This window comes from Uloborus diversus, chromosome 6 (assembly GCF_026930045.1).
Source record: "Uloborus diversus isolate 005 chromosome 6, Udiv.v.3.1, whole genome shotgun sequence".
Taxonomy (NCBI): Eukaryota; Metazoa; Arthropoda; class Arachnida; order Araneae; family Uloboridae; genus Uloborus; species Uloborus diversus.
In genome coordinates, this window is record NC_072736.1 from 83,586,939 (window position 1) to 83,659,027 (window position 72,089).

A 72,089-nucleotide genomic window follows, 5' to 3' on the forward strand; every position below is an offset into this window, starting at 1 on the left:
TAACACCGTATTTCCCCTGACTCGATGTGTCCCAACTGGTATGGTGGTCATCGAAGTCTCCTGCCAATACGAAGGTCCCGAAATCGAACCTGCTGCTCGCATGTTCATTTTTTACTCTCGTTCATTCTACCGTAAAATTTTACAGTAAAATAGGATTTTACGGTAAAAGTTAATGGCAGCATGGATGCCAGTAACTTTTACCGTAAAATTTCAGGTTTTTTTTAACGGTAGACTTCAGGCGGAAAAAATCTGTATGTGACTCTGATGTTACTGTAATGTAGAGTAATTTATCTGTATCTAAATAGTAAAAATTTCTTAAAGTGGTTCAATTTCAAAGTTTTCTTTCAGCTATCATGAACGTTGCGTAAAAAAAAAAAAAATCCAGAACAAAAAGCTTTAAATTTTCTACAAAATATCATCAAGTCAAGGTTAGAATTACTGTTTGGATTTTTTTTTGGTGCATAACGCAAGTTTTTTTCAGTACCTAATTTGAAATTTCTTTGCAAAAAACCTAAATTTTGAATTAGTGATTAGAATCAATAAAAATGAATATAGAATTCTGCTGAAGAAAACAAGTTTTTAAAACGATATTTTTCCACCTATTGGATTCGAATTCACTATCTTCGAATTTTTCGCACGACGCTCTAACCAACTGAGCTATTGGTTCTCCATTTCAGGATGCTATGCATTGAAGCAATGCGTAATAAAAGACAAAATAAGTAGGTTTTTCAAACCAACAACGAAACTGTGTTAATTGCTTCTTTATTTTTCGTCGAAAGTGGTGAAAAAACCTTTAAAACGGTGCCTTACTTATGAAATTAATAAAGTATTGAGGGAGTTAATGTGTTATAAGTTCTAACAAAAAACACCTTTGAGAAATAATATACATGATAATAAAACCAACAGAAATGTTGAATATTTAAAGCAGACATTTACTGACCTCTTTAAAAAATCCCCCCCCCCTTTTTTTTTCTTTTCAATAAAAGTAGGGGCATGACTTTACGGGACAATTCTTATTTTTTGAATAGTTATTCAAGGTGATGATTTAAATATTGTCAATCACCTTAGTAAACTCCTGTATTAGGTTTAGATTTAATCGACAGTTCGTATATAAAAACAATTAGTGCTGTATGAGTGCTAGTTCAGATACAATATGCAAATGTTAAAGTTAAAAAAATCAAATGAATTTTCTTTAGTTTATGTACTGATTCATCAAAATTGCATCAGCAATATATTCATTTTAGTATCAAAAAGTAAAGTTACAAGCATTTATGAAGGATAATTTTATAAAGGAAGTTTCTAATGAATTAACAAATTTTCCGTCTCTGTAATTACTTGAATGAAAAGGAGTATCTTTCTCTCTTTTCAGGACTATACTTTTTTAACTTACGTATTTTAACTTTTGACTAATGAATACACAAAAATCGTACAAAATTGCTATTTCAAGCTTGTATTATTTGAAATAATGAGCGCTAAATAATTCTAACAAATAAATAATCATTAAAAGCATCCCTACTAGCAAAATTTCTTGCATCAACCTTGGCAGATCTTGATATTATACTGACGGCGTCAATATTGACGTGTTTCATACTGCTTGCATAAAGATTAAAAAGCAATATTACAATAACAACACGTATGCAACATTGCATTCATCTTAAAATATCAATATTGATATTACCTTACAATAACAACATTGCATACATGTTGACGCCGTCAAGATGATATTGATTTCATGAAGTCGCCGTCAAGGTAATTAGTACACAATAGAACAGGTGGGCCTTCGTTGATACTTGCGCATGCGCAGTTCTTTCTACCCAGCGTCCCTCGCTTTGCTGGCATATCTTTTTCCGACCTCCGATTCAGTTGGTTCAGAGGAGCTGCACGTGGCGTTGCATTTCTTTAGGCTTCGTTAAGTTGGTTGCTTAGTTATTAGTGTGGAATCATATTGTTTTAGGAATAACTTATGAATGACTGATAACTGCATTTGTTTAATAATATAGTACTAAACAATAAGTCATATCGCAGACGATGTGCGATCAATGTTAAAAATGGCCGAAAATAACTTTTTTCGTCCCTAGACTTTGAAACAAAGGACATGAAGCCCAGAATTTCGTATTATCACTTCAATCTCATGAGTAAGATTAATTTTATTCAATGGTTATTTATGTTATTCTTTAAGATAAATTCATGTGTTTTGTCAATGGGCTATTTTCAATGCTGACATCCATTTGGAAATGTACTTTATTGTATTTATTTACTTATTATTTTGCTTTCTTTACTCCTAAATGTGTTATAAAAACTTCCGCAATTATTCCTAACTAGGCATTTTATGTCATTATAATATAATTAGAAGCATGAATTTAAAAAATAAGTCAAGTATTACGCAAAACGAAGAAACTTTCATTTTTTTAAATTGAATTGTGAGTACTATTAATACCTTTATATGAATTTCCGATCAGATATCAGCTTTAAGAAAATATTCTCAAGCTAGAAAACTATCTTGAAGAATAATAGAAATAATTAAAGAATGAAATTTAATTCTCGAGTTTAAAGTGAAAATAATACAAATAAATAAATAGATAAAACACCTTGCAAACGTGCTGATTTTATACTGTCATGTCAATGTATCCTGACATTTTCCTGTCATATCAATACGTATGCAATATTACAAAAGCAAGATCATCTTGCCTAGACCTTGATTTCATGCTGTCATGATAACATCTTGATATTATCCTGTCATATCAATACATATGCAAGATTACAAAAGCAAGATCATCTTACCTAGACCTTGATTTCATGCTGTCATGACAACATCTTGATATTATCCTGTCATATCAATACGTATGCAATATTACAAAAGCAGCCTACCTTGTTATTTTCCTGATATTATGCTGTATACACCTTGTCAGTCAATATTGTGGCAGCCTGCTGACAGCATAAATAGAGTAACATAACAATATTGAGGCAGCATTAATGCAAGGCGATTTTTCTTGCATGTCAACCTTTATGCAATACTGAGGCAAGATATTTTGCTTACTGGGATATTATACTCACAAATAATGTTTTCCTCATTGTTTGAAGACGAGAACTCAAGACTTCAAGCGTTGGGAAGAAAAACATGATGTAGTATATCGAATTTTTTATATAGTTAGTTCTTTCTCGTCAAAAAAAAAAAAAATCACTAGCTTTCTAAAATTACCTAATTGGCTGAAAACGTTATGGAACAACTACGTACAAACTGGAAGGAAAGATGGGGGAAAGAACGAAAGAAAACACCGTCAGTGAAATAAAAGGAAAAAGTATGCTTGCTCATGTACACCATTTTCTATTTGCAAAGGAGAAACGAAGGTCAGCCTCAAAAAAGGGCCATAAAAGTCCTCATCCCCTCAAATAAAAAGATCAGTATCAGCACTTTCATTCGAGGAATCATCAGTTTCGAAGCCCAATGCCATTGCCTAAAACAGCGTTGCATCCTAGTAGGCTACGCCAATACACACCTTATTATGCGGTTTCGTCTTCTTAGACAATGATCGGATGCCCGACCCCCTCAAGCAGGGCTTACCCTCAATGCCCTTTTTCGTGTCTCATTCCGAGTTCAGTAAAAAAGGCAATAGTTAGTCCAGTGCTGCCCCGTGCTGTAAACATTACCTTCCTTTTTAAATTCTGATACTCTTCCTATTTTACACAAATGCCGACTCGAGCAAAATCGTTATATAATGCCAAGTGGTACATTTCATGTTCCTTTTATAGCTCGGCATAATTGTCCCCCCAAAAGTCGATATGCAGAAAAAAATATCTGCTCATATACAATTGCAACATTCGCCGACTGATTTGCCCAAAATGCCGACTGTTGAAAAAATCTGGAGGGGGTGTCGCACCCCACTCACCCCCCTCTCGCCACGTCCCTGCCGATCGGCATACCATATAGTGCATAATAACAAAAATGAACATCCATTGATCATAGGCCAATGCCAATAATCATCAGTTTTTTTTTTCTTTCGCATATCAAAAGATGCTTACATTAAAATTAAAAATTTTCTTTTCTAGAAAATAATTAATTTTTAAAAATTCATAGTTTTTTGCACATTTTATGTTAGTTTCAATAGTTTACATTGAGATAAACATCCAATTCTGTTTTTGGAAATTTACGTCTACTTCCATTGTGCATTCATTGGTGCAAAACGACCAAATATGGCAACTATAAGTGAAAAATTTAAGATAAGTAAATTTTTGAATTTGTAGCATAAAAGCAGTTTTAAATAATTAATAACTCTTAAAAAACTACAATTATGACAAAATAGTCAGTTTTTAGCACATAAGCATCTATGTTTACTAGAATAAAAAAAATGTTCTGAAGATAAAATTTTGCATTTTTCAAGAAAATAATTACGAATTATCCGAGAAAAAAAAACTACATTTTGAGTTGTTTTCAACTGCAACTGCAATAAACTATAGGATGCGCTGCAGCCACTGTCTAATGGTGTATGAAAAAGGTAAAACAAACAAATGCCGAAAATTGTAAATTATAACTTGCTTCAATGCTTAGTGAATGACAGTAATTTTTCAAAACTTGTGGGAAAACTTTCTCTTCTATTCTTCTGAAATTACGTTGCATCATAAACTGTCTGAAGCCTGTAATTTACCCCAAAGAAAACATGTGGAATGGAATGTTTTATCTTTTTCTTTAGCATTGTTAATCACAGCAAGGTAGCGTATTCGAGCTCTGGAGCTGCGAATACGTAGCATCAAAATAACCACCCAATGCTGTTTTTAGAAACTTATTCGCTTAAAAATCTTGTGTACTTCCATCTTGGGAATGACCAAATATGGCGGCTACACCAAACAATGAGAAATAATTTTTTGAATTTGTAGCATGAAAACAATTCAAAAATAATAAATATTCATGAAACTACAAATCAGTTGAAAAGTTTTTAGCACACTTGTGTCCAAGGCATTAGGCAATGAGGGTAAGATTAAATTTTAAGAACAAAATTTTTAGTTTCTTTAGAATTAAAAAAAAAAAAAAAAAAACAATTTGCAGCACATTTTGTGTTATTTTCATTTATTTGCAATTAAAGAAAACATCCAATTCTGCTTTGTTTTTGGAAACTTAGGCATTTAAGGATCGTGTCTACTTCCATCTTGTGCATGACCAAAAAAGGCGACTACATTTCACACGTAGCTGAAAAGACTTTCCAATCAAAAAAAGATTTTCCCAAATTTACCCTCCCATCTTTAGGCTTGTTCTTCCGAAAGAGAAAATTTTCTTCTCCCCTGTTTGAGTTTGTGCATAATTCCCGATTCCTGTTCACCAAAGGAATTTTTTTTGGGAACTATTGAGGGTCAAAAATGGCACCAGTGGAAGTTTTTTTGGGTAGCCACTTTTTTAATTGCCAGAGTCATTTGGCCTCAAAATTTTTTCAGGAAATATTGACAAAAGATAAGATTAGATCTCATAGAACAAAATTCCATGGGGAAAATTTTGAATAAAAAATTTTTGGGGGCAAATTTAAAAAATTCCCTGACATTTTTAACTATGTCATTTTCCCTGACAATTCCAGGTTTTCCCGGGGCAGTTACCAATCAAACCCTAGTGTAGATTGGTAACTGCCCCCCCCCCCCCCCCCCCCCATGATTCTTCAAAATGATGGGCTTGGATGCAGTAGTTCCCCCATTATTGAAGCTCTGCGCATGCCTCCGTAGCTAAGTAGGAGGGAGAAAGGGGCATCTGTCCTCAGCGGCAGCATCCTGAAGGCGCCAAACTGTAGTTACAAAATTTTAGAAGGTACTTTTCCCCAGTTTTAAACAGTAAAAATAAAAATGAATTAAAGATATGACTGTGCTGAAAAAGCCAGAGACAGTGACCGACCACTTAGATGCAAGTAATAACACAAATGAGTAGAATACAGCCTTAGGCAGGACCGGCTCTTTGTGTAAGCAAAGTACATGTCCAAGGCATCGTAGGTAACCCATTTTTTCTTTATGATGCAGAGCCTAAACACTCTAATCTGCATAATGCTTAAGGGGTTACAGTACCTCAAAAATGATGAAACGATCAAAAAATTTTTTCTATTGCTTATTTCAAAACAAAAAATTATTCTGAACACAGGAGAAAAGTTTCAATACTTTAGTTCAAATATTTAAAAAGTTATGAGTGGTTTTAGGTCATGCTCCCTATGTGTTCTTATGCAAAAGAAAACTTCAAATTGCTTTTTCTCGATGATGGTTTTTTTGTGTTTTCATGTCATTAGAATCCCTAAGAATTTTTTTTCTATTAAAGATACAACTTTAAAGTAATACTTTCTGCAATTGGGATAACATATTTGACAAAATTGTGCATTGGATAAGCATTTTATAAACTACTCTAATGTTTAGGGCATATTAAACCTTTAAAAACCAAATTAAAAAAAAAAAAAAACTTTTGATTTTTTACATAATTAATCAGAGAAAATTTTCGAATAAACTCATTAGCAAATGAATGCACAGATTTTTAGAGATGATTATAGTGATCGTTTTGCAAAAAACGTTTTTTTAAATTAGTGCAAAAATAAAAAAGCTTTAAAGATTTTAAAAAGTTGAAATTTTCCTCAATTTTTTGAATTTTACAAAAAAAGTAGGCAATATTTTTAAATTCTGAAAAAAAAATTATTGATTACGAAATAAGTATGCATGTTATGGTTTCAAAGAAATATAAAATTTATATAAATGAAAAGAAATTGCTTGAAAGGTACTCTGACCCCTTAAAGAAGGAAAATTAAGAAGTTTAAAACACATGAAACTCAAAATTGCCTCAAAAATTTTATTAAAAAAATTTGAAAACATTCTTTAAAACAATTTTGCATAATGAAGGTGACTCTCAGCAAAACAAAAAATTTATATAACAGGAATACATTTCGCCCTAACAAAAGTTTCCTCCGTTATTTATTACAATAACTTTAAAATAAGAATTTTTTTACTACAAAACATACAATGATCTGTAGATCAAAAAAAATATTTTAAAATTAAATTACATCGAATATGTACTAATAAATCTGTGTAATAACTAAACAATATATAATTAGTACTAAATTACTTAGTGCAAGTGACGCTGTGTACGGGGGGTTTTGGGGGCAAAAACACCATACAGAGACATTGGTTTTAACATATGAAAGGACCGTTTTGATCGAGAAACCCCCTCCAGCAGATTTTTCTGGCTGCACATCAATCAGTGCAAAATGCATGGAAAATCATTACACTTACATAAATAATAATGATGATAATTTATTGGAACATTTTAACTGCCATACATGCCATTTTTAAAAAGAAATCAATATAAAACATTTTGCCTGGAAAAACTGATTTTAGACTAGAAAAAACAGCAAAATTGTACAAAAAAATATTTTAAGATGTCTTTCTTTTTAGTTGAATATTTAATAATAAGCAGTTCAAACAATTTTACAAATAATGTTTGATGTGAGAAGGAAATCGTACCTAAGTGGAAAATTGGAAGAAAAGCCAAAAAAAAAAAAAAAAAGCTCTAGTGAAAAACAGTAGATTTGGCAGGTATGAATATCTTCAGGAAAAGACATATGGGAAGAGCAAAGTTGGTTGTTTTTAATTAAATATTTTAAACAGGAAATTGAATATAGTATTAAATGATTCATAACTATATTAAAAGTCAAAAAAGATTAATAACTAATCATATTCAATATTGAAGCATGAAGCATAACAGCAATTGTCATTATTTATGATAGTAAACACTACAATCGTCAGCAATGCATCTTAAAAACTAAATCAAATCACAACATCATTAAAAGAAAAAATGAAATAAAAAAGATCATAGTTGTTACAAACTATCTACATTTAATATATTACCGCAAAAACTACACAAGTGCACCTATAATAGTAATTATGTAAAACAAGTTTTATCTTTTTAGTTTTTATTCTTGATTTTTATGGTTTTTATTATTAGATCTCATGTAATTACAATAAGATAAATGCAAAAAAAAAAAAAAAAAAAAACTTTGTTTATTGAAAAGAAAATCTTGCACACAAATCAGGGTACGGTTACATTTTTTTGCAAAGAGGGAAAAGATTACCTCAATTACGAAAATGAAAGCTATTTTTGTTTCTTTTCTCAAAATTCAACAATAATTGATACAAGAGAAGAAATAAGCATGACAATAGTCAACCTAATCTTGTTTTAAATCTGAGTTAAGTTGTTTAAATTACTATTAAGTTCAACATTATTTAGTCTTAATGGGAATTACGCCCCTCCTCCTCCAATAAATGCATTATTGGGAGCAGGGGACATGTGTGTGCATTTTAAAATTATAATTTCTAATTAAAATAAAAAGTTACTGTGTTGTATTTATTTTTTTTACACATGTCATGGCTGAATTTTGAATTTAGCTGTCAACTGGAGACGAAACACCTTGAGCTATTTAGAAAGATATGTGAGCATATTCACAAACCTTCAATATTTTACAATTTTGCTAAAGCCCCCCCCCCCCCCCTCATAATTTAAGCTTTTTTTTGCCAAAAAACCTTTGAACTTAGCTTAAACTGTGACACAAATAATTGTTGGAATTATACATGTATTTGATCAGCAGGAATTTAAGTTGAAAATATTCTACTTCATATTTAAAAAAAAATCATTTTATTATAACCAACTACTTTTATATACTTACTTTAAAATGATTATAATTCATAAAACAATACTAATATTAACAGCAACTAAATTTATTTGAAATGCTTCATTTTTCATATTTTAAGAACTAAAGCCATATCTCGAGCTGATAAGCACAAAATAATAATACACAGAATTAATGAGCACATAGTATCACAGTTACGGTGTAGCACTATTCAATCAGTGCAGTGCTAAAAGTATGCATAAAACGAAACTTAATCTAAAAATATTGACAGCTGTATTTTTACTTTTGCAACTATAAAAATGTAAGTTTTTTGGCATTATATTTTAGATGGATCAAAATCGTGATTGAACATTATGTTGTATTTAACAGTATCAATGAAGTAAAAACTTGAAAATGGAACTACAGCTATAGTCTTTGATTCAAGTTGCATTAACTAACATAACATGTTTTGAATCCTTTAGCATAAATAATGATAATAGAAAATAAATGTTTAATTTCAATATTATCATAATGTGCATACATATACAGAATTTCAAAAGAATGTATCTTATCTTTCCAATATACTGCTCTCTTTTTTACAAATTTATTATTATATACTTAAAAAATAATTTTTAATGGACTTCACAACAGGAAAATTTTCTTTCTTGGCCTGAAAAACAAACCAAACAAAAATTAACCCACTGTATACACTTTTTTATTCATCACAAAATTATGTAACAATAATAATCTTAGATAAACTAAATGAAAAATGGATTGTAAATGATTAACTTCATTAAGTCTAAGAGTGAAATGAAATATACAATAGTAAAATTTCAAACATATTAAATATTTAAAATTCTAGGATAAGAGGACATTACATAACAAAAAAGCTGAAAATACACATAAACTCATTAGCAAAAAAAAAAAAAAAAAAAATCTTAAGTGAAATCTCATGTACATAGAAAATTAGACGATATTCAGATATACTCTTTAAAAATAAAATAAATGATTCTGGCTTTTTCTTAAGAAAATTATTAATGATTGTTAAAATTTTTTATCAACTAATTCCAGATTGCCTGTCACCATTCTGTAATCGACACAGTAGCTCACTGAAGATGTTTTTCAAAAAAAATTGACAGAACTTATGCTAGGTGAAATGTTGGTTGAGTTTACATTGCTTGATGAGATTTCGTTTAATAACTATAAAAAAAAAAAAAAAAAAAAAAAAAAAAAAAAAAAAAAAAAAAAAATCAAAAGTTAACTTTTAAAAAACTTTTATAGGTCGAAAACTCATCCCTGAATATTACACTAAACTTTCTACAACCGATTTTTGCTGAACCATTTATTTATGATAGAAAATGGCTAAGCATCAAAGCAGGAAACTCCAGTATGAAATAAGGAGCAATTTATCATAAGGAAACATATCTACTTTTTAGAAAAACTCATTTTATGACATTTTCTAAACATTTCAGATGAAACTTAATCAAATCACTTGTTCTCAAGAGATTCAAAAGAACAAGTGTCCAATATCCTCAACTTTTAATCTACTAGTTTCAGGTTCAAGTACTTCAATAGGAGAATATGAGAAGGTGAAACAATAGGGTTTTGGTGTAATTGGAATTCTCAACATTCAGGTTTTCGTTCAAAAGAGCTCATATCCAAAATTAAGATGGGGATATTGCCATGTTTTTGTTTTACACAAACTTTTCCTACTCCGAACCATGATTTGCTGTGCTTTTATGCTCAATTCTGTACCCAGAAAGGGAGATAAAAATATTTTACTCTTACCCTAATTCGTTTTTTTCATCTTCTGAACATTTTTAGATAATGGATATGTTTCCTTTTGATAAATTAGTCCTCAAATACAGAAGCTATATTAAAAAACAGCATTAAAAATGCATAACAGACACAATTCTTACTTTTTTTCCATGTGCCTTTGTCTTGCTTGAACTGCCTAACAATGTTTTCCGACATTTAGATGTAGTTTGATGGGGTTGTAATTTTCTTTTTGTTTGGCCAGACAGACTTGAGCCATCACCATGTAACTCACTATAGTCCTGATTTGTGCAATTTTCTTTGTCATTCAAATGAGTGTTTAACTCGGTTGCGCTGCCAGCAAAGTTTTCATCAACTGTCTTATTCACAATAACATTATTTGAAGGAGTTAAGTTTGGTAAAATGTTGTCCTTGTTCACTATCTTGCTAGGAGATAATACATGTGATAGTGATGGAGATTTCGAACAATGAGTTGATTTAGAACTATTTTCTACACCTATATCATGGAAAACATTTCTGCTCGATACATGAGATAACACAGATGGTTTGCTTGAAAGAGGAGAAAAAAAGCTTGTAATGTCCTTCATCACAGGCTTTTTCAAATCTTGGGGTGTACTAGGAGTTCTTTTGGATAATAGTTCAACAGATTTCACTTTTTTCTGGGATTGAGAAAATTCTGTGTAATTTGTAGGCGAGTTTTCTACAAAAAAAACTTTGGGATTTGATGACTTGAGAGGTTTATCTGTAAAATATAAAATTTTCATTACTTAAAACAAAAAACGAACTACAGCATTTCAAATTTTTTCTCAAAAAACAACAAGGAGCAAAGCAAAATTTAAATGATAATTGATAACTCTTGAAAGTCTTGCCAAGATGGTCAACAACAATTAGACGGTTTTTGGAATTAAATTTTAATTTGGTACCCTTCTTTAAACGTAAGTACAACTAATCATTGTTAAGAAACAATAATAAATAAAACTTGTGTACTTGCATTATAGCCCTTATCCATACTGCAGGGCAATGTTTCAAAAGTTTCATATTTAATAAGTTTCTAATGTTTAGTGAAATTATTGACAAATTTTGCAGCACCAAGGCTTCATGGCTCAGCCTACAGCGTACAGTTTGGGAATTACAGATAGAAGAGTAAAAAAAAAAAAAAAAAGAAATCATTTTTAGGTTTAAAAAATATTAGCAGCATGATTGGAAACATAATTCAGGAATAAAAATAATCGAAGCTCTCCAAAAGCAATGTCATTGAGAGTAAAAGCAGTTACATTTGTTAGTATGAGGTTTTTGGGAAGGCTTGCAAAAGAAACTATAAAAAGTATGAAAAAATTAATAATTACACCAGAAACATTTCTTTCATGATTTTAAAACTTTGTAATTATAGTTATATTTAATGTGTAAAAATCCAGATATTTAGAAGCAATAAACTAACGCAAATGAAAGATGGCAACAACTCAATACAGTCGAGTCCCGATGTACGCGAGGGATATGCTCCAAGACAATTTGAGTAAGTCGAAATTTTGCGTTGTAGAAAAAGGTATACCATACGAATTTTTTAAACATACCAAATTCTTTTAGACACTTATTCGCATCTCTCAAACTGCTTACACTACAGTTTCTTACATAAAAACCCTACTTTTAATGCATTTAAAATTAAGAAAATCTGCTTTATCCAACATAAAATATTGTTAAGATGCACAAAATGAATGATTAATAGGAGGGAAAGACACAGAATAAAACAGCACGGAACATACAGTACGTAGTAAGACAATGATGAAGATGATTTATGCACCATGATCAAATCGTTATTCTTATCTAATATGTTTTTAAATACAGTTGCTTCACCTTTTCTTTTATAACGTTTCCATTTAAGGCAACACCCCTCTTTCTGGTCTTTTTAATCCACAATACAAGAGCAGCTTCCATTTTCATATTAAGTACTTTGCTTAGACATTTCTCTGATTTTCAGCATTGAAACCAGGGTTGTTTGGTTTAAAACACGGTTTAAACCAATTGGTTTTTAAAAAAAACCATGTATTTTTTTTTTTGAAAAACTTCATTGTTTTCCTTCAAATGTTTTCATAAGTTTTAAAAATTATTGCAAAGAGTAAAATCTAATGGATGCAAAGTAACTAACAAAGCTATAAAGATTTAATAAATTCAGAAAGTTATATTTTTTAAGGTAATGCAAGTTCGTTAAATAGTTTTCCTTTTGTTTTTTTTTTCTTTTTTTTAATCAATGCAGCTTTCCTATTAGGCATTTAAATATGCAAGGCAGACCTACTAAGATTTTCTAAATTACACGAAGAAAAAATCCAAGTAGCTCTTTTTTTTTGTTTTATCAATTGTCATTATCTTTTGTCTTATGCGTTTCAAAATAGTCCAAAAAGCATATTTCAACTAAAATTTCATTTACTACATGAAAATATCCATGTAACTCTGTGCTCTTATAAAAAAAATAATGTCAAATTTTCACCTTTAAAATAACTTTTTTTGATACCAATATAATAAAAAAAGTCTCATATATAAATGGTAGAAGAATCAATAAACATTAATTTTTATGACAGTTTTCATTTTTAAAATCTGTTAAAAAGGTATTTTCATTTGAGTTTGCAACGGCTTTTAATTAAAATGATTTTTTTCTTTTGATAAAAAATTGTATTCCTAAATGCATTAAACCAAGAGAAATAGTGTCTACAATGGAAAACAATGATTTTCTTAAAACCTACTTGTCCTGTTTCTATAATTATTGTCCCTGATACGTTAGGCAAATAAATTACATGACTTGTAACTTTTTTAAAAATCTTTAAACAAAATGTACCTTGTTGATCTTTTGATTTTTAAAGTTGCATAATGTACAGACTTATGATTCATTTGTAGATACTGCAAAATACTTTCCACGTTTAAGAATGCATGATTTTAATTTTACTTTTTCATTTATAGTAAATATTTATGATCACGAGGAAATTAATTTACTAGAATTTATTCTTGATCATTAGTAATTAATAATGCCCGAACTATCACAGTAATTTATTTCTTTGATTATTTTTACCAAGACCCATTTACCACTATATTTTTTATAATAGTTAAAGGTTTTCAAACAATATTCTCCTGATTGAGGAAATGAATTTACAAGATTTTACTCTTAATTATTTAATTAATTACCAAGAAATTAGGGAGAAATATGAATATTAAATGTTCCTTAACAATTAATTCATAAAATCTTCATGATTTTCCTAGAGTAAAATTGTTTATCTTAGAAATAGTAATAAAAACCAAATAAAACTGTTTAAACCAAAAAAAAAAAAAACGGTTTTTATACCAACCCTGACTGAAACTAAGTTCTAAATTTTTGCAGATATCCCTTTTCCTTGATTTTTAACTGTACATATTGAAGTTTCACTCATACTTATTATTGTACTGCCCTTCAATGCATATTCTAGTTGTTGAAACAGATAGAAAAGCTTTAGCTGTTCTTTATTTGTCAGAAACTTTCTTTTTCTTTCAATTTCTCAATTTTTCGATGAAACAGTGTGCCAAGGTGTCATAACATTTTATGTACTTTAATATTTAGAATGAAAAAAATAAATGAAACATGCTGAGTGGTTATTTGATACACTAACAAAGAGCTGTGTAGACTAGCATGGTGTAAAAACTTTAGATGTCTTTATTATTTTATAAGAAATAAAATGAATGCTTGAGTTATCTTGCCATTGCTAAGTTTAAAACATTTTTAGCAATATATAAAACACCAGTAAATACTGCATATATCAAAAACAATGTGTAGTACAACTTAGTTTACTTGGACTAGGGATTGCAATACTGGACCAAAAATTCAATACTGGTATTAGAAATTTTCCAAGAAACATTAAAAAACATAATGTTTTGTTGCCATGTTTTATTATTTTGTTCAAAAAGTGCATTATTTACTTATTGTGGACAAATATAAAAGAAAGGAACAAATATAAAAAAAAATCAATAATAGTAAGAAAAAAACACAAGATGCATTAATTAAATTTTCACTAAGCTTGGAACCCATTTTAGTGGAAAAATTTCTTGCAGTTGAAAAATATTTTTTCTGAATTTACGAAGGCCAGTGGTACTCTCAATAATGTGTGTCACATCTCCTATAATTTCTTGAAAGTCCTTCATCTTTAATTAATTCGGTCTTTAACTTGTTGGTTTTGAAAAAAATCATTTTTGTGAGCATGGGTGTTTCTTTTGTATTTTGGCTAGTTTTTTAAAATCATTATAAATTATAGCTAATTGTAACTGTTCTTGGAGCAACAATTTTTTTCCAGTATTAACATCATCTTCAGCTATTTCCTCTTAGTGAGAATAGGTTTGTGTTTGCTTTTCATCAACCCTTTGGTTTGAAATTTACAATTAACTCGATCTTGTTAATTTCTTTTCGTTTTTTTTTTTTTTTTTCAAAATTCTTTACAATTATGTAAATATCTGAAAATGTGTTTCAACTGATTATACCTTTTTTGTTTGCAAATGTTTAATGCATAATAAATATTATCTCGCTTAGTGTAAAACTGAATAGGGAGATAGAACAACATGCTAATACCGATTACAACAAATTACTGTTTGTTATGCTAAAAAGCAAAAGTTTTTCTCAAAATTCAGTATTGTCGAGACAAATATTTTTTGAAAAACATCAAAAATAACTGTCGTAATTGATGGTTGGAATAATTTGTTCATAGCACATTTCTTTGATTCCAATACTTTATTACATTTAAAATTAATTTTCACTAGAGGACAAGTCTGAAAAATGGAGATTTTAAAAACATGATTCACGTAAACTCACGACAGTACGATTCATCACATCATCGAGTGATGAAAGTGATTTTGTAATTTTTCTGCTACTTTTATTTATTGATGTTCTATAAATTCGTGCTTTTGCAGCCAAATTTTTACTTCAATTGATTTAATTTGGTACTGGGTCTCATCGAAAAAGAAATATGTATTTAAAATAACAGTTGATATTCAATTAGTTAAATTAAAAACTCTTTAATTAAAAACTTTTATTTTTGACTAATACCGAAATTTCCAGTTTTCTATCCCAACAAATACCGGTATTACGAAATTAGCAAAATAGCTCCAAATACCGGTATTCAGTATTCCAGTGCACCGGTATTGCAATCACTAACCCGGACTAAATGGGACCAAAGGCAATCCGGGTGATCGAAAATCTGAATAACCTGCGTTGTATGAAATATGCAAAGCAAATCCTTAAATAAGCAGACTTACTGTTAATTATGTCAAAGAAGAATGGAGAGACTTTTATTTCATATGTGTATAATAATAAAACAAGCACTATTAAGTTTTCTAATGAATTAGGCAAGTGAAGGTTGATTTATTAGAAAACGCATCATGTGTTGAATTTATTAAGAAAAACAGAAAATAGGGTTTTTTTTTTTTAATAAATATAGACAATTTTTAATTCATTAATTATACTTAAGTTTTAGAAACACTTACAAATGTTAATACAGTGAAGCACCATTTATACGTTTTTACCAATTATTCGTTTTTTAAATTGGTCCCTGCAGAGTCGAATACAGATTAACATATACTTATTATACGTTTTTTCATTTATACGCTTTTTTCATTCAGTGTCTTTAAAAACATATAAATGGTGCTTCATTGTATATCCATTACTTTTAATAATTTCAAACATGTGCCTTTCCATCGAAAGTATTCAGTTTTGTATTACAATTGGGGCGGGTGCATACCGTGCTTGCTCGATTGCTGCTTTAAGACCCTCAATCAAGAAGTTTTTTCATAAAATTTTAGAGCTAGATGTTTGAGCGAGGGCCAGTTAAATACTAAACTAGTAAGACTAGTAGTATGACCAGTGGCGTAGCTAGACCCGACTTTCGGGGGGGGGGGGGTTACTTCTTTTATATATATATATATATATATATATATATATATATATATAATATATATATTTAATCGCTTGGAATTTTTTCCTTTTCTTTTTTTTTTCTTTCTCTTCTCTCTTCTTTCTCTTTTTTTTTGAGACTAACTTTTCGGGGGGGGGGGGGTTGTCCCCAAAAACCCCCCCTTAGCTACGCCCCTGAGTATGACTGAAAAGCAAGGGCTTATGGGGAATTAAACCTTAAGTTCCCTGCTTATGCCACTCTTAGGACTTACTATTTAGCTCCAAAATAATAAAACCCAGCTCCTCAAAAAGGTAAACAAGCCTTAAAATTTATTATTTAGATGAATGAACTTTTGGATAAAAAATCTCTTGAGGATTGTGTTCAGTCTGAGATTACTGAAAACTAAAAACATATTATTCCTCTCTAATTCACTTAGAAACTTCCTCATTCATTACTATATTTTGTCTTACCTACTGCAAAATTAGAAATTAGGGATTATAGTAAGAGACTGAAAACATACTGCACATACAAACTAAAGGAAAAAAAATAAATACCGCAAGTATAATTAGTACAAGAAGACAACACATGTGCTTTCTTTTCCTCATTTTCTTCATTACCAACTTTCCAAACCAGAACTTTGTTGTCATCACCGCAAGTTGCAATCTAAAAATAATGAAAGCATTAAAACTCACTTCAAAAGTACAGAGACTTATATGCAGTCAATCAGTGCTAGTAAGGAAGCTTAAATTGTACCTCGCTGTTCCATAGTACAGATAAAAATTACTTATTTTCTTCACACATTTAATTTATAGGAAATGGAACACAAAGCTTGGACATTAAAAGGGTCATGTTTGTGTGTACAGCCATGTTCACACATTTTTTATGTAACACAGCTGAACTGAAGAAAAATTATAATCAGTAGTGTTTCTACTGAACAGCATGAAGTTACTGTAATAGATTGAAACCTATTCTTTGTCACACCTTGTTATTAAGAGGTGTGCAGATAAAAGAAATGGGTCTCCATGTACTATATATACCAAAAAGTGACATTTAAGTCTTTCATGCTTGCAAAACATATTATGAGAATCCTCAAAAATAGAAGATGAATTTCCTGCCTCAAACAGTAATTCCTAAAATAAGTTCCATAAAACCCTTGGGCTCCCACCAAAATTTCAAAACATCAGATATTCTTAACTTACCTTAAGGATATTATGTGGGTTCCATGCAACAGAAGTGACTTCTTCTGTATGACCAGGAAGTTCCAATATGGGATGTCCAGGTTGTGATGTCTAAAATTTAAATGAGCACAAGATTAATATTAGAACAATTTTATAAAATAAGAAATGTATATTGATTTTTATCTTTTTATTTTTAAATTAACACTAAGCAGTTTTAGATTAATCACACACTTGGATTTTTAGTCAAGCACACACAACAATCAAGCCTTTTATTTTTGTGCAAAGAGAGAGGGTGGAATTTTCTGTTCTACGCAATTTGTTTCAATGTTCTAACTTAATTACAGCAGGAGTTATTTGCGTTTTCTTTAGGCTTAGCTGAAATTTAGGCACTAGTTTTTTCATTAAATCTATCAATAAAAGTGAAGAAACTGTCCCACAGTTTTCTTTTTGACACCATTGGAAAAAGCGACATGTTTTACTCCAGATCGAACTTGACCTATGGTCGAAAAACTAAGCATCTAGCTACAAAGGAAAAAAAAGTTCAAGCCATTTTAATCAAGTTCGAAAAATATCATTTCCATTCAAATTATTGATGTTTTTTTGGCATTGCCATAGTTACATCTTTCAGATTCGATTTGTTTCTTCTTTCTTATTCAAATTTTAAGGGTTTCAATTTTAATGGAAAATCTTAGGCTCAACTCAATTCAAGCCCCGAGCTAAAGAGCAAAATAGAATATTAGAGACCACAAATATGAAAAGGACTTTTCAAACGTACAAAACTGTAGTTTTGCAATGCTCAGCACCCCCTCAGCTCTTACGGCTCTGCAAGTTGGTACAAGTTATTTTGAAACCCAGCAAAGGGGTGCTTTTTGTCCCAAAGGGAACTCATAATGCATTTTTAATCGGTTTCTTTCTAATTGACGATTTAAATACTTGCGAATCAAATAAGATTGCAAAGCAATCTTCGGGGGTTGGTCAGCATCAGCATGCAGGGGGCGGAGCCCCCTAGTTCCTTTAAATTTTGAGAGAGTTGATAAAAAAATTTTCAGATATGAATATTTTATTCATTCTAATCAATAAAAATATACAGTCAAACCTCGTTAAACCGCCAGCCTTAGTTACAATCAAAAGTTGGCAGAGGTCAAGGGTGGCAGTTTAATGAGTTTTCTCCAATCCTGTACAAATGCATGTTTTCCTGAAAATATACATGCAATGCTGTACAGTGAAATTCTGTTTCAATGAATACCAATGTACTGAAATTTAATTTTCAAAGAAATAAATTTTCACTTCCGATTTAATTTCCATTACATTGCTTGAATTCCACTAAAACAAACAAAATTTGCAGGGTTCTTTGGCCCTTGGGTTTCTTTCTCTCCCAGAATTTGAAAAAATATTAACATCAAATTAATGGCTTGCAGATTGCTTTTCATTCTGAAACACCCAAATTAGAAAAGATTGCTTTCGACATCTTTGCAGAATGAAGCTAAAGAACAGGATTTTACAGAATTATAATAAAAACTGTGATTTGCTAAAGTTTGGATACAACGTCAATTACAAGTTAAGCCTCAATATAGTTTATAATTTGTCTATTATGTAATATTGTTAAAAAGAAAAGAAAAATAAATATTCTTGAGAAAGGCTGGGAGCTTACAATAACCCAAAGGTTTTAGTCGGTAAAATGCTTTAAATGTCTGAAAATTGCATGGTGTAAAACTTAGATGTACAATTTGGCCAATGAATATAAAATCAATGCTGCTGATGACCGTAATTGATAGGGGGAGACGGGGAGATGTTTCTAACCCACCCTTCCCAGTGGTTTAACATTAGAAAGACAGAAGCGGCCATTGTGACCGCAAAGGATTTTATAACACAGTTGGATCCCGACTTACGCGAGGGATGCGTTCCAAGTCCCCTCGCGCAAGTCGGAATTTCGCGTTGTGGAACAACGTATGTTTAGAACTTTTTTATAAGCATACCCAATCATTTCAGACACGTTTTAATACACATCAAATTGTTTCAAACCTATTTCTTAACTATATATTACCGTATGTTTTATAAAGAACCGACTTTTTACTGTATTTTAGAAAAAGCGTTACTATTTAACATGATTACTCTGTTATGAAGCACAAAATCAATGATCAATAAGATACATGTACTTAAACAGTAGGGTGCTTGCAGAAAGAACATTACTGCATTATAATAGCATTGAACAGTGGATATCGTAATTTTAATTATAATTTTAAAAGTTATGAAGTTTATGCAGTGTGGGAACACCACTATTTCCTTCCATTTTCATGATGTTTGTACTTTGCTCAGACACTACTCTGCGAGTTTCATTATTAAAACTAAGTTCTGAACTTTTGTGGATTTCCTTTTCTTTAATTGTACGTATCGAAAATTAACTCATACCTAATTGCCGTGCTATCTTTGAGGCACTTTATAATTGTTCAAAAATCGAGATTCTTTACCTTTTCTTGCTTTGTCAGAAACTTTGTTTTTCTTTTCACTTTTGCTAATTTTAGATAAAAGTCTTCGTTTGGGAACCATTCTGTTTTATCAACGTTCATAAGAAAGAAAAAAAATTGTTAAGAATCGGAGCGGTAATTTGTAAAAACTAAAGCAAAGCGTTGTTTAGACTAATACAGTGTATGAACTTCTGCTGTCTGTGATGCTAAAGGGATGAAAGTGCATTCACGAAACCAATTAGCAATAAATTTACCAGCGGGAAAAACTATGTATGGAAGCAATGTATCAAATGGAGAAATGCAGGAAAGGATAAGGAAAGTGAAGGATAAACATATTGGAATTAGTTAATCACAAAACGAAATAAGAAAGCAAAAAATGAAAAAAATAAAAGTAAGAAATGTACCACGTATACATAAAAATAATAGAGAAACTAAACCAATTGTAATAAAGGAGTCCACATAGAAGAAAAATAGGGAATTGCAGTAAGATCGTTAACTAAATTAGAACAGTTCCTCAGGATGTGGAAAGATTCCCAAAAATCAAGATCCAACGAATTGGGGCATTTTTGGATAATTTGATAAGAGTTAAAATCAAAAGAGTGATTCGATTCCCAACAGTGTTGAGCAATACTGGATTTATTCAACTGTTGTTTTCTGACATATCTTTGATGTTCTTTTAACCGAAATTTCAAAGAACGGCAAGTCTGCCCGATGTATCCGAGTCCGCAATTGCAAACAATTTTATAGATCCCACAACAATTAAGAGGATGAATAGAATCTTTAAGAGAAGAAAAAGAAAGTTTATTAATAGGAGAAAATACCACTTGGAATTGGAATCGCTTCAGAATCTTAGCAACCTGAAAACTAATACCAGGGAAGAAAGGCAGAACAACTATATTCTTAGTGCTAAAAGTTCTATTAAGAACAATATTTTGAGATTTTTTGCAAAGTTCTTTATAAATGAAATCAACTAAGGTGGGCGGGTAGTCTCTATCAACAGCCACAGCTCTTAAATAGTTAAGTTCCGCATTAAGAAGCTCAGGTGAAGAACAAATATTCATTGCATGATGAACAAATGTGTTGAAAGCTGAATATTTTTGATTAGGAGGGTGAGACGATAATCTATGTGGGGGTAATGAAACAGCAAAAGGTTTGCGATAAACCGTAGTTTCAAAACCAGACTCAGTTCGAGAATCGAGAACATCCAGAAATGGAAGGCAATTATTCTGTTCTTTTTCACAAGAGAATTGAATATGAGGATCAATGGAATTTAAAATAGATAAAGCATCATCAATGCTTAGTTGATCGTGATTCATAAGAACAAAACAGTCATCAACATAGCGAACATAGAATTGGAACTGTAGTTTCTGAAACAACTTGACCTCAAAGTAATGCATGTAAATATCACTAAGGATGGGGCTAAGTGGGTTTCCCATTGCCAAACCATCCAACATAGTATAAAATTTAACATTAAAAACAAAGGAACATTGCTTTATACAAGTATGAGTAAGGAAAACTAAATCCTCAATTTCCTAAGAGGTAAAATGAAATTCAGACAGTCTACTCTGAAGGCATAACAATGAAAACTCGACCGGAACGTTTGTAAATAATGAGTTCATATCAAAAGAAGCCATAAAAGAATTATTCGGAACGCAATTCTGAATTTTTTTGACAAAATCGATAGAGTTTTTTTACAGTGAATACATTATGACTCATAAGAGGAGAAAACACAGAGACTAAATATTTTGCAAGTTTATAAGAAGCCATACCAATATTGGAAACAATTGGCCTGAAAGGAATGCCCGCTTTATGTACCTTGGGTAAAGCATAAAATCTAGCGCAATTAGCAATGGAAGGAATAACAGAGCGATTAACATTTAATGGAATAGACTGAACAGACTTGACAGCAGAAGAATTAGTGTTTAACTCATTTTCACTAGGATCTTTAGAAATCTCTAAATATGGACCAGAAGAAATCAAATCATTAGTTTTGTCAACATAAGATGATTTGTCAAGAACAACAATTTGACCACTTGCGCGAGGGAACTTGGAACGCATCACTCGCGTAAGTCGGGATCCGACTGTAATTGAAAATCGTTTGCGGTCACAATGGCCGCTTCTGTCTTTCTAGTGTTAAACCACTGATGCTCCTTTCCAAAAAATTTCATGTTGCAAGCGAGTAATTTGCGTCAGCAATAAAAAATTCATTACTCATGAAAAACTCGCATTATAGCCATTTCGCGCAAGTCGGATTGTGTTGTAGCGGGATCCGACTGTACCCATATTTGCTGCGTTTAATTTTCAAACACTTTTTCCTTCATTGACTATTCCGGAATATTAAGATCTTACAACAGTATATTTTATTTCTTTAGGCCTATTATTATAGTCGCTATAAATGCTCATATCTAGAAAGACTGACTACAGTCATTTTGACCGCTAAATGAACCTTTCTTCGTGCATCCGCTTTCTTCTTTTTTCTCTTATCAGGTGTGTACAATGGATTATTGTTAGTTGTCAGGGTGAGTAATTTTTTTTGGGCTTGAGTAGCACCTGCTGGTCGCATGGTTTCACTTTTCTGCTATCCGCACAATGAGAAATGATGAGGTAAATTTAAAAAGCATGTGACTGGACACGTGAAATTATTTTGGGTCTGAAAAGAAGTAAATATAGACAGGTGGATTCCAAAAATTTGTGCTGGAATTCTTTTGCGCACCAAAACATGTGATTTGCTTGAAACATTGAATTTTTTTTCCTTCGGCGATATTGAACTGCGCAGTCACTTCATATCTACACAAACTTTTTTTAACAATACAATAGCACTTGAATACAGTATTCATTGACAAGCTTATCAGTACATGAATTCCTGAAAGTATTGCAGATTTATCTAAAACCTTATTCTGGTTCGGATGAACAGCCTGACTTATCTGAAGAGCAATATATTCTCAGCAATGAAAATAATTTGCTTTCATCAGATCGTTGCAAACATTTTTCGTAACCTAGATTGGCAGAAAAAATACTTCTTCAGAGTCAGAATCAGAAGAAACCTCTCTAATAAAAACTGATTCGCAATATATGGAAACCAGTAAAAGAAAAAGGGTCCAACGCCAGAAAAAAAAAAAAAAAAAAAAAAAACATTCAAAAACAGAACTCTCCATTTTCTCCAAGTCACCTCCACTGATCAATTTTGTGTCAAACAAAGTGATAACGATGAGTATTTCTAATTACGGTAAAAGATAGTAATGTACAATATATTGCGATATTTAGGAAATTTTGCTACAGATAATAAAGTCTACCTCAAGAAAAGGTTAAAACAGTGTCAAATGGAACAATGCAGAAATAAATCAACAAACATTTGTTTTGAATGCAAAAAAAAAAAAAAAACTTTATGGCTCATATACAGGCAAAGTGATAACAATGAGTATTTCTGATTACAGTAAAAGATAGTAATGTACGATATATTGCAATATTTAGGTAATTTTGAAAACAAATACATGCCTAGTTGAAAATACTTGTTAGTTATTACATGATAGGAAAAGTTCCTCTTTTTTGTACAAATTTACTCTTTCTCAATCCCAATTATGTAAAGCATGTGTATTTATTTCACTTGATCGAATGTAAAATTTAAAAAAAAAAAAAGCTGCCTGAGACTGATTTGCAGACTTTACTATGATTAAAATGTTAAATTAATTTCTGACGTATTGAAACAAATTTTTTCTATGATTAAAAATCCTGAAAAGATGAAACTTTTAATCTTTTAAGTATGGCGGTTAAAATGACTGCAACTAGTTTTTCTAGGTACAGTAAAACCTGTAAAGTTGACCACCTTTGTAAGTTGACCACCTGTCTATGTTGACCGCTTTTGTCAGGAACGGAATTAGTCCTATCTTATATAATGAAGGAAAACCTCTGTAACTTGACCACCTCTCTATCTTGACCACCTCTCTATCTTGACCACCTGTCTATCTTGACCACTAATGAACACCAAATTTGGTTTGGAGTACTGTAAAAAACCCTTTCTAAGTTGACCACTTGGTTTAGTTTTTAAAATTTTACTTAGCAAATTATTTTATTTTATTATTATTTTTTTATAGCCTTCCAAGAATATTTTTGATACCAGAACAGCATTTTACTAACTAAATGAAACAGCAGCATAACTAAACCTCCTTTTGAGTTTAACCACATGGGAAAACTACTAAGAACCCTTTTATTTCTCAAACTTGTTTTTCTTTTGTTGATCTATTTGAGATTGCCTTTGTACTCTCTGTTCAATGAAAACATGTGTCAATAGAAAAGTACAAAGTATTTTTTTCCAGTTGCAATATTTTGTGGCGACAATGGAATTGTGCTAAAGAGTAAGGTTACTTGCATTGAAGTATTTCTGGTGCAAGTGATTAAGAGATAGGACACACACACACATTTTCATTTTCAACTGCTTTTTTGAACTATGAGAGTCTAGCTTGTTGCTCTTTGTGTTATAGTTTTACATAAAACAGCTTCAAAAAGAAAGTTAGTTGAACTTGAGATCAATAAAAAGTATAAAAAATTAAAATTAATTGAAAAGGGAGAAAGCCAGAGAAAATTAGCTGACACATATGGAATTTCTAAAACTAGTGTCTAATAAGTGCGCCAACTTCAATAAGGAGTTATTTTGTTGAAAAGTAGATTATCATGGAGTATAAATGTATATGAGAAAAATTTGTAATTTTTGAGAAGCTATGAATTTTTAGGAACTATTAATATCAAATGAGTAACTTTTCATAAATAATAAGATTTTTTTTTTTTGGATTAATTTACTGAAATTTTAAATTTGCATGACACATCATACGTCATTCTGGGAAAATAATCTCTAAAAATATTTGAATAACATTTTAAATAATAGTTTCAAAGTAATGCTAAACAATGAAAGTGAGTTGAACAGAAAGAGTAAGTGTCAATCAATCAAAAAATGAATACATGGAGCTAGAAATGACGAAAAAAAAAATCATTACCCCCTTTATAAGTTGACCACCAAAGTACTGCACCGCAAGTGGTCAACTTACACAGGTTTCATTGTATATGGAAAACGCAGTATTTCTAGTGTTAAAGTTTTTTTTCGGTTGGAATAACATTTTACAACCATTTTCATAAAGGACAACTAGAAAAATCAGTATAAATTGTTCATTCTTTTAGAATATGCAGTTTTAATGTCATGAATCCGCTACTGGCTATAATTCAAATATCTGTTAAATTAATAGCTACTGACCATTGAGAACTTAAAATACAGACATATAATTACCTTCCAAATATAAGCTTTATGATCACTTGAGCCACATAATAAGTATTGATCATCAGGACTTAATGCCATCTTTACAAAGTATGTAGCGCAATTAAACCCTTCATATGCTATAACTGAAAAGAATCAAGCACTACTGAGAACATATTTAATGCAGACAGGCAAAAGATTTTAAGAGATCTAATATTTAAAAATACATATGATTATGCACAAACATTATACTTGCTTTTGATAAACATACACAAGACATTTTTTATATACAAACATAGTTTCTCAAATCAAAATATTGCAAATACGCTAGTATTATGCCAGGGTGCCCACCAAGGGAGGAGGGGGGTGTCATGACGCAGACTGGGCCATTAAAATTTTTAGGGGGGGGGGTGATCACCAACTTTAAATTTACCATTCAGACTTCAATTAATCATCCTTTTTTTTTCTATCCATAACTTTTCTTTTTAAAAATCCATATCTTGAAAAAAGTTGAAAATGCATTACAAATAAGCAATTTTCTCACTTTTGGAGCTATTTTTATTAAAAAAAAAAAAAAAAAAACTTATTGAGTATTTTAGTTGAAAGTTCTGATTTAGGTTTTTAATACTATAAATTATTGCAAACCATACAGCAAGAGAGAGAAAAGAGACAAAGAGAAAATTTATAACAAAAAATATCAAGTTTTTAGATATTTTTTAAATAAAAAACAATAACACTTACCATTGTCACTATAATTATAGCAATCAAGTTGAAATATTTTGCCACTAGTGCTACACGCATATAATTTTCTGAAGGTTGAATCAAATGCTAAACTTGTACAACCTGAAAGATAAAACGTTTTTCACATACACAACACATGCTTTCTAAAGAATAAATGGGGCAGTCCACTGTTATACATGGGAAAATTACACACTAAATTCATACATTAAAAAAAACTATATTTTACACAATTTTGCAAAAAGCATTTTTTTTTTTTTTAATTTTCAGTAGAATTTTATCACTAAGTAAACATAATTGTTTTTTTTCTTATCCTGCTTTTGAAAATTAAAATAAGCTTTTTAAATAGACAGTGTGTACTACTCCAAAAAGTATATGGCAGAATTAGCAAATTGCTGAGAGCAATGTTATGTTAATAAAGTGGTGCACAAGAGGAAGTTCAAAGAGAGAGCCTGGAACACCCTGGCCCATCCTGGCTGACGCTGCTTTTTGCAACCAGCACCAGTGATAGAAATTGGAAAGGCAGTGAACGTCAGAATGTTGGTGATCTGAAAGTATCGAATGAAGCAATAACACATGCTGAATTCTTCAATGCCTAGCCTGGAGTCTCGATATTGCAAGGCAGAGGTCCGGTGATTTTCGTGAAGAGACTTGTCTGAAGTTTGGTCCGGTTATGCCATTTTCAAATTAGAAGGAGAGCACACAAATTGCCGAATTTTGCAGTGCAAAGATGATTTTAGAGGACGTAGTATTTTGAACTTGATTCACGACTTGCAATTTGGTGCTCTTGCCGTTGCTCCAGCTATGTAAAAATTTTGGACGCACATGAAATGGTCTGAAAAGGTGACATTTTGTGATTTTTTCCCTGGCATAAACATTGTACAATAAGGTAATTTCTTATAAGCAAATCAGAATCAGGGCCACGTCAAGACTTATCGGCACTGTTGTGCTATTTTCTTTTGAGCGCCTTCATGCAGTGACGTTCAAGCAAAATATAATTAACTCCTGAGGTTAGGTTTTGTAGACAAATGTAATATGGGAAAAAAATAAGTTTGGCATTTAATTTATCAAAAGAAAAACAATCCGTAAGTTTTCAATTTTGGATCACAGTGTATGTTTTTACTTCATACCTCAAAGTTATTTCGAGTATGGATTGATGTAAGGGAGGGGCGATTGAAATTGAATTTTGGAATCTGTCTTTTTCTCTTGGAAACTTTGCATTGAGCTGCCGTCAAAAAAGAGATTGCCAGTTTCAGTTAATCAAAGCATTTTACACCAACAATTTTAAAAAATCTTGGAATGTGATTGAAATAATTATTGCCTGCTAGTATGCAGCTTAAATTTCTAATATTTGATTTACTGTCCAGCAAGAAAAATTTCTATTTCTGAAGAAAATATTTCGAAATATAGAAAATTGTGAAAAAGGCACTTTACCGAGATAGCGGGTTTTTTTCAAGTATGCCTGCCGAAAAAAACCGTGCGGGTTTTTTCAGGTTGGGCCTGGTTTGATGAACCCTCCCTTTGATATGCTAATGTGTTTTTGGTAAAAGAAAATATTTTAAGTGTCTAAGTTAACATGCTCTAAATATCTAATGGATGAATAAATAACTATTCAATGTGTTATGCCTGTCAAAACATGACAACAGAGTACTGACTAGATTTCTAAATTGAAGTAGAGGATATTTTCCCTCAAAACCTGAAAGTAAAATCATTTCCGGTAAAATAAAAAATTCTAAACTACGGAACCATTGCAAAAAGCATTGAATTTAAGATCCGAAACAAATAAATAGTCTCCCCTAAGTATTTTTTTAAATTTAATGCACAAATAGTTTAAGAGATAAAGGGGGGGGGGGGGAGAGGAGAATTGAATAATTATTGTCAACTCGTTACCTTTTGGAACTAAAAACTTAGCCTAAAACATTGTCTACAATAACAAACATTACGCACAAAGAAATTTGCAAATGTGCTTACGGTATTTTTTTTTAATGTATGATAACATGAAGCAGTGGAATTAAAACAAGTTAAAAATAACAAAAGGACTATGATTGCACAAATTATAATACAAGGTACTCCCGCAAGAACCAAAATGGTGATAAGCAAATTTCTTGCTCTTTGTATGCTTAACCTCGTGTAAAAGAGATATACCAAAATAGCATTCACGGCTTCACAGGTAGAAGGAAAATGCTAATGCATGCATTAATTAAAGTCGCTTGTTTTCAGTGCAAAATATAGCACTTTTGAATAGCATGTTGAGTCACAATAAGTCAATAATTTTTCCTTTTAGATTCTCAGTGAGACGGATTAATTGTTTCAATGAGCAGTATATTTTCACTGCCTCCATTAGATATAATGAAGAATTACATTTTACTTTTATGGTTAGAGTTTATTTTCCCTTCATGTGAAGCCTTTTTGATCAGTAGAGCTAGGCTCCTTTTTGGCTCTAGCGCTGTCGCGCTTCGCACGACCTAGCACATAGGGACGGCGCAATCCTATTGGACATCCTATTATCCTGACGGCGTGATCAATCTATGTGGTGAACTGTGATTAATTTTGGTGAAAATTTGAACAGTATAGAATAATTTTATGCAAGTGGTTTTTTACTCAATGCATTTTAAGTTTTATTTACGCAGCTGAGTTTTAGGCAAATTTCCTGTGGTTTATGAAACATTGCTTAGTGCGTATATATTTTTTAAAACCACTAAAATCATTAACTTATCTTTTAACAATCATACTAATCCAAAACTAAAAGAATAGTTACCTTGGGCTGACTTAGATTCAGAATAGTTTATCTGATAAGCAGGTGCTGGCATAAACTTTGAATTAAAAAGATATGTTTTCCTCAAGTCCCACATCTTTATAATACTGGAAAAATAGGAAAAAAAAGTTTAGTATTTGAAACACCAAATCATTTTTTACTCACAAAAGTACTACATTTAAAAATATGAGGTAAATATTTACATTTCAGCTATACATAAAAGACTTCAGAAAATCATTTAATAATCAAGTTTAAGATGAAAATCTAACCGGTGCAGTTGAATTTTTTTTTCATAATTTAACTCATAGAAAAAGTGGAACATTACTTGACAGCATATGAAGTAAGTCGGAATATTATGAATGAAAATTGAACAATTTGAGAAAATTCAGAAACAAAAATACATAGAACATAAACACAATCAAAGAATCCTAAAAAGAGCTATTGATGTGCCTTTCCAAAACGTAACTTTATATAGGGGTTCAACTGAAATAAAGAGTTAATCTGGACACCAACTGTATAAAATTATTGGATGTTATAAGCAAATAAATTTGTGTACCTAATGCTTGTAGTGAGTGTGACCAATCCATCAATAACCATTTTATTTTTGAATGGAGAGTGGTCACTCCAGAACAGTGACTGGACAAGTAGCAAAATTACTGTAGTTGCTATTTTTTACTTATTTGTAGTGTAGTACACTACATAAAAAATAAAAGAAAAAAGTTCAAACAAATTTGACTGCTGCTAATCTTACATGACTACATCAGCGAACTCAATGAGAAATAACACCTGAAAAAATATGAGCTAACTTCTTACAAATCCATACGTTCTACCTTGGTCATTGGCTTGTTTGGCATTGTAATTTTCATATTCCACCAATATTCACATTGAAGTGAGCGTGGCTTGGAAAGAAAAGTGTGTGAATAAGCAATAACTGTCAATTTTGTACCACAACCTTACCCCCTAGTCCACACCATTTCTATTTAATGTAGATTCATCTCCTTACAAGGCTGGTCCCCAGTTGCTGACTTAAAAATCCTTTTACATTAAAACTTTTTTTATTAAAGCTATTTATGCAGTCTCACTAATTATGCTCCTAAGTTTCATATTTCAATGTTAGCAGCTTTGCAATTTCAAAATTCAACTTTTGTTTATAATGAATGAACGTATTTTCAAATGTATATTCTTTCTGTTGGTACTTTAATGTCATATTTTAGAATTTACCTTTCCCTGAGAAAGATTGTTTTACTTCATTTCCAATACATTTTCTCCTCCTAAGACATGTTTTATCTCATAATAATTTTGTAATTTTACCTTTAATATTTCATTTATGTATTAAAAATGTGTAATGCTATAAATACATAAGAAAGCTCTGAAAACCTTTCATCACCTTAGAGAATGCACTCTGTAATTAATTAACAAATACAGGAGTTGGCAATAATTCATCTTTATATATGATCTTCTGTGGAATCTTACTTGAAAAGGCTTTCCCTTTTCCCCAAAACTATTTTTTCTCTTAAATTTTATTTTAAATCACTGAACGGAGGGTAGAACCAAAAATAATCACTTGCCACCACTAATGGTCTTACAACTAATGGTCTTACTTTGGAAGTATTCAACAAGCCATTTTTTAAAAATCAAACTGGCCTAAAATAGCTATTACTTCATTCATTTTTTTTAACAAGTCATTTCTATTTGCTTGCACTTAGTTTGTGATGTAAAAACAATCCCAGGTGTTCCATATGGACAACAGATAAGAAAATCAAATGCAAACTTTTTACAAACAAAAAGTACTTTTTTTTTAACAAAAATTGTAGGTAGAAGCTTTATTAGTTGTTAAATTTCCATTATTCTATTGTTTTATAAATATATGTCTAACATAGCAGTTAGGTCTCATATGCAAATGTTTTCATTAAAAAATGTCATGGTGGCTACTAATGATAAAAAAGCGGCCACAAACTAAAAGTGTCTACCAGCTACAGAGCAAACTACTTAAAAATTTGGATTTCTCAGGTCTAACAGAAAGTGAGTCTTTCTCGTCTATTTTCCCCCCAATGGGAAAGATGCACACATTTATACATTTGACACCTGATTGCAATATCTGAAAACTGAAATTGGAATGACTGCCTGTACAAAATGAGTAATTAAGATTAGTAAAATGAGTTAAGAAAAAAAATCAGATAAATACTAACCCATCAGCAGCTCCAGCTGATGCAAGATACCGACTATCTTGGAAAGCAACAGAAGAAATGCTGCTAACTGTATCCTTCTGAAAAGAAATCTTTATTTACTGTAACGGTTATGATTATAAAACAAGAAGCACCAAAGTCAAATTAATAACTTACCGATGATTTTTTACAAGAACTAATGGGAGACCTAGTTCGACTATGCGCACCTTTGATGGAAATAGCTGGTTTTTCAAAATAAAAACCTAAAGGCATAGATGTAATACCTAAGAAGTAACAACGTTTGAAGTTAGAAAATATTAAATATATGCTATCAAAAATAAATAAAATAATAATAACAATGTGCTCACCATGTTCACGCGAATCCCATATACTAATATTGCCGTCTCGAGAGCCAGTGGCAAACAGTACTTCAAAAATTAAAAAAATTCAAATTATCCACTGCATACAACTACTCATATCAAATTAAGAAGCAGAAAGTTTAGCTATGAATAATCTTACAAAGGTCAAATAACACAAAATAACAGCCAAACTGAAACAAAAATGAACTGAACCGTTAGAGCATACCACTTTGTTCATTGCACACATCCACACATTTGACAGATCCACAATGATATCCATATGATGCAATCATATTGCATGTTTTCATGTCCCACAGTGCTGCAGTATAATCCCCAGAAGCTGTCAGCATTTGACATTTATCAGGTAGCCAACAAATGTCGAATATTGCATTGTTATGTGCTGAAAATGCTAAAAAATAAATAAAATAATGTTTTCTTTCAAAAGAATTGCATCTGAAATTTTCATGAATAGCAAAACTTCACTATTATGTTGATCAAATCATTATAATTACATTTTAAGTTTTTAAACAGTTGTAATACTTAACGGCAAAATTGAATGTTTTATCACAGGTTTCCCTGTCATACAATATATTATAACAGAGCCATCAGCAAGATTCGACAAATCAAACAAAAAAAAAGAAAAAAGAAAAAACTTAGTAACCCTTTTTTTTTAGCATGTGAGAGAGAAAAAAAAAATCATTATGAAAAATAACAATTAATTCAGAAAACTTGCATTTTCTGTTGTCTTCAAAATTCCAAATAAAGGGATAATTCACAAATGAAATAATATTGACTTAGTTACTTATTGACAACAGTAAAAATTTAGATTATTCAATCATTAATATTTTCTAAACTTCTCTTGAAGAACATTTATTAACACCCAACATATAAATAATTTTTTCACTCAACACAATTTCCAATTTAGCTTAAGGTAATAGAATCAAACCCTGCTATAGCAAACCTAGGATGTAATGATCCCTTGTTGTAGAGAACCTTTTCCATGGTCTCAAAAGAAGCCTTACATCATTTGCAACATTAAATTAGCATTTTAAACAAGAAATACTCGATAAAATTGTTTTTTCCCCCCTCAAATATATTCATTTAAAATTTCTTTTGTCCCCTTTTGAAACTTTGATCCCTGCAACATCAATTGTTCAGATTAATCAGCTCTTATTTACAAAAAATAAAATAATAACAATAATAAAAAACACCACGTAATAAAATGAAAGTAAATGATAAAAGCAGAGATTATTAAAGTAAAAAGAAATAAATACTCACAGTGTAAATATTTAGAATCATAATCATAGCTTGTAGAATATAATAAAACATCTCCTTCTTCACTAGCTATGGCAAGTAATTCAGAGGCAGCATCTATATAATGATAGGAAAAGTACATTATAAACTTTGAGCAATACAAAACATAAAGAGCATAAAAAAACTAAAACTAAGTATGTGATCTAAAAAATCTTTTGGTTGATTCTTCAAAATTCAGAACATAACTTGAAATGCAGTCTCTTAAAATACAGCAACAGTAAAATTTTTATGCATTAAAAAAGGTTAGTCATAAAAATGGGCTGACAGACACTAAAACTTAACTTTCAATGTCCAAGCTCTTAGCAATTGTTTCAGCAGATGAATTTCAGAATTCTTCCATTGTTTTACAATTGTGTCCTTTTTTTGAAGTACAAAATTTTAATATTTTAATTTTCATACGTAGTTCTAGTGCAGTCAGATGCCTCGAAAAAAAATTAAAAAATCCTGCATTATCTTTTAAAACCCCTATGTATTTTCCATTAGTTGTCTCAAAATTTATTCTTTGAAACTCTTGATACGGCGAAATTTTTACACCAATGCAAGCTTCAATTGAAATTTTTCCTAGGTAACTTTTGTTGTAGAACCAATTTCAGAGACATTTGCTTGTAATTTTTCATTTTTTTTCCTACGAAATTTTAAGAACAGGGGATTGTGGTGTGATAATAGGGAACTGTGGGTAAGAGGGGTGTTGTTGTATCTTTTTCAACTCTTAGTTTTCCTCAGAGTTAAGATTCTTTGCTATTTTCTTTAGAACACGTTGCTCACTTTGAGAAAAAAGAGTCGATTTTTCGTCAGGTTTCGAACAAAAACTGGACTACATCACAATGGCTGATGAAAATTTTTGAATGTGCTATTGGTTGAAAAAAAAAAAATAGAATTTTTAAGTTTATAGATGGACAAAGAAAGTAAAAACTGCTCTGTTCAATTCAAAATCCCTTCAAGTACACTTTAAACAACAATAAAAAATCATCAAGTTATTGTGAAAAACAAGGATGAAAGAAATAATTGAAAAATGAAAACTGGGAAGTCTGCTTAATCATAAGCAGCAAACAATCTAGCTAAACAAATTCTAGCAACTAGTCAAAAAATTGAATGCTAGATATTGTTTGATTTTAAATTTTAATTTCAAATCTAGTAAAATGTTAAATAATATCTTGCTCATGTTTGTGCAAAGTGGTCACATAGTATACATATATGTAAAAATATATATAACGTATGTGTGTGTGTGATTGTGAGGGTTAATTAGTGTAATTCTTTCAAAAACTCTGTATTTTTTTCTCTTCCAGAGAAAGTTGAGATATTGGCTAAAATACAATTAAAGATATATTTTGCTTTATTTAAACCACAGGTTTATGTTCTTCATGTAAATGGCTTTAAATTCATACCAATAATTACTGAATTTGAATTATTATTTCTCCCATTGTTACGAATTAAACAGTAGCTCCAAATCCAAGATGACCGAAATTCGTTAAAAATGACAATTTTTCAATTATCTACGTACCAAAAATTAATGGACCAAAACTTTTACAAAATGATATTTGGGAGTTTCATTTAAAAAAATTTTAGTTGTACTTTTTTGATAAAAATCTGTTACGATAGAGCAACATCCGTTGAATTTCTACTATATATATATATAAAAATAAATGACTTAAGTTCGAAAATTAATGCACCATTTAATATTATACAATTGTTTTTAATATTTTAGCACAATGGAATTAGAGTACGTTTTCTTAAAAAGAAACAGCAGTTCCTCATTCAGGGTTCATACTCTATTTGGATGAAAAAATTCCATGACTTTTCCAAGACTTTTTCATGACTTCAATGAAAATTTTCATGACCTCGTTACACGAAGAGAATAGCACTTTTTAATCTCAAACTTGGTAATACTTGGAAATGAGCATTTTAGCAAAACGTCTATATGAATGCCACAGCCTCCTTGAAGCACTTACTCGTAATGGAAAAAATATAAGTGCACACTTAAAAAATCTTCTGATTCAAAAGTATATTTGTTTTGTTTACAAATTTGCATATTTTCAAATGCATATCAATTAATAGGTTCAGAAATTCCAGAACACGTTTAATTTCCGACATTGAACGTAGCAGTGGGTCGCATGGATTAGTTTTGCGTGTCGTATGTTGGGCACTACTGTTTTAGAGCATTAGAATTCCTCTTTTTCTGTATTCTATCGCCTGACTTAAGATCTTTATTTTCTAAAACATTCAACAAATTAAGATAAACTCTGATAAACTTAATAATAAAGTCCTTATGAGTGATGGAATCGAACTCGCATGCAATTGAATAGCTTTTTTTTTTTGAGTGGGCGTGGCAAAACTAAGAACGTGAAATTTTGCTACTACAGAAGATGAAACATAAGAAGTGTTGAAAATAACAAAAAATTCAAAATAAGTGATGTCCAGGCAGTAAAATCACATCGCAAAAAATGTTGAGTGGCTGCGACAGAAGTGGATGCAATGAGATTTCAAAATTCAGATTTGATTTTTGGATCGTTCAATTTTCCACTTTTAATAGCTTTTATGTGTTATACTGTTAAATCACTCAAGATTTCTAATGCTCCTTTAGTTACTGTTCCTTTCTCTTTGTCCAGGAAATTTTTCCATGACTTGAAATAAATTTCCATGACTTTCAATGAAAATTTCAATTTTCCATGACTTTTCCAGGTCTGAAATTCTGTAATTTTGTTTCCATGACTTTCCAGGATTTCCATGACCCGTACGAACCCTGCTCATTAAATGTTTTAATCTGAAAAAGGGAAATTAGTCCTAAAAGTGACAGCCAAAACTTTTAGTCTCATGACTCAGTTATTCAGAGCAAGGGCAGATTCAGGGGAGGGTCAGCTGACCTCCCCCCCCCCCCAGTGACAAGAATTATATAACGATTATTGTTAATGGAATCAATGTTAACCTTTTTTTTACTATTATTGTTAGATATTTCTTCTCAGCATGTCATAATTCAAAGGATTAATTAGATTCATTTAATAAAATGGGTTATTGCTATTTTGAGTTTTTTTATTCATTTTAAAAGAACATCGAGCACTCTTCCACCCCAAATACATGTCGTGTGTTGTGTGTGCTTTTTCCAACTATTTTATAGCTTTAATCTAGTACAGTAACCCGTCGTTACATCGCGTCTCGTTATATCGCTGATTCGGATATATCCCGCTTTTCCTTTGTCTCCCAAAAAATATTTAATTAAAAAATGTTTCTTTTTCTTTAAACTCATCACATTTTTTTTTTGAAAATATTTCTCATCAAATATATATATTTTTAAATAACAATAATAAAAAAAACCTTGTATGATTTCCATGTACTTAGTTCAATACAGCTTCAGCTACAACCTTTCAATTCATATTCCACCATAAAATAAAAATATTTTTGGATTTTTTTTTTTTTTTTTTGAAAAGAAAAATTGGTAGACTAATTTCTTTTTGATTTTACAAAAACGAATCGTCCTAGTTCAATACTAAACTAAAGTTTTTGTTGGGGCACATGTCGTTAAATTTTATGTTAATACGTTAAAATTGCTTTACTTTTTACAACCTCGGTTACATCGTGTTTTTGGATATATCGCGCTTTTTTGTTGTCTCCCGACAAGCGCGATATAACGAGGGGTTACTGTATAATCAAAGCCTACGGTACATGACAAGCCTATCTGCCTAAAGAAATAAGACTTTTGATGGAATTTTAAGGGAATCCCGAACAACACCCATGCTGCAGACTGTGCCATTGGAAAATGAGAGGGTGGGGGTACATGAATAGGTTTTGGGGGAGAGAGAGTACTCCATAGCATATGAGGGGGTGCACCATCACTCTTGAGAGATGAGCACCCCTGCTTAAAAGACACTTTTTTACATAGGAGGTAACGCTGGTCTGAAACTTGACCCCTTTACAAAAATTTCTGGATCCGCCCCTGATTCAGAGGGACTATTGAAAGTTATGTATGCCCAATTAAATATATATATATTTACCTCGTCTAAACCGGCATGCAAATGGTGGTACTTCCGATTCCTATAAAAATGCAAACAAATAGAAATATTACAACACAAACAAAGCAGCACAACACAACAAGTAGGAAAATTAAAAACATTTTCTTAAAAATATATTTTTTAGAAACATGCTACTTAGTAACAAACAGTGGACATTTTTAACACTCATAAAGAAAATAAATAAGCGAAAATTACATTAGCGATATTTAAGCCATAGAGTCAGGTGAGAGAAAGTAGGGCCAATGGGGTACAGTGGAGGTACTTTGAAAAACATTCATTTTCTCCAATTAATTCTATTTTGCATCCAGAGTGTAGGCTTGAAAAACATCTAAGGAATATATCTATATCGAAATGTAAAAACAAAGTTTGTAATTATGAGTTGTTTCCTGAGGGGGTTCAATTTGCGTAAGGCAGGCAACAAACTTTTTTCGGAGGGCGGAAATTTTCAATTGCTGACTGGAACCCCTAATTTTAAAGAAGGATGAAAATTTTGCCATATAGAATTCCAGATTTTGCGAGATGACAATAACTTTGCAAAATCGCCAGACAAAATTGACCGAACAAGGAAATGTTTGGGAGTTCACAGAAAACACCCAATCAGGGCGTACTTGTTTGCAGATATGGTTAGGTTCAACTAAGTGAAAGATACCATTACAAATTTCAAAAATATGCTATTTTTATGTGCTTAATTTGTAATAACCTTGTTGTTTTCAAGGTAATTTTCATTCAAAATCACCTTAGTTTTTGAATACTAACATTTATTTTAGTTACTCTGATTTACCATCAATTTAACATGGAAGTCAACGGGCTTTTCAAGAAATTGATAAGATATTGTAACGGATTCGGTGCGACTTCCACTTTCTTGAAATGAAGACACAGTTCTTGATAAAAACACAGGAAATTTATTTACACTATGTACAGGAAAGATCTTCAACAACTGCTAAATTATTCATCAGCAATTAAGCAATTATCACACAACACCGTAAACTCAACGTTTACACACGTATTTACTTCCAAATACGAAAACAACACAGCGAAATGCCTCGCTATAAACAGAGCAAATACACACTCTCAGTTCGAAATCCTCAATCGAAACTAACTGTTTATCCATCGCTAACGGCTTATATACATCGAAAAGAATTTTCCACAACATTCTTACCTCTTCGCGAAATGCGTAGACCGTTATCAAATTTTATCAATGAAAAGAAAAGAAATAGGGGTCGTATACTTTAGCCATATGAAAAGGGGTTGTATATTCATTACGGGAAACTATTTACAGGTTACGTTCCTACAATAATTACTATTTACAGGATTTGTAACATTGCCCCCTTCCTAAGGACTGCACGTCCCGGGCAGTACAATCCCCAGAAAGGGTGCCAAACTTCTATCACAAGTTTACAAATATACACATTAATTAATAACAAACAGATACAGAAAACACAATAATAACAAGAAATATTACTAAACATTAAAAGCAAAAATTAATTATCTACAACTTTTATGTTATCAACCATGGTTGTTTACGTAATACTCATGAACTATGGCCATAGTATGGGGCTAACCGATCATAATGTACAACCCTAGGTTTTGCATTAGGTGATTTTTGGATCCTCACTACGACGTCATTCAGTAGGTTAAGGACTTTGTAGGGTCCATCCCAATGCAACTGCAATTTGGGCGACAGACCTTTCCGTCGGATGGGATTCCATAACCAAACCTTGTCGCCTTCGTTGAATTCATGTCCAGTAGACCTTGTGTCGTATCGGGTTTTCATCTTCTCCGCCGAGATGTTGATTCGCTCTCGTGCGAAGTTATGAACGTCTTCCAACCGGGCCTGGAGATCCTGGATGTACTCCTCAGGCGATGAAGGCGCATCCGGAGGACGACCGAAGACGAGATCACAAGGTAGCCGAAGCTCTCGTCCGAAGAGCATCTGAGATGGGGCATATCCGGTAGTCTCGTGGACAGCACTGCGGTAGGCCAGCAGGAACAAAGGTAGCTTCTTGTCCCAATCCTGTTGATTTCTGGATACCATAAGCGAGAGATTATTTAGGATTGTGCGGTTAAATCTCTCCACCATGCCGTCCGATTGTGGGTGTAGTGGTGTTGTCCTAGTTTTCTCAATTCCGAGAATTTGACATAGGCCCTTAAACACAGCAGAGATGAAATTCCTCCCTTGATCGGAATGAATCTGCAAAGGTGTTCCGTATCTCGAGATCCAATGTTGGACTAGAGTCTCTGCTACGGTGGTAGCCTCTTGATCTGGAATGGGATATGCTTCCGGCCATTTGGTGAAGTAGTCGATGGAAACAAGAATGTATTTGTTCCCATCAGCAGTTCTTGGTAGAGGACCCAAGATGTCGATCCCAATTCGCTCGAAAGGAGCTCCAACGTTGTACAGATGTAGCTTCCCTCTGCTTCTCTTCTTCGGTCCTTTACGAGCAGCACAGGCGTCACAAGAATGGCACCACTTCTTCACGTCATCCTTCGCCTTGCTCCAGAAGAAGCGCTCCCGAACTTTATTGAGGGTTTTCAAGACACCAAAATGTCCTCCAGTCGCACTACTATGTATTTCTTTCAGAACATCTGAAATCCTTGATCGGGGAAGTAGTAACTGCCACCTAGATGTTTTGCCGTCATCAGATTCCCATTTTCGGTACAGCACGCCGTTCCGTAAATGGAGCAAGTTCCATAAAGCCCAATATCTTTTTGTTGCAGGACTGAAGATGGAAACGTCCTGCCAGCTAGGTCGCCGACTGTCACTTTCCATGAACTCCAAAATGGGTTTTATGTCGGGGTCTTCAAGTTGATCTTTTCGAACTTAATCGTCACTCCATGGATCAGGTTCTGATGATATTGGAGTCACTGTCACCTGATAGGCGGTAGGGCTAGTCGTTCCATACTGTTTCTCGATTCGGGAACAATAGTGGCAGTTCTCAGGACAGGGTCTCCTTGATAAAGCGTCAGCATTACCGTGAGATAACCCTTTTCGATGCTTGATCTCCATGTCATATTCCTGGAGCCGCTGTATCCATCTGGCTATCTGGCCTTCCGGATTTTTGAAGTTCAAAAGCCAAGTTAATGAAGCATGATCTGTCCGAAGCAGAAATTTTCGGCCGTAGAGGTAATGATGGAAGTGTTCTACAGCTTTCACTATGGCCAGTAACTCCTTTCTGGTGACGCAGCAATTTCGCTCCGACTTTGATAAGCATTTGCTCCAGTAAGCGATGACATGTTCATTTCCGTCAATTTCTTGGGATAAAACAGCTCTGATGCCCTCGTTGCTCGCATCAGTGTCCAGGATGAAGGATGTTTCAGGCTGAGGATAGGCGAGGATAGGCGTTGATGTTAAAGCCTCCTTCAGTCGTAGAAATGCATCTTCGCATTCTTTGGACCATCCAAACTTTTGCTTGCTCTCCGTCAGTTTATGCAAAGGTCGTGCAATGTTGGAAAAACCCTTCACAAACTTCCTGTAGTATGTGCAGAGCCCCAGGAAACTTCGCAGCTGATGGATGTTTTCGGGACGGCTCCAACCCTTGACCGCAGATACCTTCTCTGGATCGGTTTGTACACCCTCAGAAGAGATGATGTGACCAAGGTAGTTCACTTCCCGGCGGAACAAATTACATTTGGACGGGCTTAACTTCAGATTGGCTTCCTTAAGCTTTTGGAGTACCTTCCTAAGATTTGCCAGATGTTCTTCGAAGCTGCGTCCCACGATGATGATATCGTCTAAGTAGACCAGACAGGATTCGTAAGAAAGTCCTCTTAACACTGTCTCCATAAGACGCTCGAACGTAGCTGGTGCATTGCAGAGGCCGAAGGGCATCACTTTAAACTGCCATAAGCCTTGTCCAGTTGTAAACGCTGTCTTCTCCCGGTCATCAGGGTGTATCTCAACCTGCCAGTAGCCGCTCTTCAAGTCCAGGGTCGAAAACCACTTGTGTCCGGACAGAGTGTCCAAGGTGTCGTCTATCCGTGGAAGAGGGTAGCTGTCTTTCTTGGTGATTTCATTCAGCCGTCGGTAATCGACACAAAATCTGGTGGAGCCATCTTTCTTTCGGACCAAGACGATGGGAGAGGCCCAAGGACTGGATGAAGGTTCGATTACATCATTCTCCTTCATCTCTTTCAGGAGGGTCTCAACCTCTTCCTTCTTGGCTAACGGTAGTCGTCTTGGATGCTGTTTAATAGGTGGGTGTTCTCCAGTGTAGATCCTATGCTGTGTTAAATTCGTACGGCCAACATCCTCCGATGTAGATGAAAACAGATGCTTAAAGTCATCCACCAATTGTTCCGCAGCAGTTCTTTGATCTTTCGATAAGGGTGCACTCCCAATTAACTTCGATGTCAAGGACTCAGAAGACACAGTTTCGGGGGAATTGATTCTTCTAATGATGCAGTTTACTGGAGTACAAGTTGCTAACACTTCACCTTTCCGAATATTCCTTGGCCTTTCACTCACGTTGGCGACTCTTACAGGAATTACATCCTTGGAAAGGTCCACAAGCGTAGATGCTACCAGCACTCCTTTTAGGTTATTGCTTAGGTTAGGGCATTCAATGAGTCCAAATCGAAAACTGTTGCTTTCTTCAAGGGAGCCAGGTATTAATGATTCTGACCTTGAGGGAATCGATAAATCTGTTTGAGCTATTATTTGATGAGCGGATTTTACATCACTCTCCGCAGGGAAAACGGCTATGTCTTCTCTCATCGAGTGCAGCTCATTAGTCTTGAAGTCGAGAGTGAAGTCATATTTCTTCAAAAAGTCCAATCCGAGAATGAAGGGGTCCGTGATATTAGCGACGAATGCCGTATGATGGTAGGTGGCATTCCTAAACACTATTTCCAAGTCCACTTTACCGTCAATCTCAATTTTGTCACCTGTCACAGTCTGGAGACTTACGCGTGGCGATGTCCACAGCAGTTTCAATCCAAATTCACGAGCCACATCTGTCCTAATGATTGTCACATTGGCTCCAGAGTCAACAATCAGTCTGCAGGGGTTCCCATTTACATGTGCATAAATGAAAAGTCCATCACTGCCACTACTAGAAGAGGAAATCTTCAGAGCTTTAGTGGTGGTGATTTCCTTCCCTCGCGTAGCTTGGCGAGCCGGACAACTCCTTCGCAGGTGTCCTTCACTACCGCATTTCCAGCACTTCTGCTCTTGTTTCTTTTGGGCTGTTATGCTGCTCAAATGTCTTGTCAAGTCACCGAGTTGTCTCTCAAGTTCAGCGAGGTGGGACGACCTGGAATCAGACTCATCAGCTTCCTGAGTCCGGATTAGATGGCGATCCACACGGGTTGCTTCTTGGGCGGCCTCGTATCTCATCGCATACACAACGGCAGAATTCAGGTCTTTGACATCCGCCATCCATAGAGCTTTCTGGATTTCCGGATCTCGAACCCCGTCGATGTAGTAGTTGAGTGCCAGGTTGTCTCGAACATCCGCAGGGCAGTCGTAAAAAGCAAGATGAGACAGTCTCTCGATGTCCGCCGCAAGCTCTTGCAGGGTTTCCCCAGTTTTCTGGAAACGGGACTTCAACTGGAGTCGGCTGAAATCTTTCTGGCACTTCTCACCGAAGCGAAGCTCCAACGCAGCTGTGAGGGCGGCGAAATCCAGGCGCTGGCTGTCTGGAAGGGTCTGGAGAATGTCTGCTGCGTCACCTCTCAGGGATGCTGCAAGATGACAGGCCTTGGTAGCAGAGTCCCATCCGTTCGCTTCCGCCACTATCATGAATTGAGTTTTGTAAACCTGCCACGAAGTTTTCCCATCAAATGTGGCAAGTTTAATGGACGGTCGAGCAACCGATGTGGGAGCGCCAAACTGTACAGAGCGGCTTTCCGCGGTCGCCAATCTCCTTTCCACGTCCTTAAAGATCTCTTCTTTAAATAGATGAAATCTTCTATCTTCTTCTTCCAGTTTATTTTCTACAGCATTGCATCAGCCTTCAACGTAACTTAATTTTTCTTCAAATTTCTCTTCGATTTTATTTTCCACTGCGATGAATCGGCCTTCAACTGCCTCAAACTTTCCTTCAATAGCATCAACTCGATGCTCTATCTCATTAAATTTATTTTCCATCACAGTCTTTACCGAAGTAAGATCGTTATTAATTTCCTCTTGGTTAGAAACTAGGTCATTTTTCAGCACCGTTAAATCACTTTTCAATTGGTTTTGATTAGCCGCCATATCATTTTTTAATTGTTCTTGATTAGCTGCCATATCGTTTTTTAATTGTTCTTGATTAGCTGCCATATCATTTTTTAATTGTTCTTGATTAGCCGCCAAACTTTCGGTCAAGTCACTTTTCACAGCATTAATTGCGTCCAGAAGTTGTTTTAATTGGTCATCCATTGCGCGAGTAATCACCATAAAAACAAAGTCTATAAATTCAAACAGTCTTTATGAAAAAAAATGTCCAAAGTCACACTTACTCCAAGAAAGTCCAGAAGATGCCCCACGTTGGGCGCCAAATTGTAACGGATTCGGTGCGACTTCCACTTTCTTGAAATGAAGACACAATTCTTGATAAAAACACAGGAAATTTATTTACACTATGTACAGGAAAGATCTTCAACAACTGCTAAATTATTCATCAGCAATTAAGCAATTATCACACAACACCGTAAACTCAACGTTTACACACGTATTTACTTCCAAATACGAAAACAACACAGCGAAATGCCTCGCAATAAACAGAGCAAATACGCTCTCAGTTCGAAATCTCCATCGAAACTCCCTCTTTATCCATCGCTAACGGCTTATATACACTGAAAAGAATTTTCCACAACATTCTTACCTCTTCGCGAAATGCGTAGACCGTTATCAAATTTTATCAATGAAAAGAAAAGAAATAGGGGTCGTATACTTTAGCCATATGAAAAGGGGTTGTATATTCATTACGGGAAACTATTTACAGGTTACGTTCCTACAATAATTACTATTTACAGGATTTGTAACAATGTCATAAAAAAAGTAAAATGATGAACATGTAAGAAACATGTTTAAAAAATAATTGAAATACGTACAGTTCTCTTGCTGGTGTATGAAAAAGTTTCATTTTTGTGATTCCGAAAATTTCTTAATATTAATACACCAGAGCTAGATAATGTAGATGCATGCGCGCACGCCGTGCGCGGATACATCCGCTCACGTGCGGATACGTACGCCTCAGAGTTGCACGTCGTCCGATAATCGTAAAAGTTCTTAAATAAAAGATATAGGTCAATTGAAGATCAATTTCAAACGAATAAGAAGTAAAGATAATATCTTTACTTCTAATTCGTTTTAAATTGATATTGATCTTATTTATTTAGATTTGTGGCAACGGCCTAAACTCAGAGAAACAGCGCATGCAAATCTGGCAAAGTTTATTTAAAAGTCTCCAGCTGAGTTGGCTAGCGCGCGGTATCTGGATTGATGTGTTGTGTGTAAATGTTAGATTATTCCGAGATGGAACTGATTAATTTATATTTATTTCTTTTAATGGTAATGTGTTTTGTTGCAATTTACAATAAATGTTCGCTTTTAACAACTGGATTACCCGTCTCTACATTGGTGACCTGAACACGCAGTTATCAGTTGGTAGCGAAATGATTTCAAGAAAGAATGGGTCGCAGCAATTCGCCGGAAGGTAATTTATTTCGACGAAAAACTTCAATTTTTTTCAACTGTCTTGCTTTTCTGTGCATGTGTCCTTTGAGGTGCTTGAGTGTAGCATTGTACCCAAGCTATTAGTTGTTTCATGTTAGTATGGAAACAAAAGAGAATTTAAATTTGGCTCAAAAGGAAGTAAGTGCTGAAAACTTAAGTTGCAATAGGGTTTCTGTAAAAGTACCTAATTTTTGGCCTAATAATGCGAAGTTATTTTTTGTACAACTTGAAGCTAGTTTTAGGTTAGCTGGCGTTACGGTTGAACAAACGCAGTTCGATCATTTGGTTGAGTCGCTAGATGCAGAAACTTTGTCTCATGCTACCGATATTTTATGTCAGCCGCCAGAAAAACCATACACCGCACTTAAAGAAAGATTGTTAGCGGAGTTCGAATTTTCTCAGAGTCGTAAAGTAAAGACATTAATTGAAGACTTAGAATTAGGTGACAAATCTCCATCTATGTTATTACGAAAAATGAAAGAATTAAGTGAGAGGCATGTAGATGATGATTTTTTAAAAATTATTTGGCTTCGTAAGTTACCGGTACCAGTGCAAACAATTTTAGCGGTCAGTTCTGAAAATTTAGAAAAGTTAGCGGAAATGGCAGACAAGATTTGCGAATATACTGGGTTGGTTGTAAACTCAATTGATAAGCAAACTTTTAAATACCAAACTGCTAGTACTGAAATTCAGTTGGAACAATTGCAACTGAAAGTAGACGAACTTACTAAAATTGTAAAAACGCGCAGTCGCTCAAGGTCTCCAAATCGATCTCAGGGCCGTAAACAATTTAATTTGAGAGCTGAAAAGCGGAATAATTGGTTATGTTGGTATCATTTTAAATTTAAAGACAAAGCTACCAAATGTGTAAAACCATGCGCTTTTGAAGCGAAATTTTCAAATTTTTCAAAATCGTCGGAAGTTTCTATGACTTTTACTAAAACAGGATTTAGTCGCAGACTGTATATCACTGATATTTTAACTCAAACGAGCTATCTAATTGACACAGGTAGTGATGTTTCTTGTTACCCAAAATCCTTTTTGAATTTAGACAGCGGAAAAAAAGAATTCACTTTGTACGCTGCAAATGGATCTGGGATTGATACTTACGGTACTAAGTTATTAAATTTAGATTTCGGGTTAAGACGCAGATTGAGATGGCCGTTTATCATAGCTGACGTTACAAAGCCTATAATAGGGGCGGACTTTTTGCAGCATTTTGAATTGCTAGTCGATTTAAAGAAAAGGCGTATTTTAGATCCGGTGACTAAATTTAGTGCAAGCGGTCGATCGATATTTTGCGAGGTTCCGAATGTGAAAACAATTTATGGGAATTCTGAATATCAAGAATTGTTAAAGAAATATATTGAGATTACACAACTTAATGTTCTTTCACAAAAGGTAATGAAACATAATACAGTTCATTTCATTCCGACTGAGGGACCCCCTGTTTCAGCTAAAGCGCGTCGGTTACACCCAACGCAACTTCAAATAGCTAAACAGGAATTTGAATATATGCTTGACAAAGGGATTTGTAGACCGTCAAAAAGTAATTGGGCTAGTCCTTTGCATATGGTCCCAAAAGGTGAGTATGACTGGAGACCAACTGGCGATTACAGAGCACTAAATCGTATAACAGTTCAGGACAAATATCCAATTCCTCACATTCAAGATTGTGTTAGCATTTTACACGGAAAAAAAATATTCTCGAAAGTTGACTTAATAAGGGCGTATCACCAGATTCCTGTGAACCCCCCTGATATTCCGAAAACGGCTATAATAACACCTTTTGGGTTATATGAATTTCCGTTTCTAAACTTCGGGTTATGTTCAGCAGCACAAACATTTCAACGCTTTTTGGATGACGTTTTGAGAGGGTTGAATTTCTGTTTTCCATACCTGGAGGACATTTTAATCGCGAGTGAAAATCACCAGCAGCATAAAAAGCATTTAGAAGAAATTTTTAAACGTTTCCTTAACTACGGGATCGTTATAAACGAATCAAAATGTGAATTTGGGAAAGAAACTATAATTTTTTTAGGACATATGATAAACAGTAAGGGGTGTATGCCAGATCCAAAAAAGGTGAAGGCAGTGGTAGAGTTCCCTAAACCCAAAACTATTTCTGAACTTAGACGTTTTTTGGGTATGATAAACTATTATCATCGCTTTATTCCAGATATCGCCGTGATTTTAGCGCCACTTCATAAGTTTTTAATTAAAGCAAAGAAACGAGATAAGAGGGAAATTCCGTGGGATACTGCTTCAGAAACAAGCTTTGAAAAAATTAAAAGTGCTTTAGCGGAAGCGACTTTGCTTTATCACCCTTCTACTAATGCAGAACTTGCTTTAACAACTGATTGCAGTGATTTTGCGATGGGTGGTGTATTGCATGAATTATCCCCCGAAGGTCCCAAGCCTTTAGGTTTTTTTTCAAAGAAACTATCGGCTACTCAATGTAAATATTCAACTTATGATAGAGAATTGTTGGCAGCATATAGTGCAATTCAGTATTTTCGATACATGTTAGAGGCAAGGAAATTTATTTTGTATGTAGACCACAAACCTCTAACTTTCGCATTTCGGCGGAAACATGAAAAATCCTCCCCCCGAACTATCCGTCAGTTGGATTTCATATCGCAATTTACAACGGATATCAGATATTTACCTGGTAAGGGAAATTTGGTTGCGGACAGCCTATCGCGAATATCGGAGATCACATTTTCATCTCTAGATGATATAGAAATGTGGGAAAAATCACAATCTGAGGATGAAGAACTTCAGGACGTTTTAGAGGGACGAATTAAGTACAGTGGTAAATTAGCTAAAGTTCCTATGCCTGGTACCGATAAATCTCTATATTGTGATACATCAGGAAATTATAATAGATTCTTTGTTCCGCAAATTCTAAGGCGTAAAATTTTTGATACAATGCACGGTTTGTCTCACCCCGGCATACGTGCTACAAAACGTCTTATCGATAGCAAATATGTCTGGCCAAATATAAACAAAGATATAACTGCTTGGTGCAGAGCTTGTGTTCCGTGTCAGCAGACTAAAGTACATTTGCATACTAAATCCCCGTTAATTCAATTTTTTGTTCCGGATGAGAGATTTTCTCATATTCATTTAGACATAATAGGTCCACTAACACAAGTTCAAAATTTTAAGTATTGCTTGACTATAGTGGATAGATTTACGCGGTGGCCTGAAGTTGTGCCAATTACTGATATAACAGCAGAAACGGTAGCTCGTGCTTTCGTACAATCATGGGTTTCTCGATTTGGTACTACGCAAAGGATAACATGTGACAGGGGCAGACAGTTTGAATCTGAACTTTTTACGAGTCTATCAAAGATGCTTGGCATAAAATTAGCAAGGACATCGCCGTACAGACCCCAAAGTAACGGTCTGGTGGAAAGATTGCACCGACCATTGAAGCAAGCTTTGATGTGTTACAAATCCGATTGGTTTGAAGCACTTCCATTAGCGCTGTTGGGACTCAGATCTACGTTACGTGAAGACCTTGGCGCGTCCGCGGCACAGCTGACTTATGGGTCAACTCTACGGTTACCTGGACAGTTGTATGAAGAAAAAACTTTATCTAATATGCCTGACTACGTTGCACGTCTTCAAAGACTGATTAGCTCGCTAAGTCCATCTACTCCTGTTCGGCATGGTCAACAACGGATTTATATCCCTAAAGATCTGCAAAACTGTACACATGTTTTTGTGCGCTTGGATGCTGTAAAAAAGTCATTGCAGCCGCCATACGAAGGGCCTTATGAGGTCCTAAAGAGAATGGACAAGAACTTTTTGATTTCGGTGAACGACAAGGAAAAGATCGTTCACATCGATCGCTTAAAACCAGCATTTTTAATTGCTGGAGATTCCAATCCAAGGACTCCTGGAGTTACAACAAGGTTTGGCCGCAAAGTACGTTTTCGTCTCCCAACGGTCTTGTGAGACTGGTGAGGGAGTCTGTGGCAACGGCCTAAACTCAGAGAAACAGCGCATGCAAATCTGGCAAAGTTTATTTAAAAGTCTCCAGCTGAGTTGGCTAGCGCGCGGTATCTGGATTGATGTGTTGTGTGTAAATGTTAGATTATTCCGAGATGGAACTGATTAATTTATATTTATTTCTTTTAATGGTAATGTGTTTTGTTGCAATTTACAATAAATGTTCGCTTTTAACAACTGGATTACCCGTCTCTACAGATTGTAAAAAATATTACAAGATAGTATATACACCCGCGCGTTCGGTGAATGTATTCCCTGCTGTGCGGATGCATTCGCTGCGGGCACGCGCACATCAGGCGATTAATCGTTCAAATTCTTACTGCTTACTTTTAATTTGTTTTAAACTGATATTATTTAATTAATTTGTAAAAGTTATAAATAGATAGTATATACGCAAGATACTTATGATTATACTTATATACTTATGATTTAAAATGTTTTTTCTTTTTTTTTTTTTTAATCCCGACAATCCCCCCCCCCCCAGTTTTTTTTCTTTTTTTTTTATTTACGTGATAAACAATGATTAGCTTGCAGATACTTTTGAGTTGCGTGCGTAGATACTTTATATTTTTGTCCGACTCTGTAATACACATGACTTTTTAAAACCTTCAATCCGAGTTATTGTAGCAAACAGTGTGCAGGCTCTTTTAGCTAGTCTCAGCTGATTAACTTAAATAATAATTAAAATTGGTAGTCGGCCTGCCTAAATAAGGACTATGGCTAGCTTTACAATTTTGTTATACAGCTAACAAGAATCATTACTGCCATGCACAAAAGCCTTATCTGCACTTTTAATCAAAATTGAATAATGATCACTGTAGTTTAAATTCTGTTTCTCAGAGGTGAAGTCAAAATCGGAAAAAGCCTAGATTTTTGTGCCCTATTCAGGAAATTTTTTTTTTTTTTTTTTTAGAATTTGGTTTGCATAAAATTGATATTTTTTTTATCTACTAAATTTCTTAACTTATGCTTATAAGTATGTACAGTGCCTTTTTCAAAGCTTGTGAATGATTAAAGAGAACATTTTTTACTCGTTATTTAATTTTGTTTTGGATGGGAGAGGGGTGGGGGAGGGGAGGAATAATGGTATTGGGAATGTTTTAAATTACAAAAATGAGAAAGTTAAAAGTTTCAAAACACAGAGCAAAAATTCCACTTCACCAAGGGAAAAAGAAAACAATAATAATTGAATACATTAATAATTGTCTGAAAATTTGTATTCACATGATAGTTTTCATGAAATTTGATTTCTGCAGAGTCAAGATATTCACAAAATATTTCAACACTTTCTAGTTTTTGAATTAAGACCAACTTTTAAGCAGATTTATTAAGCTTCAATTATCATTATTTCTTTTAAAACCAGGGAAGGGGGGCGGGGCCATAAAATTAATAACTAATATATTTAGAATGTTTGAATCCATCCTATTTATTTACAGTAAGGGTAGAATATAATCTAAAATGAAATCAGCAAGGAAAATAAAAATCATGTCCAATACCTCGCTTTGAACTGTGATAGCATCATTTTCAAAGCAGACAAACCTGGAAAGCACATTATCCAACTTCAATCTGTAGTGATCTAAACAATCACATAATGTTGAATTAGTTTAGACAAAGCAAGTCAGCACATAAATTACATTAAAATGAAAAAAAAAAATTCATATTCAGTGGACTCCTGGTTAAGTTTTTTAGTTCGGAAACTTGTATAACTTTTTACCTTGGCAACAATAGAAAAATTTCTTAAAGCAAAATTCAAGTAAATGGCAAACCTTGAATTTAGACATTGAAATTGTTGAAAGTTGCCAACTGCAAAATTTTTATTTTGTAATAGCAATAAATGAATTAAAACAGCAAAAAAAAAAAAAAATTTTTTTTGTTAAACAAATAAAATAAAAATTGTAATAAAAATCATGGGTAAAAAAGTCAGAGTTGGCAAGTTTCTTCCGAGGCGGTTAAAACCACTGGTCGAAACCGGTTAAAACTGGCATGGCAAAAAACCTGCCACTTTGTGGCAGAAACTGGCAAAAACTCAAAAAATGAAAAATTAATTCTTGATATACAACAGAAAATGCATGGAAAAAATAATTGTTAACCAAAGTACTGTAATTTTTTTTACAAAATTATCACAATTCAAAATCAAACCTTACATTGTTTGAACCCTGCAATTGCCTCTTAGAAAAGGTGGTTTCAAAAATCTAAATAGGTTCTCAATTTACTCTGCACAAATGAGAAATTTTAGAATATTCTTAAAACAGAAGAGATAGCAGACAATGCATCAAGCAATGTTCATGAAACTTTCATCTATTGTATAACTGGTTCACCATGTAGTAACTGGGGTTGTGGTAAAAATTTGACTGGAAAATAAGTTTTGAGAAATGGGGCCAATTTGTTTTGCAAAGCTGTGACATTAGGTACAAAATCCAGGCAAGTAAAATTCTGGCACTTTCTTCTTGAAGCACATGACATGATAATTTCAACCACAAACAATTTAGAGGAAGCATATAAGCGAGCAAATTACAATCAGTAATGCCTGTTTAATTCTGTATGTCACTCCTCTTTCCTAAGCACCCCTGTATGATTTTTTATCCTATGATAAATTAATCCAAATACTACGAGCCTCTGCAATTGGAAAGTTCCCTTTCTGAACTAAATCAAGGGCACTAGCATGGGATTTTGTATAATCCTCTGTTCCTTTAAGTATCTATTGTAGCAATAAACACGGTCGGCGACAATGGGGGGGGGGGGGGGGGGGCAGATGGAGCAAATGCATGGGGGCCGGGACTCACACAGGCCGATAAAATTAAATAGTACATCACAGTGCTTAAAGTGTACGTTCGTTATTAAAAATTTAAATGACAGATTAAGTTCAAATGCTTTACAGCTGCTCTTTTAATCAACCTAATGTGCTTAGTGTGCAGAGAATGATTAGTTTAGCTTCATTCTAAACCAATTGTAAATACTGAGTTTAGTGGCGTGGCTGTTAGGAATTTCCAAGAACCGTGTTGCCTGCCTGGTGCTGGTCACTCATGTTCTCATGGGCCCTACAGGGCGTGAAAGCAGTGCTTCACTACCTTCCCACTCACTCCATTCCCTTCTTTACAACTGGTTTCAGTCTCAATGAATGGTGAACAACACGATACTAACATGGGTGCAAGTTTGGTGATGTGCCCAAGACAGAAAATATTTTCAACCCCTCCCCCCAAGCCTGCGTGCTTAAGGAAAAAAATTAATTCGAGAGAATGTCGATGTAAATTCATGGTTATGGAATGGTCCAGTAATATTAAAGCATATTTTTCAAACACTCAATTTCTCTTTTTTAAGTAAAAACTGAAGGAAAGTCATCGAATTTCTTTCCATCTCGACCTTCGTCTCGGAAATTTTGTCCAAGACGGAAATCAGTCCTAAGACAGAAGGTCTTGCACCCATGGATACTAAGCCTATGTTTCTTTCAAGCTTGCATTTCATAACTATTTTTGTGTTCTTGTATGACTGACTTTGTACAATTCTGTAGTGTTTTTAAATGACTCATTTAACTAATAACTTTTATTAACTAATTTTCCAGTTTTTGAATTGCTACGGGCCCCAGACTTCTAAATTGCACAGAGGCCCAAGAATCCTGTCGTCTGGCTTGCAAATAAACAATCATTCCTTTAGCTTTATTCATTATTACTTTTTTACCTATGTTGTTAGCTTTTCTTACTCACTGAGGCATAGTTAATTCCAACATATGCTATTCTAGAAGAATTATTTAAAATGTCCCCCTACTTTAAGCGACCAAATCTAACCTAAAGCTGTATCTTGGGGACTTATACAATAAAATTCCTCTAACGCGGGCACTAACTGGACAATTTTTTTTTGTCCTTATAGAGAGGTGTCTGTAGGACAGGGGTTTAATAATGTCATTTGCCTTGGATCTGGGGAATTAAAAATTGTTTGCATAAGAGGGGTGTCCACAGTTGGGGGGGGGGGTCGTTAGGAAGGGTTTTACTATATTTCATCCCAGACCCCTATTTGACCTCGAAAATTGTACTTTGATCCCCGTCCAAACAGTGGTGGATTTACAGGTTTTGAGAGTCAATCACAATTACATTTTCTGGGATACAATGTAAAGCATTTAGCCTGGTACATTTTCGCATTCACTATGATCCTGCAGATCCCTTGCCATTGCAACATTAGCAGCAGGGTAACTTTGCCACTGCCTCTAAAATTAGAAGTTAGACCTGCCCTCGGCCGCAACAGCTTTTGAAAATCCCAATTAAATATTTAATATTTATCTAAAGGGCAAAGGTCATCGCTAGTGATTGATGTATCAAGCAAATCTACCAACCTGCTAACTTGACTTAGACAACTTAACTTTATGCGAGAGTTGGGACTAAAAATTAAGTCTCTGCATTTTCAGGGAAAAAACCTTATCATTATTTAAAATTATGGCTTTCCATCGCAGCATTGCATTTATATTAATTATGCTTGATTTTTTCTAAAGGAAAAATTAGGATTATGAAAAAAAAAAAAATAGATTTAGAATTTTGCAAGCAAGCAAGCAATTGATTGTTTGCTGTTTTTATTCTGTTAAATCGGCTTAAAATTGATACAAAAATGTGAAAAGCTCAAAATTGATGTTGAAATGGAAAAGAATGGACACTGAATATTTTTTAGTTAAAAAGATTAATTTTTTTCTTCCAAATTAAATCTTTTTTTTTTTCTTTTTTTTTCAGTGTCCCAAGAACATTTTTCATGGAATCTCCTAAGCATCTCTATCAATTAGAATCCTCTACTTCTGCTCCACATGTATCCATCATTTTAAAAAACGTAAAATTAAAAGAGAATATTATTAAAAAACCTAGCTAGCATCATATAAAAAAATTACGAGCTCACTGCAACACTTACCCGCACTAAAATGGGAGAGGTGCTTTGTTCCAGTTTGCCGATGATTTAAATATGGAAGCAACAACATGATTCAATATTAAGTATTCTTTTAAAATATTGAAATGACAAATCTATTACCAAAATCGCGACGCGAAATAGCTAAATAATGCTAAAAAACTGCAAATAAGCAGCGCGCGTAGACGAAACCAGAGCTGTTGCCACCTTTTATGTTCAAAACCGGAAAGGAAGTCATGCGAGAAAATTGCAAAAGATTTTTAAAATTTTGATGCAGAAATTCTCAAAATTTTGTTATTTTCTCATTACATTTCAAGAATGAAGTCTTTAATAATCGACATCGCAGTTATAAATTGATAAAGTTTAATTACAGAAGTGAAGTGAGCTATTGAATGTTGATTGAATGTTTTTGTTTATTCGTAGCCTACGAGGCTGCAGTTTATGGCGTGAAATTAATCGTGAATTTTCAAATCAATTCCAGAAATTAACATAAAACGCAACAAGAAAATGATTGTATGGAAAATTAACAAACGATCCAAGTAGTAGTGTTGCAAAAGTCAGCATCCTTATGTATTCATTTGAAATTACGTTCAAGAGGTATTGCCATCAAGTGTTCTGGATTATATGTTTCTGAATATTTTTCATCTTATTTTTTTACCTTAAGTTAGTCAGGGGTTCTCCCCTCCCTCCCCCATGGGCAATGCACCCCACAACCAAATACCTCGAAGACCTACCCTGGAGTGAGAGCTTCTCCCTCGAACTAGAAAATTATCCTAGGCATCATAATGATGCCTAAATGTAAATTCTCATTTCTGACACTGATCTTAAATCTATAAAAACAATCTGACTGCAGATTTTAACATGCATTTTGTTGAAAGTCAATTTTCTTTGTCCTAAACTGAAATAAAAAGTTACACCCATTGTAACTTGTTGCTCATCTTTTCCTTTAATAAAGATATATTGGTTTCATGTTCTAAAGCAATGGTGCCGAAGCTGCGGGCCTTGGGGGTTGCTAGGTTTCATGTGGCCATTGTTAATTTCAATGTTACAAGTTGAAACAAATGTTCCAGAATTTTTCAAACAACTGGCCTCCCATGTTCAATATTAAGATTGATTGTTTCAAATAGTCAGAAATTGGTTTCTTAGAAACAGATGTAAGCTTTATTAATAAAATTAGCAAGTAGCAGTGATAAGAACAAGTCTTCGTACGTAGTTTTCCTTCCTTTTCCACATTTTCTCATGTTATCTAGAAAAACTAAAATATACCTTATGTATACTTGCGTTAAGTTGAAAAATTTAGTACAAAAAAGGGAGATTTAAAGTTAGAGGGTTGACTACGCTGGGCAGAATTTCTACAGATTTTCTCAGAACAATTCTTTATTAAAACACTCGAAAATGTGAACATTTTCCTGATTTTGGTACAGCCCTTTTGAACAGACCTCAGAGAAGCAAATACTTACTTATCCATCAGGATGAGTAACTATTTGCTTCTCATAAATTTGCTTTCATAATTTTACATGGTCTGACTGTGAAATAAAGTATTGTAACCAGCCAACTATGCGAAACAAGAACTCTTGTGTTAGTGCATTTTTCTGATTATTGAAATTATTGCTCCTTTGTTTTTTTTTTCAATGTAATACGGCTACAGCAGAAAATATTATAGATTTTAATTCAAAATACAAATTTGACTACCAGCAACAGGCTCTGGGCTTTTGCTAGGCTATCTCCTAGTTAGTTTTTAGTCCTCAATGAAGATCAATGACCCTTATAGAGCTTTCCATCCCCTTGCTCATTATCACCTCTTCTGTTAAGCTGTTCCAAGTGCTCACGGCTCTACTAAAGTAGTAATTTTTCCTCATTTTAAGGTCAGCCTGAGATTTTAATAGCTTAAAACCAGTGCTGCCAACTTTTGAAAATCTAAATTAGTAAATATGAGAAATAAGAACCTAAAATTGCAGATCACTACATTCAGGTGTTTTGATGTTATCAATGCTAAATAAGTGAGTTTACGGATGAAAAGACTTGTAACTCAAGACTTCTGTTCATAGAAGCATTTTTTTCGTAGCAGTTGGCAACTCTGCTTAAAACAATCACCTCTTGATAATCGGCTCTGGCCAACTAATAATCATAATGATTATTTTTAATGCTATCTATTCCTTCATCACTTCTTTCTTTCTTCTTCTTCTTCTTTTTTTTTTTTTTGACTTTAGAAATAGTTCTGAGAGACGATTTTTCTCCTCTTTAATAATTTTCTAAAAGGAATTTCAAAATTACATGCAATTTCTTTCAGCCAATTTTCACATTAATGAAATCACATAATTTTAACTAAACATGAAAATTAAAAAATATTAGGGGCAGCCTGTGGCCAGCAAGAAATTTTTGGAGCAATTTTTAATTAAAATTTATTTTTAATTTTATGTAGAGCCATTTAATCCAAATTTTTCTATTCATTATAAAAAAATGTGATTTTCTAAAAGCAACATTCTAAAGGGGAAAAGTATTGACTCATGAAACATGATGCAACATGGTATATATGTGCATATTTATTAAAAATAAAAATAGTAAAGTTGATACATATTTTTTACATCAAATAATAACTTTTTTTTTTTGAATATCAACAATTAATAATTTAAATAATAAGTTGTATGATGTAATAATATGTATAGTTACAGATAATAAAATAACTGAAAAAATAATCAAGTTGTGTCACCAAAAGCTGGGGTTAGTGGTATCATCCTAAACTTTAGGAAATGATCCTGATTTTCTTTAACAAATAAAACAAAGGAGTTAAGGGGAGGTTCCAGTTTCATCATATACACATTTTTTTTTTCTGTTACATTTCTGTCCTTCAAAAGACAAATAGAAATTAGGGCAGTTCTCAAAAGGTGGGTACAAAAAAGTTAACTTTGAGCAATTTCAAAAATTTTCGAATTTGACATCAATTTTGATTTTATTCTATAGTATGCATACCTAGAACACAATATATGAACATGAAAAGACAGCAGGTATTTGTAAAAATTGTTAATTAGCAAATTAAATCAGCAATCTGTAGGTAACAGATTTTGGACATTGCTTTCCTGTAGGTAACGGATTTTGGACATCATCATAACGTAAGTTTCATCATTTTTGACAATTGTTAATCTGATTTTTAACTTTTCCAATGAAAATTTTATTTATTACTTTTTAAATTTTGAAAATTAATAATAAAGAGGATATTAATGAAATACTTGAATGGCTATACATGCTGCTCCTTACATTTAATAAAGTTTTGGAATGATTTTGAAGAAATTGATGCAAAGTTAAAAAAAAGCTTCAAATTAAAAATAATACAATTGTAAAAAGTGACATCAGTTTTAATAATGAATATTTTTTCTAATGTCATAAGAATTAAAATGATGTCTAAAAAAATTATTGAAGAAAGAAATTCGTATTTCTATTTGGAGATCGTTAAATTATGTTTCCAAAAGAAAGAAGAGAAAAAGAATTCTAAAATAATAAAAGCGGAAAAAAAAAAAAAAATTGCTAGCGCAGGTGATAAAGTCGCCAAAAGTGGTACAGCTGACGATAAACTACATTTGTCAGACTGGAATTCCCCTCTGGTAACCTTTAGCGTATCGTATACTGTGTTGTCGCCAATGTCGCCAGCGGAAGTTTGCTTGGCGATGTTAGCCAAAATGGCTTTCGTTCGATCATAGAAAGCCATGTTACTACTGTAATTTATGCATTGTTCAATGTGTAACGTATTAATTATGAAAAATACCAATGGATTAAAAAAGATAACATTATAATAACCTTTTTTATTGAGGTTAGAAGACAGTGGATCATCAAAAATTATGAATAAACGGACAGAATTATCGGCATCAAGATCGTAACGCCATTTGGACATCTCACATGTATGTTTAAGAAAAATCATTTTTCTTCTAAGATACTGCATAAAAGCTTATGAAAACACTTTTAAACAATTAAAAATTGATTCTGAGGATCGATAAATACCTTCAAAACAAAAACATCATATACTTAGTTCTCAAATAATAGCATTTTAAAGATCGCAACTTTTGGACATACATCAAATTTCAAAGTTACGTTTTTTTTAAATCGTTTACAAAGTAAATAATCTATCTTTATTTTTGTTATCTGTGCAAAATATTAACAAAAAGTTATTCAGTGTAAGATTCATACCTTTAATTTTTTTTTGAAACGTAAGGAAATAATTAAAAAAAATTTTTTTTTAATGGTACATTTGCTCAGTTAACGTTTTGGTATGTCCAAAATTGTGCCTTTTAGCAAAGAAAATATTTTTTTAAGGGCATTTGAAGAGCATTTTTTCCATAATTTATGTCAATTCTTGTCTCTACACAGTATTATAGTTTAACTCAAAAATTTTTGAGTTAATTAAAATGAAAGTTATTTGGTGTTGAAGCTTCAAAGTTGAGGTCTGTGTTTGTTCCCACCTTTTGAGAACTGCCCATGTACGTTTAAAAAAAATTATTTTTCTTCTAAGATACTGCATAAAAGCTTATGAAAACACTTTTAAACAATTAAAAATTGATTCTGAGGCTCAATAAACACCTTTAAAATGAAAACATCATATACTTAGTTCTCAAAAAATAGCATTGTAAAGATCGTAAATTTTGGACATGCATCAAATTTCAAACTTACTATTTTCTAAAATCGTTTACAAAGTGAATAATCTGTCTTTACTTTTGTTATTTGTGTAAAATATTAACAAAAAGTTATTCAGTGTAAGATTCATACCTTTAATTTTTTTTTGAAACCTATGGAAATAATTTAAAAAAATTTTTCTTTAATGGTACATTTGCTCAGTTAACGTTTTGGTATGTCCAAAATTGCGCCTTTTAGCAAAGAAAATATTTTTTAAAAGGCATTTAAAGAGCATTTTTTCCATAATTTATGTCAATTCTTGTCTCTATACAGTATTATAATTTAACTCAAAAATTTTTGAGTTAATTAAAATGAAAGTTATTTGGTGTTGAAGCTTCAAAGTTGAGGTCTGTGTTTGCTCCCACCTTTTGAGAACTGCCCAATAACATTAATAACATAAAAATAAAAAGTAGCTGCAAAGCATGGTGATATGAGTGTAGGGGAGGAGGGTAGAGGGATAAACAATTTTCACATTCCAATTAATTAAATGTCCTGAAATTTAGTTATTCTTTGTAGTGTCATGTGAATTTCAGCTGTGAGAATTGTTCTTTAATATTTCATTCAGTTTTACGCACTTTCTAAACTATTTGTTTTTACTCTGCACACTTTCATATTGCAGCTCTTATAATATGTTTTCAGCAAATTAAAATAGTTTATTGTTTATAAATGTATTCATCCTAGTTTCTTGTTGAAGGTATGCTTTAAAAAAGATATCTTAAAATATTTTTTCTGCTGATTGATCGGCAAAATTTGGCCGATTATAAATAATTGGCAAAGTGGTGAATTATGGCCGATTAATTGGCACTGCCAATTTATCGGTGCATCCCTAGGTCTAATAAAAAGGTTTTTTTTTTCTCAATTAAAATTGCTTTGCTCTTTGCTGTGCTTCTTCCTAATCCAAACTTTGTAATATTATTAAAAAGTAATTCTTGTATACAGGGCCGAATTTGGACTTAATGGGGCCCTAAGCTATTTTAAGTATGGGGGACCCTTTTTGTAGCTTGGACAACATTATGTTAATAACGAAACAGGCCATTTTTTCAGTTTTTTCTCCCAACTATGTGTTTTTTTTGTCTGGCACATGAAGCAATACAGCTATGTGTTTTTAAAAGATGTTTTTTCCGCTCTCTTTATCTTTTTTTAAACCTTGGACAAGGAGGGTTTTCAGGACAGTTATAGAGGGACCTCCTTGGAGTTGAGAGTAGAATATCTCAAATTTTGAGGGAATCCGAGGGTTTCTCCCCCAGAAATTTTTTTGAAAAATGAAAAAAATTCTACATTTTGAGGCTTTATGAGGGGTTATTCGAACTACAAAAAACATCAGCAAAAAATAGAACAAAAAATTAAAATTTTTAAAACTTATGTGCACACTTTTGCAAATTAAGAAAACAAAGAAAAATTTCCCTTGGTTCAACAAATTGTTGATATTTATCGACAGAGAGGAAAAGCGAGAGAGGAGAAACAATGATACAAAGTAGGGCTGGGCGATATATCAATATATATTTATTACCGCAGTAACGATATCGATTTCAATCTGTCTGATTTATCAAGGAACCCGACTTAATTAAAAACTAAATGAAATAATGATTTAAAAATACATATTCATTCATAATTCTTTGTGCTTAATGAGTGAATCATGCTTGCCAATTCCTCCAGATTTCCTAGAAGTTTTACCAATTTTCATGCTTTTTTTTCATTGACCTGATCAGGAGCAAAATTTTCGAGTATTTTCGTGCTTTGCAGGACAAAAAAATTGTATCTCGCCAATTTTGTTGCTATGAGCGCTTTGTGGATCTGGATAGCAACACCGCGTCGTGTTTAAAGCCAACAGGGTTGCCGTAAGAGAATTAACTCGTTGCATTCAGATTCTCAGATAGAATCCAAAATAGATGCTTGTTGGGTTAGATGAATAATTATGCAGGGAAAGGCTTTATTGTGACAAGGCTGAACTGGATCCAGTAACTTAACTGTTTTACTGGTAAGACTGTCATTTCACGGCACTGAGGAAACGAAAAAGTGGTCAACAATGAACGCTATTTACTGAAGCTTAGGGTTAATCTACTGGAGTTAGGGTTTAAAATGTCAACTATCAAAATGTCACCAAACAGGCAACTGCTTCGTTCAAATGTGAAATCAATTTTCATCCATGATATCTTGACAGGCGATTTTCTAGTTATATAATTTCAAAATATCAATTTAAATCGTATCTAGATTTTTAATTTATAACTTTTCTTAAAGTAGAGAGTCTTGAGTTTTTACTAGAGATTTGTCTTCTCTTAACCCTTTAGATTTTAATATCTGATGACTTAGAGCAAAATGTTTGCTAATTGAGGCTTCAAACTACAGTCGAACCTGCTTAATGGAGTAGCCATTTTGCCACAAAAAATTATTCTAATAAGCGGGATATTCCATTAACCGGGATCAAAATAACACATTACATTGATTTGGTACATTAAGCGGGATATTCTTTTAACCGATATTCTAATAAGCGGGCTTGACTGTACCTATAAACCTTTTATATTTGTCACCGAAACATGATTAGCTTTTTACAGTATGTCTGATTTTTATGCTGCCGAATTATTACAAATAGGGCCAAGATTACCTCCTAAAAGATTGAAATTGGATGACTACCGGCGAATGTAGAAATTTAAAATTTTTATTTCCATATTGTTAGTAAAATAACTAGGTTTTGAGTGTCAAATTTTGTTGTGATAATTCATTACTGTTACTATCGGTCATTTCCCCTACAGTTGTTTAAATTGAAATTTTAAATTTAGAATGGAACATTTTGTACAGAAGTTGTTTTGATTCAGCATAGAACTATGGATTTGATTTAGTTTATTTGTTTTCCTGCAGAGGGGTGAAGACTATACATAAAAGTATTATGTATATACAATGTGTTTGTAAGTGAATTCATTCATTTTCCTAAGTTCTTAAAGTAATACTTCCTCTTATCACCCTTATATGACCCTGCATGTAAAACTCCTTAAGTAGAAAATGTGCAGGAAAAATTTTTAATATCTTTGATGGTCTAAAAAGTAGTGCAGTCGACTCCCGCTACAACGCGATCTGACCTACGTGAGATGGCTACAACGCGATTTTTTCACCAGTAAAGAATTTTAGACCTAACGCGAATTCCTTGTCCGCAACACGAAAATTTTCGAAAAGGAATCGCGGTGTGTAAGTATCGGCTTTGTTATTGGCTACTAAAAATGTATTTTTGGTGAATGGACCATCATCCCTTTAGCATCACTGGCAGCGGAAGTTCCCACACCGTACTACTCTGAACATCGTTTACACAAATAACTACTCTTCATTTTCCATTTATTTTTTAAATTCTAAATATGAGAGTTCGTGAAATATAATGACACCTATGAACGCTGTTTCATCTAAAGTTTGTGAAGATAGAAAGAAAAAGAGAAAAAGTCCCACAATTAAAGAAAAGCTAAAGATTTTATGTGCTTGAACAACTTTAAAATGCGTCGAAGATAGCACGACAATTAGGTATGAATGAATCTTCCATATGTATACAATTAAAAGTCAAAAAAAAAAAAAAAAAGATAAAAGGAAAATTCAAAAAAATTGAAAATGGAAGCTGCTCTTGTATTGTAAATTTAAGAACTGATTTGCCACAGATGGAAACGTTATAAAAGAACAAAAGAAGCAACTGTATTGTGTGTTTAACAATATATAAGAACAACGTTTTGATCACACAGCATAAATCATCATCATCTTCACTTTTTTAAGTTACAAATATCATTACTGAATCTACTGTACATTACAACTATAGTGCATTTGTTTTTCTTACTATATACTGTACATACGGTACTGGTTTAATCTATGTCTTTCTTTCCCATTGATCATTGATTTTGTGCTTCATAGCAGTATTTTCTGTGGAATAAAACTTCTTTTTTTTTAAATACAAATAAAAATTCAGTTTTTTATGGAAGAAACAGTAATGTATAGGTAAGAAATGGTTTTTAACAGTTTGAAGTGGTGTTTAGAAGTGTCTAAAATAATTGGGTATGTTTATAAAAGTTTTTACCCATACCCTTTTCTACAATGCGAAATTTCAACTTACGCGAGGGGTCTTGGAATGTATCTCTCGCTTAAGTCGGGACTCGACTGTATTTATAAACAAATTATCATTCAAATTTTCTTCAAAATTTTGACATAGAATTTTAATTGTTTAACTTAATTCATCGTAAATGCCATAACTGATTCTTATATATCTATTTTAGCAATACATCGCAAGAAAATACTTATTAACGAGCAACAACACTTTTCTATGTATTTTAGTTGTTTGAACAGCTTGAATAACGTTTTCCTAAACTTTTATATGAAAATACTATAAAAAAAGATGAAGATTAGAAGTATCATTCCATTTCTTATCGTGGAATGAATTCTAAAAATTTAAATGAATTAAGAAACATTTCGAGCTTTTCTTTAATGAGCATTGGCGATATTTTCGTCAGTAGAAGCATTAAATGCAGTTCAAAATCCAATTCGAAACAGTCAGGAGTGGGGAATTACGAAGCATCTTTTGAGTTAAACAGTTGATAATTAGTTAAAATAAATATGAGCGTTTTTTTTTTTTTTTTTTGAAAGCAAATATATTGCAAAGCTTTAATTATCATACTTATATCATTACTTAATTAAGCTAATTAGCATACTTATTAATTGTCAGGGGTCTGGCCAGGGGAAATTTAGGTCTGTTAACGGACCCTTCACAAAAATCTGATCAACCAAAACGGACCTTTCACAAAATCCCGACCAACCAAAACGGACCCTTCACAAAATTCCGATAAACAAAAACCGATCTTTCACAAATTGTTTATTGGAAGAGCAAATCTCAAATCGAAATAACACAGCATATTTCCAATGATAATGTTTGGAACCTTTTTTAAGTTTAGTTAGAGGGATCAACTTATATAAAATCTGCTAATTTTGCAAAAGAAAAAAAAAAGCGCTCTTGTGATGCTCCTGCAAGCGATAAATTACTACCAAGGCCAAATATATATATATATAGCTTGTTGTTGGTTTCTATGAAAAAAATTAACAGCTGAAAGTCAGTTTGGTTTATAATTTTGCTTGTTTGTTTTATGCAGCGGTGTTGTTGCAAACTTCTCTGATAAAGTCTGTCATAAGCACTTTTCTCCCCACTCATGATTTAATAAACAATAATATACAGCGAAATGAACTTAGAACTGCAAAGGATAGTATAGGTGCGATGTTTAACTGTTTTTCGCTATTTAGCGTCTGGCGTCTGTCGGGGGCATAGGCGTCGGAAGCGGGGGAGCTGGGGGAGCTTGAGCTCCCTCTATAATATTTCAGACCGGCTCAGCTCCCCCGGAAAAATTCTAACCGTATAGCTTTTTGCAATACATTGTCAATCTCAAACCTGATTTCAAAAATGAGATCTACCTTTTTTAGGAATTTCCACATAATAACCAACAAAGAAAGGAAAGAGATGGAGTGAACAGTACGGTCAGTACATTTGTGTTTCCCTCTTTTCAAACCTCTCAATTCCCGGAAGAAAGAGAAAAGTATTAAAGACAAGTTATGTACATAGGGGTGTTTTCCGCCCTCTCCACTTTGAGCTCGTCTTTCGCAAGTGTATTACACATTACACTGTAGCTCAGTTTAATGTTCTTAGTTTTGCATGCCATTTGTATCTCACACCTCCACTAAAAAGAGATAATCGTGAGCCAGTTTCGTATTTAAATATGAAGGTGCTCCAGACACGTATCAAAAAGAAGGTTTCTAAGGTAAACAACATCTGACCTTCCGGACGCTATCTAAAGAATCTCCGGCGAATCCTTTTAAATTCGTTGATTAAAACAAACTTGCAAAATATGAAACGAAAGTTAAATTAAAATACTGAGTGGTCATATAATATTTTTGTTTATTGCAATTATCAAAAAAAAAAAAGAAAAAAGAAAAGAAAAGAAAGAGAAAAAAAAAACAATGCAAAGGAAGAAAAGAAAAAAAGTCCAATTTACAAACAAATTTATTTAGCATTTTTATCCATCGTTTCTTTCTCTTTTTCATTTTTTTCATTTCTTCATAAAAAGTTCAGACCCGATCAAAGAAAATTCTTTAGCGAGTTCTCAAAAGTTTAGCAATGTAATTATAGAACAAAAAATAGTTCTAAACTAATTTTCGAGGGATTATGATCGTATGTTTCGGGTGTTAAATTCCACGTTTCGATCAAAAGATACGATCAGATTGCGAAAATATCTTTATTCGATGGTCTATCGAAACCAAAAGTGATCTTCTGTCAGGGGACATAGACTAAAAGCCTGTCTTCGAACAAATTTTTAAAATTCTATAAAAGTTATATTTATTCTTTTTGATTGAAAATATTGTCAGAAGAAACAACCTAAATCAGCAACATACCCAGAAATTACTTTTTCGGATACATATCATTGCTGTGATAATAAAAAAAAATATATTTTTTTTTCCAGAACTATTCCACGGTAGAAACTAAAAAAAAAGAAAAAAAAACTTTCTATCCATTATTTTGTTATATTTAAACCGTGAGTGATTGATTTTTTCATGAAGTTAAAAATTTGGAAAGATAAATATAATTTAAAGAATTCTAAGGTACAACACAGAAACAAAAATTCTCACTAATCAAAATCGGTAGTGAAATCTCCATTAGAATATTTATATAAAAAAAAAAGACTAATAATTGTAAACACTGTTACGATGTTAAAAACTGCGAGTTTATTGAAAGCAAATTTTTTTTTTGAACATTTAGACTTTACTAGCAAAAATACCCGGCGTTGCCTGGATTAGCAATAATTGTGAGAAACAATCGTTATTTGCATTTGTTTTCTGTTTTAAGTGAAAGAATTTAAAACACACCTTTTTGACGTGATTTAAAATCTAACTTCTTTCTTACTCATAAAACTAAAGTAGAAGTAAATAAAAAGAGCAAAATAGTATTCATTTAGAAACGAAAACACGAAATTTAACCACATACAAATTTGAAGAATTTCAGAAATATGAAATTAAACTTCACATGTTTAAAATGATTTATCAGTTAATACTTATTTTTTTTACACGGAGTCTTATCTTCTTTGTATGTCTATTGAAGTGTGAACTGTTTAAAAAAATGTAGCTGCGCGCCCGTAATCCCCTTAACCTTGCTTTAGTTATTTTTTAAAATTTCAATTATTGTGGGTCTTGGTGCGATTTAAAATGATACCGAATTTGCGGGAATCATTTTGGAATACCTTGGATAATGTTCCCCCTCCTTACTTTGTAAAACGGCATGTTACTAATTTTTGTTAAAGAGATATTGTCGCCAGATGCTGAGATACTTTTGGTCACCACAAAATGACGCTAAATAATTTCATACGAAATGTTTCCAAAATAAGTAGTAACATTTGGCGATGGTTTGAATTTGTGCACAAAGTCACATTAATGGAAGTTTTTGTGCTGTTTTTGGATTTGCCTAATATAGTTGCTGGATTATTTTACAGTAAAAAAAGTTTTTAAAGATTCTTTGATTGGCGATATTTTGTGTACATGGTGAAAGCTGACAAACATTATTACGTAGTCTTTGACTTCAAAAACCGCGACAGTTGAAAAAACTGCCAAATGCATCCGCTACTGAAATTTTTCTGCATAAATTTTAGCGAAGTTTCTGCTGTTAGATTGGATAATGATTAAGTGTCCAATCAGCACAAATAATCAAAAAAAAAAAAAACCCATTAATTACACTGAAGTTCCGTTTAAATGGAAAATAATTAGCCAAATCTAGTTATTATTAGCCAATCTTGGGGAAAAAACGTTACTTTGAGATTTGATTTGAGAAAAGCCTCAAACAGTCAGACGAAACACAAAAATATTCAACAATTCTAGCTATGAGCTGGGAGTTGAGATGATACACTAAATAATGAATTGGGTTGAGGAAAGCCTTCGAACATGGAACAAAAAAAGCTCATAACTCGTTTTTTATACAACTTAGTACTTTCTAACAGATGCCATCTTCAGCAGAAAAATAAGCGCTTTCGATGGACACATAATTTTAATATGTGCTCGTATTTTTTCACCGTCATATTGGGACATTTATGCGAAAATTGGGACTAAAATTGGAATAAAAAGGGAACTATCAATCGGATTTTTTTCGAACTGGTCTATAAACCTTCCCAGTACCAAACTGAACAAACGGTGCAAGTTTCAGCCAAATCTGCCGGGTAGTTTCTGAGATCTTAGGGAACAAATTTACCAAACTCCATTTTTATATATATAGATGAAGTTACATATCTTCTTCTTTTTTTGTTTTCTCAAAATTAAGGTGTTTTTTTTTTTTTTTTTTGTCACAGATATGTTTTTATGCTAAAAAATGCATGTGGAAAAGAGCACTTGAGCACCCCTCAAAATGTTTGAGGTTCTGGGAAACTTTTCATATCCATTTTCACGATTAAAAATGTTCCTTTTCACTTATTATTGTTAGAAAAAAGCACCAACAATATTTCATAGTTTCTCTAAAGTACTTTTACTACTATTTATCTGAAGTATACAACGAACATTTTATTTAAACACATTTCAGGCGCACTGTTTCTCTTCTCCTCTGTTTCTAGTTCTCATAAAAGAAAGTCTTCTAAATGCTACGTTGCAAAAGCCCTCCCCTACCTCCTAAATTATTAAAAAGCGTTGCAATGTTCGTTTTTAGAGAGCGATTTCCTGAAAATTCGCGGAAGAGAACCCATGACTGAACACCTTGTCCTCCACAATATGGTAGATTATATAATTTTCCGTTTAATTTCAAAACATTGCTATGCCTCTAACATTAACAAATATGATCTATCTCGAATAATTTTCGGAGAGCGACACCCGAAACTCCTCTCTGATATCAAAACAGAAGGATGAAAATTCAGTTTTTAAAACTACAATTTCTAAAACTTTAAGGGGAAGGAATCTTTTCCAATAACCTCATTGAGGAATGCTCTCTAAGACTTCAATTTCTAAAAAATTCCAGAGAGCCCTATAACTTCCCCCTTTCCCTGACATTATTGAAGACTGTCTTCAATTGCGTTTTTGGAACTTCAATTTTGAAATATTGGGAAAGAGATGTAAATCGATCGAGGACAATCCTTGAGTCATATCATTTTCCCTAACGTCATAAATATGGTCTGAATTCGCGCTTTAAAGACATAAATTCCGAAGAATTTCCAGGGAGGGCATTCAACATTTTCTCTCCTTAACATTACTAAAGACCATATAAACTACGTTTTTAGAACTAAGATTTCGGAAATTTTCCGGGGCTGAAGCCCCAGGACCCCCCTATTGATATGTGCTTATCTTCGAGAACTGACCTACCCCCTTCCAAAAAAACCAGAAGTTTTATCCCCTCATTCTCTCCATATACTATTGAGGCGGTGAGAAGCAAGAGGATGTAAGTAGCAAAATTAAAAATTTGGAGATAACCAGTACAAATAGTAGAGGAACCTTTCCTCTGTCTTGGGGTGAAAGATAATACTAGTATAACGCTGGTAGTTGCTGCTGTACAGCATGATTTAGAAAAAATATCAATGAAGGCTTACCTGAGACGTCATCTTTAAACGCGTTTTACTCAAAACTTGAAGATATCCACTTACATCCCTTTGTTTCTCACTTCCTCAATTTATATATTACATATGATTGAAAACATTACTAGGAAAGGGGGAGGAAGACGAAAGGATCGACAATCATTTCAAATAAGAAATTTTTTTCAAGTGCTCCCCCTTCCCCGCCAATGCCAAAAAAAAATCTAGTGGCGCTACTGCTTCTGTCCCTTGGATCCCTATCATGAGCCCCAGCTCCCCCTACGTTTATATACTTCCTACGCCTCTGGTCGGGGGCGATGTTTAATTGTTATTTTGGGAGAAAGTTATATGGATTTGATTTTTCAATGCTAAAAAGGATAATTAATTTTAAATAAACTCTTTCATTCATCGTTTTCTTCTCTAGATGCCTACATTTTGAAAAGCGCAATCTTTTTAGATTCGATATGAGAATCATACTTTATTCTTTTTTCAAACTAACTTCGCTTTATTAGGATGCAAATAAATGAAAAGTCTCTTTATTTTTGTAACAACGCTTATTTTAAGTTTTTAAAGCGAAATTCCATTTTCTTTTATGAGTCAAAAATTTAAATGCTGAATCGATGGTTCATTATTTATTTATTTTTGATTCAACTGTGTCCAGACATTAATGAAATGTTTATCATAGGACTGTAAAGTGCAATTCTAAAATAATTTTATCAGAAATATTTATTTTACAAGCCGTTTTTATACTTTTGATGTTTTTACTTTGAGGGTTTAGGATCTTGAGGATCTGTTTGCATCTGCTATGATAATCTGATTTTTCAAATTTTTCAATGTTTAGTACGCTTTGTTAAGAGGTAAACTATTAAAATATTTGTTTATTTTTGTAAAAATCATGGAATTTATAAATTTTAAACGAAATTTTGTGTTTTTTAACAATGTCTTGGTTCAAAAAGTTAAATGCTGAACCCCTGCCTGAATTTCTTTATTACAATTATTTTAAATACTATACATATGACAATTCTAGTATAATTTAACATAATGTAGAATGGTAAATAAATATTGATACTTGAGGGGTACCCATCTCCCAAAGAGCGATGCTGCCCTCCCATACTCCAATACTCGAAAAACACTCAAGAATGATATTCTCAACAGAAAAGAGGGAAAACACTTAACATTAAGTGCCAATGGCACAGTTTGGGCCATCTCAAATGTTAAAAATTTCATTTTTACAAAAACAAATTTTTTTTTTTTTTTTTTTGCAAAATTTGATTTTTCACAAAAATAATTGATTTTTCACAAAAAACAGACCCTGTGAAAAATCCTGGACAGACCCTTGATTGTAGTTTTAATTGGAATAGTATTAATTTATACAATCAACAGTTAATGCTTCTGATTTAACATGCCTCCATTTTTAAAATTTTGTGCAACCTTGGACCCCCCCCCCTCCCCCTTAACAAAATCGTAGCTATGTGCCTGCTGCCTCTTGTCCTGCTTTGTGTGCAAAAATTTAACCCATTAACATCATACATTTTGATATATTTCAACAACTGAATCATGTCCTTTCTGACTCTGCTTTGCTCAGGCTATACATGTTAAGCCTTTTAAATCTGGTATCATAATCTAAGCCTGAAAGTCTTACTAGTCTGGTAGCCTGTCTGTGAACCCTTTCCAATAAAGAAACATCTTTCTTGAGATAAAGAGACCATAAACTGAACAGCATACTCCAAATAAAGTCTTACCAAACTTCTATATAAAGCAGATGAACCTTCTTAGATTTGTTTGAAATAGATCTATTGATAAACCCAAGCATTCTGTTGACTTTATTACTAGTAATGCTGCACTGTTGACTAAGCTTGAAATATTGTTTATTTAGACACCCAGATCAAGAACATTTTCTGCCTGACTAATGACCAAACCCAGTAAATAATAACTTATATGTTTTTTTCCATGACCTAAGTGTAGCACTTGACAAAAAAATAAAAGCAACTAGTAAACAAATAATGTAATTTAGTGAAATTGAACCCTTAACAAAAATCGCGATCGCAAAAGTGAAACCTTTTTGTGCAAAATAATAAAAAACGGGCAGTTTTGAGCATAAGAATTTCCATTACATTTCATTTCCTCCTTTTTGTAAAGTTTCTATTCAAAAATAGCAGCAAAATGTGCACGATTTTTTTCAGAAAATAGGTGCTCAACTTGTACGAGCGTGGGTTTTTGATTTCTCCCCCGATTTTCCTCTTAAAAGTAGGGGGTCGACTTGTACGCAAGACTGACTTACATGCAAGTATAAATGGTATATTCAAATTTTATGCATGTTCTGGCCTGTAAAATTCATCTTAGTATGAGGTGGGTCACTCATGTCAAAAACTGTTGGGCACCACGGTTGTGTTTTTAATGATGGATGTTCAAACTTTTTTATTTTCTTTGAGTATTTGTTCTAATTTTTATTATATATTCCATATTCATATTCATTTATTTATTGATTTTCAATATGAACCATGCCATTTGTAAAAAGAGAAATTTGAGACATTGCTTTAACATCATCCTGTTTTCAGAACATTCATTTAGGCTTTTCAAAACCTTTTCTAGGTGATTACTATTGTTAGAATTAAAATGGATGGTTCACCTGATAGCTCTGAAGCTCCTCCCGCGAAACGCCTTCGTTTTGACGATGATGTACTCCATTCTGACAGTTCCAACTCTAAAGCTGAAATAAATCTTTCTCAAACGAATTCAGATGATTTAATGAAAAACCATTTTCCAAACAACTGCAATGAAGATGATGATTACGATGAAGATTCCCCTGCTGAAGATCAAGAACCAAATACTTCTTGTTCTATCATGCTGCCAGCTCCTCCAAATAACGTCAGCATTGATGAACAGCATTCTTCACCACCTCCTGCTGATGTCGATAGTGATGACACAAATCACCCACCTGATTCACAACCAACCAAGACGAAAGAACAAATGGAAGAAGAAGAAAGAGAAAGAATGCAAGTCCTTGTTTCTAATTTCTCAGAAGACCAGTTGAATAGGTATGAAATGTATCGAAGGTCTGCTTTTCCAAAAGCTGCTATCAAAAGATTGATGCAGTCTATAACTGGTAGCTCTGTATCCCAAAATGTGGTCATTGCTGTATCAGGTATTGCAAAAGTGTTTGTGGGAGAAGTGGTCGAGGAAGCCTTGGATGTTTCTGAAGGGAATGGTGATATTGGACCCTTGCAACCAAAACATTTAAGAGAAGCTGTTAGACGCTTGCGTTTAAAAAATACGATACCTTGTAGCCGTCCCAAACCAAATATGTTTTTCCACTGATTATAATTTTTAGTCCATTTATGCAATTCAAAAAATATTAATGAGTTCAAAGTTAGTACTTATAAAACAAAATCATTTGAATTAATCTGTCACTTTAATCACTTTCTGTCAATCATCATGAATTATGCATCCAAACTGACAAAATTTAAATCAAAAGTTATTGTCTGTTAAATTCAATATGAATTTATATGTTGAAGTGTATTTAAATTTCTAAAAAATTAAATTTCATGTTGATGATCAAAGTATGTAAAAAACTACATTTGTTTTTAATTGTGTATTGAAAACTACAATTATAAGTGTCAACATAACTGCAGTTTGTTGATAGTTTTAATTTTTTCTTTCCTTTTGGGTAATTTTTTTTTCTTTTGTTGACACACCAAACAGCTTTTTATGTGCTGATAGTTTTTTTTTCATTATTATTTTGCAGTGATCTTTCCAAAAAAAAATCAAATTTGAAATATATATTTTGAGAATGTGATTATTTAGAGAGTAAACTGCTATTTTTTGATTGACTATTTTTTTACTACACATTCATTTTTTGTATTTTTAAGAAAAATATGCTTAAAAACTAAAAGTTTCTATTTGTGGCAATTTAGTTAACTATGTTATTGTCCTACCGTCATAAGAAAAGCCCCCGCCGAAATGTCTTGGCCTGTCTGTTGCTATAACAACGAGGCATGTCTCATTTTCCCAAGGGAAGCTTAATGTTGGAAAAACCCGAACAACAGCACAAAGGCCAGAGGAGGAGTGGTGAAACTGCACTCTCCTTGCAGAAAATTAAGGAAGTCCATTTCTATGGCAGTAGACGGGCCCGGACTTAAACGGCACCGCGGGAGCTTTTCTCGTGAAAGACAGGCAGTATATTAATGGAATTGTAAATAAATATTTTTATTCAGACTATGTATGACAGTTGAGGGATGTTTAGCTTTGCTTGTAGTACTATAATAGTTAGCTAAAATTAATTTATGGATTTTAATTTATGGAAAATGAAGCTATGGTAGCTTTTTTTTTCATGTACTGAAAAAGAGCTTTTTATGTAGCTAAAAAATGTATGTCTTTGTTAAAAAAGCAATATACATGAATTGCATATTAGATCAATTGGCAAAATAAAAATGGATTCTACATTTTTTTAAAATACTTTTTTGTCAAATCTATATTTAGGCGTGCATAGTTATGCAATGCATTAAGGGGGGAATGCGTTCAAATGTTGCTGTCTAAAAACTTTACTTTAATGAACTCAAGAATGGGAGAACAAATAAAAATACCAGGATTCTAAAGCATTGGGAATAATTTTATTGTTAGCAATGCAATGCAAACAATATTTCAGAAGAGCATATATATATGTGCTCAAAACAGGTAATACCTCAGCCTAGCAAGGCATATATGTATACCCCCTTGACAATTAAGGGGTTCAAATATTCATTCATACTTAAGAGATTAATGTTTAAATTGTTCAAAAGAAATTTCTAGTTCTTTAATTTTTTATGGATCATGTTTGTCCTAAACA

The 72,089-nt window shown here is 32.9% G+C and overlaps 3 protein-coding genes across 3 annotated transcripts in view; 2 read left to right on the forward strand and 1 right to left on the reverse strand.

Moving 5' to 3' along the window:
• Positions 1-6,791: 6,791 nt before the first annotated feature.
• LOC129224151 (denticleless protein homolog) lies at positions 6,792-53,201 on the reverse strand. Its single transcript, XM_054858567.1, has 15 exons — positions 53,070-53,201; positions 49,682-49,761; positions 36,488-36,527; positions 32,466-32,558; positions 31,414-31,596; positions 31,197-31,256; positions 31,006-31,112; positions 30,853-30,929; positions 28,667-28,770; positions 25,912-26,013; positions 25,204-25,316; positions 17,485-17,574; positions 16,840-16,948; positions 10,532-11,130; positions 6,792-9,282 (listed from the first exon to the last, which is right to left on the reverse strand). Exons 1-15 carry the CDS (start codon positions 53,134-53,136, stop codon positions 9,223-9,225), a joined length of 1,884 nt encoding a protein of 627 aa, XP_054714542.1. The 5' UTR covers positions 53,137-53,201; the 3' UTR covers positions 6,792-9,222.
• A 16,661-nt stretch (positions 53,202-69,862) lies between these two features.
• Positions 69,863-70,880, forward strand: LOC129224558 (transcription initiation factor TFIID subunit 11-like). Its single transcript, XM_054859035.1, has one exon. The coding sequence runs from the start codon at positions 69,881-69,883 to the stop codon at positions 70,580-70,582; it is 702 nt and encodes a 233-aa protein (XP_054715010.1). The 5' UTR covers positions 69,863-69,880; the 3' UTR covers positions 70,583-70,880.
• Positions 70,881-71,050: 170 nt separating this feature from the next.
• Positions 71,051-72,089, forward strand: part of LOC129223782 (beta-galactosidase-1-like protein 2) — a 19,749-nt gene continuing 18,710 nt past the window's right edge. Inside the window, exon 1 of the mRNA XM_054858143.1 lies at positions 71,051-72,089. This exon is cut by the window's right edge and continues 808 nt beyond it. The gene's annotated coding sequence lies outside the window, so the exon portion shown is untranslated.

Bases quoted from the DNA above. Each gene is read 5' to 3' on its own strand.
- LOC129224151 (XM_054858567.1), bottom strand. From the start codon at position 53,136: ATGTTGTTGCTTCCATATTTAAATCATCGGCAAACTGGAACAAAGCAC. The intron at 31,113-31,196 runs GTGAGCACATTG...GTTACTTCTTAG, and splicing joins ATGGGATTCGCGTGAACATG to GTATTACATCTATGCCTTTA. The intron at 28,771-30,852 runs GTTAGTATTTAT...CTATTTTTCCAG, and splicing joins TCAGCTGGAGCTGCTGATGG to TATTATAAAGATGTGGGACT.
- LOC129224558 (XM_054859035.1), top strand. From the start codon at position 69,881: ATGGATGGTTCACCTGATAGCTCTGAAGCTCCTCCCGCGAAACGCCTT.